Genomic DNA, 71404 nt, shown 5'->3' on the forward strand with positions numbered 1-71404 from the left:
ACCACAATCCAGCAGCGCTACTGTTAGCCATTGGTAAAAGGTTTATAGAGAGTAACGAGGGCGCGAATTGTTCAATCTCTAACACCCTCCCTCAAGTTGCGCCCGGGAACAATCGATGGGTTGAAGTCCCAGGCCTGATATACATCTCGAATGTCTAACTCCAGATAAGGCTTTAGTGAGGATGTCGGCAATCATCTCCTCCGTAGGAAGATATACAAGCTTCAATGCGCGTTCATTTATCGCCTGACGGATGAAGTGGTGTCTAATATCTATGTGCTTGGACCTGGAATGAAACACAGGGTTTTCAGCCAACAGTCCAGCACTACGGTTGTCGTTGTAGATTACAGCGTCCGCGAGATCCGCACGTCCGAGTTCCTTGAGAAAGCTGGTAAGATACATGGCCTCCTTGGTAGCGTCGGCGATAGCCATATATTCGGCCTCCGTGGATGATAAAGCAACCGTTCTCTGTTTGCGCGATTCCCATGTTATGGCGGCTCCGCTGAGTGTGAAGATGTAGCCGGTGTAGGAACGTCTGTCGATAGCGCAATTGCCCCAATCAGCATCCGTATAGCCTCGCAACGATTGATCGTTTTTGTGGAAGACTAACTCATAATCGGAAGTCCTCTGAAGGTATCGGAGCACACGTTTGGCAGCAGCCCAATGTTCTCTTGTGTGACTTGTATTGAACTGACTAAGTGCACTTACTGCATGCGCTATGTCGGGGCGTGTTCCCACGGCAAGATACATCAGTGCACCAATTAGTTCCTGATATGGGTAATTTTCGGTGTTATTCTCTTCAACGCCCGCGTTCTTCGTTAGCTTGACGCCTAAGGCAATGGGGGTGCTAACGGGCTTACAATCACCCATGCCGAAACGCCTCAAAACCTCCCTGACGTAACCTCGCTGACCAAGATGAATCCTCTCTCCATCGCGCCGAATCTCGATGCCTAGGCAGTATTTGGCGTGGCCGAGGTCCTTAACCTTGAATAATCCAGCAAGCCCACTCTTGATCCGATTTTCCATATCTCGATCCTTGGAAATGATTAGGATGTCGTCCACATAGACGAGCACAAAGGTGAGTTTTTTCTCGTCGACATAAACGCATGGGTCCGCGTTGGTAGGAGTTAATCCCATGCTGCGAAGCGCTTCATCGAGCACCTCGTGCCACTGTCTTCCGGCCTGACGCAGGCCGTAGAGGGCTTTCAGTAATATGCACACCTTGTCCGGTCCCTTGATGTTTTTCAGCATAGCGCGAACTCGCTCCAGAATCTTGGGATCCTCCTCCTGACGGGCCATCCTCTCGAGAGTTGCTTGCAGTAGGTCCGGCAAGTCCATGTATATGTCGGTGTCGATTTTTCCGTTTAGATATGCAGTCTCGATATCTAATTGGGAAACCGTCAGATCGAACTTCGCGGCTAGAGCCATCAGGAGTCGAAGCGAACCTAGGCGGGCGACCGGAGCGTAAGTTCCAAGGAAGTCGATACCGGGACGTTGAGCGTATCCCTTCGCGACTACGCGTGCCTTCCTTCGATTTAAGACTCCGTTGGCGTCGAATTTATTTCTTAAGACCGTACGGCACTTAATGACTTTCGCGTTCTTGGGTCTTGACACGATGTCGAAAGTATCGTTGATGACAAGGCTTCTAATTTCCGAATATATCGCGTCGAGCCATTCATCCTTATCTGGTCCGGATATTGCCTCGCGAAACGGGACTTCGCATGCATTGAATGCGAATTCGGCATCTTCCCACGTCTCATCTTCGCTTGACTCGACCTGATTTCCTGCTTCCCGTGGTTCGGCGACGCCCGGCACCATGTTATATCCTTTGGCGGGTCGACCCGGTTTGCCCGTCAATATTTTGCGCGGTCTACCGGGACCACGTCGTAATTGATCGTCTGCTGGATCCGGTTCCCCTTGGTCGGCTTCGTTCGCAGCGTTAATTGGCGGGTTCTCATTGTGACCGCCCCGATCTGGCTCCTCATCGTTCGGTAGAACCCCCGCATCAGGGTGTGTGTTTCCGCCAATTTCAGTCTCGCCGATCGTCCCTGGGCTCTGCTGATTATCTGAAAAAGGTTGCCCGAGGATCCATGGACAGGATCTTGCTGGCCCTCCCTGGTCTGGAGCTCGTTGAAGAACTTGACATCTCGCGTCACATGAATCTTCATCTCAGACGGCACCCAAACGCGATAGGCCTTGGACGTTTCGGAATATCCGACGAGAGTTCCTTCAATTCCTCTTGGCGAAAACTTGCCCTTGTCAGGAGATTTGTCTAGGATGTACACCTTGGCTCCAAATTTCTGCAGGTATTTAAGGCTGGGGCGCCTGCCCGTCCACACCTCGAAGGGTGTCTTCGTATCGAGAATTTTTGTCGGGCACCGATTTCTCACGTGATTGGCGGTTGCAACAGCTTCGGCCCAAAAAGATGTCGGGAGTCCGGATTCCGTCAGCATGCAGCGAGCAGACTCGACGAGTGTCCTATTCTTCCGCTCGGCTACACCGTTTTGTGCGGGTGTATATGGAGTCGTTAACCGTCGTTGAATTCCAGCCTCCGCCAATATTTTATCCATAGTTGCGTTGCAAAATTCCCTCCCGTTATCTGACTGCAGTGCTTTGATTCTCTTACCGGTTTGCGTCTCTGCGTAATTTTTATACTCCAGAAACTTGGATGCCACCTCGGATTTGTTTTTCAGAAAATAAATCACGGTCCAGCGGCTATGGTCGTCGGTAAATGTGAGAAAATATCGGGCGCCGCCCCGCGACTGTGTTCGCATGGGGCCGCACAGATCTGTGTGCACTATTCCAAGCAAGTCAGGTGATCTTGCGTGACGTTTTGGAAAGGGGAGTCTCGTGAGTTTTCCGGTGGCACATACATCACACGGAGGAAGCACGTCGTTGACCTTGAAGGTTAAGCCAGATGCCATCTCGTTTCGTAGCATGAAAGACATGTCGTTCCAGTTCAAATGGCCAAGCCGGCAATGCCATTCGGTCGCGCTATTCGAGGCACTCGTAGCTATGCATGCCGTGTCATGTCCCTCACGTAAGAAAAACAGATCACCCTCACGATCAGCCACCATTTTTATAACACCGTTAGCGTCTTTCACGTATGCGTGTTTTTCGGTAAACAGGACTTTATGATTTTTATCGACTATTTTCGCGATCGATAAGAGGTTCGTTCGAAGGTCCGGTACGTATAGCGCGTTCGCGAGCGTAACCTCCCTGTTCCGTTTACCGTTCGAGACTGTCACGTTCACGTCACCCTTGGCCGTCGCGCACGCGGTTGCCTGGTTTGCTAACTTTATACCGTTCTCAGCTTTGTACGTTTTCGCGAATAACTTGGCGTCCTTACAGAGATGCGAGGTGCATCCGCTGTCGAGACACCACCTTTGACTCGTCACATAATTTGACGATCCGCTCGTGGAGACATTAGAGATTTCGTTTGCGTAAAAAACGTCACTCGCGGTATTCGCACTTTGGGCTTCCCTCTTCTTCTTGAAGCAGTCCGCGGCCTTGTGGCCCTTCTTCTTGCAATAGTGACACTTGTATCTTGCTTCGTTCGAGGAGTTCTTACCGCCTTGTTGACGGCCGGTGGCGCCATCCGTCGGTGTCTTCGACTGTTGCTTCGAGAACATGGCGTTCGTGTCCGCCTCGGCGTTTTTATGAACCTTGCTATCGCGCTCTTCGATGATCTTGATCATCAATGCGTCTATGTCCGGCAGATTGTCGCGAGATTTGATTGCGCAGCAAAAGTTGTCAAAACTGTTTGGCAAGCTGTGAAGCAGCATTATAGACAGTAAATCGCCGTTGATCTCGATATCCATATTATGCAATTTATCCACCGTATCCATGTATCGGGATAAGTAATCCCTCGCGTCTTCGTCCTCGCGCATTTTCTTCAATAGTAATTGTTCCAAGAGCGCGGCTTTTCTCATAGGTCCCTGGGAAGCGTAAACAGATTTTAGCCTGTCCCATACCTCTTTGGACGTGTTGCAGTTCCGAATATGCTTAAGTTCCGTCGGACTAACGGACAAGACTAGATCACTCTTCGCCTTGCGATCCTGGATGGTCCAGTTGTTCAGCGCAGTTTGTGCCGCGGCGAGTGCTTCGCCTTCGCCGGTCACGGCGGGCCTCGGAATGTCGCCATTAACGTACGGCCACGAGTCGTTTTTTATCAAAAGCGCCTCAACTTGGATTAACCACGTATCGTAATTGTGCTTCGTTAAGAGTTCGATGCGCGTCGAATTAAACGTACTCATGTTTGATAGCTATTCGTGGCTCAACTATTTCGCGTCGTAGTTCGTTTCGCGCGTACGCGATCAAGCACTTCCGATAAAGGCGTACACAGAAAAAGTCCTTCGTTCGATTTTCGTCGTTCGCGAAACCGCTGGGCCCATAACCTGTTAGGATAGGCAGGTCAGGGATGACGAGAATTAACCGGTTAGGATTAATGAACTGGATCTTTTATTATAACGCGTGTACACTCAAGAATGTTCGAGACGGAAGAAGAAGAAGCTAACGTACACACATAGCAACGAACAAAAGTGAAGTGAAAGTTTTTGGAACGCTGTAGAAGACAGCGTCATCTAAAGTAACTAGAGAAAAAGACGATAGCGCCACCACAATCCAGCAGCGCTACTGTTAGCCATTGGTAAAAGGTTTATAGAGAGTAACGAGGGCGCGAATTGTTCAATCTCTAACATATAGATATATAGATATATATTTTTATATTCAGCACACGCTCTTTCTCGAATAAACTTCCTTTGAGTACAGTTCACGATATATTGTCCGTCCCTTTATTGAATCCTCGTATCACTGCGTCATCAGGTTATGGGCCCAGGTTGTAGTGCGAGAAACGAAATATATGACTGAAGTATTAACAAGCTGCTTCTGTCAAGTCGAGAGAGTCAGGTACGAACGAATAGAGAAACTCCGCGTTTCTAGAAATCGGTTATAAAACGTTTCGGAAAAACGCTTATAAAACATTTCTGAAACGTGTATGTGCTACCTGGGCGGCCACATGCTTTCCAGAGGCCAGTGAGACCACCCTCGGACGAAAGAGGCTTTTAGCACCTGTAAGTGATTTTGATAAATTGAACGCCAGTCTCAATAACGAGACTTTAACGCCCCTCTTGCCCGTGAGCCCCATCGATTCGCCTATAATAAGATCTCGCTCTCCGTCGCGGGACCGTGATTCTTTGATCGATTCTGACGACTCAATTGAAAAGAACTACTCTCCTCCCCCGGACTTTAGTTCATCCAATTCTTTCCCTTCGCTGGCTAGCACCTCTAATTCGGGACAATCGATAAAGAACTTAAGATTTAATTTTTCTTCGTCTCCCTCCCTGCATAGCTTACCCTCTACGGCCTCGCTCTCGTATGCGGGCATATTGCGTAATAGTCCACCTAAAGACTTAAACTCTAGTAATCGTAAACTATCTGACCAATCAAACAAAACTAGACAACAAAAACTCAGAGAGGAGCATGAGGCCTGCCTTAATTTCCCCAATGGTAGAGCAAGAACCAATGATAACGACCCCCCGGTTTTTGTTTTCGGAAAATCCCCGGGTGAAAACCTCATAAACAACCCAGATAGCCAAGCGTGATAGAGAATATTGAGCAAACTAATGCATTGCATGTGTTTCCATATATTAGCTGTAAATTTGCTGACATCGAAATAGAACACGTTACAAATACAGCTACATGACTGCTTATACATGCAATCAGTTGACGCAATTTCAAGAGCAAACGGTCCGCAATATTGGTACGTTATGTTGTCTGCAACATGTCAGCAACATGACAGTAATGAGTGATTCATCGTTCCATCTTGAGCATCATGATGCAAACATGACGGCAACAACACATATATAATGATTTCCATCCGTTATTGTGTATATGTCATCAAGCTATGAAGTTTTTTAATTGTATCTCGTTGCTAACGAAGTGTTGACAATATGAAATTGTCACAAATCCCTCACAAATTGATGCTGTCACGTTGCAATCAATTTGCTGTTAATAGAAATATAATTCATATGAGTTCAACCCGACAAGCATAATGCTGTCTCACCTTGTCCCGAGTTTGTCAAAATTATAGTTGCATTAACGACAAGCTGCTTGTTGGCAACATGGCAGCAAACTCACAGCATTTGGCTATCTGGGAATTCTAGCTTTAATCCAAATTTTTCATACGAATCCCTCACTTCCCTTATCAAAGCAATAATCGATGACATTGTTTACAAACTGCCTGAATTCTTTCCCGCAATAAAAGGATCGCAACTCTACGATATGGTACTTCAGATTTGTACCATCATCAAAGGTGTAGATATATGTTCCGTTAGTGATCTCAGGGCGAAAGGAGATACGAGTTAGTGTCATAGTTATTCAGTAGATGGCGCTTGTATTTTTAGTTAGTCTGCTCTCTATGTTGGTATGTAGTCAGTCAGTCCGCATAGCGCTCTTGCTGAGTTAACACCGTTTTGTAGACGCACGCATATAATAAAATATTAAGTGTTCTTATAATACTTTTCTACTCTTTTCTACCCGGTCAGACACATTCCTCTGTAAAGCCAACATTTGGTTATGGGCCCAGTTTTGGCCTGCACCGCGGGGAAATAGTGAAAAGTGAGCTTATTAGCTCGGTTCTGGATTGTGATTGAGATTCCGGAAAGTTCCTTCCGCAACGAAGATGGCGGACATCACGCACCTCCCTCCCATTACCAAGCTCAAAGGAAGAGAAAATTATTCTACTTGGAAGATAGCGATGGAAAACTGTCTGCAGTTGGATGGGCTCTGGAAGGCGGTACTAGGAACTGAAACGTGCGAACAGAAGAAAGCGAAGGCAAAGGTAATTCTCAGCGTAGACGAGACGATCTATATACATGTAGCCGACGCGCCCACAGCAAAAGAAGCGTGGGATAATCTCAGAAGTGCATTTGAAGACAGCGGACTTACAAGAAAAGTCGGGCTTCTTCGAAAGATAACAACGACTAGATTGGATCATTGTGATTCAATGGAGCGATATGTTAATGAAATTATGTCAGCCGCGCATCAACTCTCATCGATTGGCTTCGAGATAAATCAAGAATGGCTAGGCACCGTGCTATTGGCTGGCCTCCCCGAGCGCTACCAACCGATGATTATGGCTCTAGAGAATTCCGGCATGGTAGTCACCGGTGATTCAGTGAAGACAAAGCTCCTTCAAGAATCGAGTTGTAGCGATAAATCGAAATCGCAAGTCGATGGTAATTCAGCATATCACGTAAGGCGGCAGGCCGAGCGTGTGAAGGGCCAGAAGCAGAAATCGCAGAAAACGAAATGCTGGTCCTGCGGCAAGATCGGTCATTACGCAAATGAGTGCGATGACAAGAAGAAAGAAGATAAAGAAAAGAAGCGAACTGATCAACCGAAGAAGAAAGGTGAGAGCGGTAGCAAGGTTGCGTTCTTCGCCAATAACATCGTGAGTGAAGAAACGAATGCCTGGATCGTGGATTCGGCGGCTTCCGCTCACATGTCACCGAATAAAGACATTTTTGATACGTTCGAAGAGATTTGTGAATCGAAAGTGATTGTCGCGGATAACACAAGATTGCATGTAAAAGGTAAAGGCACAGTAAATATACCGATGCTTGTAAATGGTGAAACGCGTGTAATAGCGGCAGAAGAAGTTCTTTACGTTCCTAACCTTAGTGTAAATTTGTTGTCAGTCAGAAAAATCACCGAAAAAGGTTTTACTGTAAAGTTTAACGAAAGAATCTGTGAAATAGTAAACGGTAATCGTTTGATCGCGACCGCGAAACCGATAAATAATATATATAAGCTTTCACAACCGTTAAATGTAGCGTACGCTTGTAAAGTAAATACAAATTCGGACGTATGGCATAGAAGATTAGGCCATTTAAATAGGCTGAGCATGAAAATGTTGCGTGATAAACACGCTGACGGCTTAAGCTTTGAAGATCCGAGTGAGCGACCGTGCGAAATATGCGTAAAAGGAAAGCAAGCACGACAACCGTTTTCCACCAATATCAAGAAAGAGAGGAGAACAACGAAACTCTTACAGTTGGTTCACACCGATGTATGCGGGCCAATGGAGACTACGTCGATAGGTGGAGCAAGATATTTCATCCTATTTATAGATGAATACTCTAGAAGATTGAGTATCTATTTCTTGAAGTATAAAAGTGAAGCGTTGGATACGTTTAAGAAGTATAAAGCTTATGTGGACAAGCAAACGGGTCATCATATACTCGCGCTCCGATCTGATAATGGTCGTGAATTCGTCAATGAAGAATTTAGAAGATTTCTCGAAGAAGAAGGAATCAAGCATCAGACAACAGTCCCATATTCACCTCAGCAGAACGGGCTGGCGGAGAGGTGCAACCGTACAGTGGTTGAAAAGGCTCGATGTTTGTTGTTGGAAGCGGACCTGCCGAAGAGGTTTTGGGCAGAGGCCTGTTCCACAGCGGTTTATTTGATAAATCGCTCTCCAGCAAAAGGTCTGCAGTATAAGACACCCTACGAAATCTGGTCAGGAAATAAGCCGAATTTAAGTCATTTGAAGTGTTTTGGCTGTAAAGCGCTGGCTCACATTCCGAAGGAACTTCGCCTAAAATGGGATGTGAAGTCAAAAGATTGTATATTCCTAGGATATCTGGAGCATTCCAAAGGCTATCGGATGTTCGATACGAAGACTGAAAAAGTGTTCAAGAGTAGAGATGTCGTCTTTTATGAAGATAAGCCTGAAAACGCCACGGAAGATATCATCTTACAAGAAGTTACGGATGAATCTGAAGACATTGAAGATTCAGTGGGGGCTGAGTCTAATAGTTCGGTTGAAAACTTCGAAAGTATAGAAGATCCTGATTCAGAGAGTTCTGATGAAGAGGATGATAATAATGATGCGGATCGTACACAATCGCGCCAAGAAAACGAAGAATCATTAGTTCGTCGTAGTAGTCGTGTACGGAAACCCAAGGAGTTTTAAGATTATATTACGTGCAGCGTATTGGAAGAATCCGTACCAATGAGCGCAGATGAAGCACTGAAAGGTCCTCACGGAAGAGAATGGAAGCAAGCCATGAAGGAAGAATATGATGCACTTATTCAGAATCAGACATGGGAATTATGTGATCCGCCTAAAGACAAAAAGGTACTGAAAACGCGCTGGGTTTTTAAAATCAAACAAGGTGAAGGTAACTCACAAAGATATAGAGCGAGGTTGGTAATCAAAGGATACGAACAAATCCCGGGTGTTGATTATCATGAAACCTATTGCCCTGTAGTTAGATTTAGTACTCTCAGATGTCTTTTTGCAGTGGCTGCTAAACTCAACTATGATATAGACCATCTGGATGTAGTAACAGCGTTCCTCAACGGCGATTTGGAGGAAGATATATATATAGAACTGCCGAAAGAGTTTGGACACGGGAAGAAAGTAGGCAAGCTCAAGAAAGCGATGAATGGACTCAAGCAAGAAGTCAACGCGTGGAACAAAAAGCTACATAAGGTATTAAAGAAGATGGGTTTTGAGCGTTCTAAAGAGGATCCGAGTTTATATATCCGTAAAGAAAGTGACGGAAGCGTAACGTACCTAGCCACATACGTAGATGATTTTTTATTATTTACAAAGAATCGAAACTTGAAACAGACGATTATAAAGAAACTGGAGGAGGAATTTAAGTTAAGAAATCTGGGACCGGTTTCGAAGATCTTGGGAATCAACGTGCGAAGAAATCGACAAGCTGGAGAGATACTCCTCGACCAGGAAGATTATATAGAAGAAATCTTGCATCGATTTAACTTGGAGAACTGCAATCCGGCGAAGACGCCACTGGATACGAATCAGACATTAACCAAAGATATGTCACCAAAGACTGCAGTAGAGAAGAAGGAAATGGAAAACGTTCAATACAGAGAGGCACTGGGCTGCCTGATGTACGCGTATCAAGGCACGTGACCTGACCTGGGCAGTGCGATTACGACTCTTGGCTCATTCGCTAAGAACCCTGGAAAAGCGCATTGGAACGCGCTTAAACGCACGCTGCGTTATTTGAAGGGGACCAAGGATCTCCGACTGAAGATAGACTGTTCTAAACCTACGGAGCTAATAGGATATTGCGATGCTAATTGGGCCGGCGATAGTGATAGCCGACGTTCTACTAGTGGATACGTGTTCCTGTTGGGCAGCTGTGCAGTATCCTGGTGTTCAAGAAGGCAGCAATCCGTTTCATTATCGACTACCGAGTCGGAGTACATCGCGATGTCGTTAGCTACTCAGGAACTCTTGTGGCTTAAAAGACTAATGGAAGACATTGATAAATCTTGTATTCGCGAGCCGATTTGTTTATATTCAGATAATCAAAGTGCTATAAAGTTAACGAGTTCGGATAACTATCATGCGAGGTCGAAGCATATAGATACGAGGTATAAATTTATAAAAGAAAAGATCTCCGGTAAAGTGTTAAAACTTGATTTTATTTCTAGTAAGGAAATGTTAGCGGATGCACTTACTAAAGCAGTAACTTCCGAAAAGAATAATTTTTGCAATAAGGGTATGAATTTAATTTCATTAGATTAAAGTTTTTTCGCCTCGAGCTCAAGTGGGGGAATGTAGATATATGTTCCATTAGTGATCTCAGGGCGAAAGGAGATACGAGTTAGTGTCATAGTTATTCAGTAGATGGCGCTTGTATTTTTAGTTAGTCTGCTCTCTCTGTTGGTATGTAGTCAGTCAGTCTGCATAGCGCTCTTGCTGAGTTAACACTGTTTTGTAGACGCACGCATATAATAAAATATTAAGTGTTAATATTTCTTATAATACTTTTCTACTCTTTTCTACCCTGTCAGACACATTCCTCTGTAAAGCCAACAAACGGCATTTACAGGTTGTAAATGCGGCCCAATCTTCCTAGATATAGCTCACAGTCCAAATTTAGCATTCTATACTGGAATTGCAAGGGAGCGGTACAAAAAAAGCCGGATATCGAAAAGCTTTGTGAATCTTACGACATCATTTTTGTTTCGGAAACTCTACTAAGACCTCAACATACCTTTTCCATATTCGGTTTCAATGTAGTGCGAAATGACTCGGACGCGGGTCGACGCGGTACTGCCATGCTTATCCGCAATAATATCACCTTCTCTCTCATTAACCTCAATTACATTTTAAATTCTGACGCAACTATTGAAGCTATTGGAATCAAGATTTTCGTTGACGGAGTCGGCACGGCCCTGTTTGGAATTTATAGACACCCTGGTGGACCATGCTCCCAAAATTCATGGCAAAAATTTTTTAACCTAGCCAACTTCTTCCAATACTCCCTCCTAGTAGGGGATCTTAATGCACATCATCCATTTTGGGGCGCGCCATCACCCAATCCAGCGGGAAGGGTTATCATGGATCTCCTCGATAGATTCCCTTTCATCCTCCTCAACTCCCTTATTCCGCCCCCAACATACATTCCCCCCCCCCTGGTATCACCCCTTCTCTCCTCGATCTAGCCATAGCGTCGTCAAACTTTTCTACTTTGCTAAATATTAAAATTCTTAACGATACTCGTAGCAGCGATCATCGGCCGGTAGAGATCACCGTTAATTCCAAAATCAAAACACAAAATGTTTTTTCTCACAAATGCAAATTTACTCGCGAACAGTTAAATAACTTCGTCCGTACATTGGAAGCTCGCGCGAATGATTTTGAGTCCAGGGTATTGGAGAAGGCGGACAATGAGCCAATCGAGCAATACAAAGTTTTTACCACGCTTCTACAAGAATGTATTGATGCCTTCTCAGCCAAAAGCACAGATTCAGATAAATATACTAACCTCAATAATCCCAACAATAGACCTCCCCCTTCTCCATGGTGGAATGAAGATTGTGCCAAGGCTGTCAAAGCCAGAAGAATTGCCTGTAGGACTTATCGTAAAAATCCTTCAGTTGACAACTACAATTTGTATCGCAAACAAATTGCGAATACTAGGAGGATTCTCAAATCGATCAAGAGAGAAGGCTGGAAAAAATATTGCAACTTATTAGATTTTATGACCCCCACCCCCTCCATCTGGAAGATGATTAAGAGATTTCGCAATAGAAAATTAGCGCCTACGGGCGAATCGAATCCTGTTAGTGATGAACAAATCGAAGCAGCAGTTGCAAACATCTGTCCTCTTGCTTGCTCGGAGGAGCGAAAAAATCTGATCGACAATAATCCCAATGACAATAATAGCCCGCTTAAATGGATTGACAACCCTCTCCAATACAGCGAATTCCACCATGCCTTAAACTCCTCTCGAGGCAGCTCCAACCCAGGTATTGACCGCTTCGACTACAAAATTCTCAAATCCCTCCCATTGTCGCTTAAAAACTGCTTCTCAGGATTCTCAACAACATTTTTTCGGAAGGCGTCTTTCCAGAACATTGGTCTCATAAGCCTCACAGTAAAGGGGTCCGTCCTATTGCTCTAACCTCTTGTATACTTAAACTACTGGAAAAGATGCTTCTCAACCGCATTCACTGGTGTGCAGAATCAGGCACTTCGTGCCTGGGTAGCGATCATGTAACTTTTTCCCTAGAGCGGAAACGTGAAAAGTGAAAAGTTTCATGTAACTATCTCTTTCTATTGGTGTTGAATAGAAAGAGATAAACTTTTCACTTTTCACGTTCCGTCCTAGGGGAAAAGATACATGATCGATCCCCTGATCCCAGAGCATCAATTCGGATTCCGCAAGTTTCGTTCCTGCTCAGACAATCCATACTCACATACGAAATCCATAACAACAATTTCCTTGGAAAAACAACCGTGGCACTCTTTACAGACATTAAATCGACCTTTGATAACGTCATCCCTAGCATACTTGTAGAAGACTTGATGCAAGCAGGATTTCCGGGCAAAACCTGCCAGTTTGTCCAGAACCTCATCGCCGAAAGAGTTGTACAGTTTGTTATACATGGAAAGCTTACCCCTTCTCGAATTTCCCGTAAGGGTACACCCCAGGGATCGGTTCTTAGCCCTTTCTTTTTCAATTTCTACCTAAAAGATATAGCCGCTCAATTACACCATCAAGTAAAAATTTTACAGTTTGCAGATGACATCGTCATTTTCGCCTCTGCCAAAAAGATCAGAAAAGCCATCCGGTGGCTTGAAATCACTCTCAATAACATCAAAACCTATCTTCGCAATCGAGGTTTAGAAATTTCTTCCTCTAAAACTCAGCTTATGCTATTTTTCTCTAAGAAAGTTCACAACCCTGAAGAGTTCACGATACGAATTGATTCTGACTCTATTTCTCCTTTCGACTCTGTCCAATTCTTAGGGGTCACCCTTGACCCTAAACTCACGGGAAATTTGCATATAGACTCGGTCATCAATAAAGCCAGAAAAATTGCTGACGTTATCTCAGCGTTGAGGGATGTCTGGTGGGGATCTCACCCTCAACTTCTCCTAAACATTTATCGTGCTGTGCTACGTGGCTCGATAGAGTACGCCTATCATATTTTTGCCCTCAAAGACAGTCCTAAGTTTCACCGATTAGAGATCATACAAAACAAGGCCAGAGAGAAACCTGAGAGAGGCCATCCCGGCATTTTTCGTCAATTTTTGTGTGTTGCGTGTTCCGATGCGCCACCTGAGAAAGTGCGCATAAACTACGTTTCGCTCGGTAACCGCACATGGTTTGCGTCCGTGCTAATGGTTCGTGTCCGAACTAGCCAGCTGGAGGGGATCTGCTGGCCGCGGCGGCCGCGCTCGGCTATGCGACGTTGCCACGATGCCACGCATTTCGAGTATCGCGTACGGTGTCTCGCCGAGTGCCAAATCTCGAGTTGGCAAATCGACGATGCGCTACGTTACATTTATAAATATTTATAAATTATATATATATATATATATATAATTTATAAATATAAAAATTGTAAATAAAATGAAATATTTATTAACATAAAAATTAAAATTTGTTAACGTATATAATATATAGAAATCCCGATTTTTAGATTACTATTTTTATTAATTTAGGAAGAAAAGGATTTTTAGGAGTCAGGAACAGCTACGCATAAATAAAATATATTATATGTATTGTGACGTTGCAGTTTCGCTGCATCGTTGCAGCGCCCCGCCGCCGTCACAAGGCGCGGGTTTCGCGACCCTTTTCACGCCCGAGGACGGTTCAACGAATCGATGCGAGATCTCCAGGGGCATATTATAATTGCGTTACGATATTCTGATCCTTTTTGTTATATTTTGTATTATTGCGTGGCGCCTCACCGAGCCGAGACCCGGAGTTTCCTGAGAGGATACAGAGGAAGCGGAAGCGGAGTCGACGAAAAGGATAAAGGCGAGAGATCGGACGACGGAAAGCAGATCAAAGCGACTCGCGGACCGCCGAGAGCGACGGAGCGCAGGAAAACACGCGCGCGGCGCGTGACCCAGCGGCAGGCGGACCCATAATGGCAGGGCCCCGGGGAGCCGGGGCTAAATCAGCTCACCTGCCCTCCTCACACTGCTGACCGGATTCCGGGATGGATGGCCACCATTCCCGAACCGAAAAGGAGGAACGCGGAGGCAGACACGTCCCGTCCGCCGTTTGCCAAAAGCGGTCCCCGTTTGCCGCGCGAGCGAAGGGCCGTTTAGCGCCCTGCGGAAAGCCGTAATTCACGGCCCTACGCACGAATCCGCCGCGAGCCTGCGAGCTCACCCCTCATTGGTCCGCGCTCCAACGTCGCGGGGCCGCGTACGCCCGGGGTGGGGTGCGCTATCGATTCCGCCATCGAGCGAAATTTCGGGAGCACTCCAGAGCACTCCTGGATCGTCCTCGACAGCCGAAACACGCGTGAAATAGTCAGTCGCGAAATACAGTTGATTTTCTTGGCGAATATCGGGACGATTCTCTTGGCGATTCTCCCGACCCTTGGGCGACGGCGAGAAGCTTTCGAGGGAGAGCAGAAGAACGGTGAGGTTGGGGCACCGGAATGGTCTCGTGGCCGTGGGATCGCGGTCGAAGTCTACGAACTCCTGGAGATCGTGGTAGGCGCGGCAATGACGACGTCCGATGTCGCGAATACGCCATTTCTCGCGCCCTTCGCGTTCACGACCGCGTGTCTCGTTGTGCGTAGTATTTCGCCCGGTCGAATCTTAGATTCCGCACGCGATATTAATTGCATCAGACGGTTATTCGCGTTGGTTTGATTGCGTACTTGCAATTCGCGTTCGGACCTTTAGATTATCCTCGCGATATCGGCTGCGTTGAGGTATTATTCGCGTTAGGATGTTGTTCGCCTTGAGATGCCATTCGCGTCGACCTAATATTGCGTCTCGTTATTACCCGCGATAATTCCGTAATTTTCTCGCGTTAATTCGAGTATTTCGCGTGATGCCGAGTGTCTCGGTGCATCATTTTTCGCGTTGGACGATCGCTGACGATCGCGTGTGTTGCGTTCGATCAGAATCACTTGCGTTACTCTCAGTTTCCTGCGTTAGGATAAATCGGTAATTTTTTTAGTTACAGTATTGCTCGCGGTAATTCCGCATATTTCCTCGCGTTAGTTTAGTATTTCGCGTTATGTCGAGCGCCCCGGCGCCTTATTCTTCGCGTTAGGATGTCCTTGGCGATATCACATGTTGCGTTCGTTCCTTCTTGCGTTGGGACGTTACTCGCGTCACGTTTATTCTCCGCCTCTGGCTGGATTCGGGGAGCGCGCTATTAGCGCTATTTGTTTATTCTATCCTTGTTTTACACCTGATGAGCGATAAAGATAGAACGATGCAATAGCGCTAATAGCGCGCTCCCCGAACGCAGCCTCTGCCTCTACCTCTACCTCTTCCTCTGCCTCTGCCTCTGCCTCTGCCTCTGCCTCTGCCTCTGCCTCTGCCTCTGCCTCTGCCTCTACCTCTCCCTCGCATCGCGTTATATACCGCCCGCACCAACGAGCTTAACGTTTCAGGCTGTAACAAAAAATAAATATTCTAAGTAAAATGACATTTTCGTGTATATATATATATATATATATATATATATATATATCTTTATAGTTCGATATATGTCGGGACCAACCATAAGCGATGTGTACATACGTATATACGTTGATGTACATCGACATCCTAACTTGTATTCCGGAAGTATTTTCTATATGTATAATCAAAATACAAAGATATATCAAAATTAAGCTTTCTTATATGATTTATTAATTGTCGGTACCACTGAAAAATACATAAAAATCTGATTATAAGTGTTATTTCCTTGTTTATCGTGAGGAAATGGAACGCTGATAGGAAGAATAACTCTCCAAGTAACTTATTAGTCACTTTATTTCTTCGAGCAGTCAACGGAACGTCTAGTCGGTACGAGAGCCTGGCAAACACTAAATTCGTGGATGGGGGTAGCGCGAGACGGTGAAGATACTGGGACTAAATACAACATAGATCGTCCTGTCGATAATACAAATCGTACATACCGCCCGCCATTGAAATCTTAATTTCAATTAGAATCAAATTACAAATATAATAATATGGGGTGACTTTATACAATTCAAATAATGCGAACAAACTAAAATTCTAAAGGATGCTTCTCCGTTGACTGATACAATAAATTAGATTTAACGTGAATATATAAATTGGATATAGAGATAAATTATAGAATTTACAGATCTTTGACTATAGTCAATCATGAGTCAATTTTACAAATGCAGAAGGGAAAATACATTCTTTTTCAATGGTACATGAGGTTCAGTCCTGCGGTAGCAGGCTGATTTTGCTGATGGGCCTCTTGATGATCCCGTTCTTTGTCTTCAATGTAAGAACTCGAACCAGTTGATCCTTTCCAGGGTGAACATCAATGATTCTTGCCAGCTTCCAACACAAGGGTGGAGTGTTGTCCTCCCTCAATACCACGATTCGCCCAGTAAGAGAGGAGGAAGATTTTATCGTCCTCCACTTTGTCCTTTGGTGCAGCTGCGTCAAATATTCAGTCGACCATCTCTTCCAAAAATGTTGGACCATTGTTTGAACTCTTTGCCATCGAGAAAGTCTATGCTCATTAATTTCTGTGAGATTTGGCTCAGGCAAAGCTTGGAGAGGACTGCCAATAAGGAAATGACCTGGTGTTAAGGCACAAGGATCATTTGGATCACTGGAGATTGCGGTAATAGGACGAGAATTAAGACATGATTCAATTTGGGTCAATACAGTATACATCTCTTCATACGTTAATAACGCATTTCCTACTATTCGCTTTAAGTGGTATTTAGTCGATTTTATACCAGCCTCCCAAATACCTCCAAAATGAGGCGCACTCGGAGGAATAAAATGCCAGTCTATCCGATCAACAGACAATTCAGACACAACTTTATTCTCAAATTGTTGTGAACGCAGTAAATTTCTTAATTCTTTCAATTCTTTATTTGCACCAACAAAGTTTGTGCCATTATCCGAGTATATGTCACTCGGCTTTCCTCGCCTTGATATAAATCGCTTTAGAGCATGGAGAAACGTTTCCGCGGTGCAATCGTAAACTAATTCTATATGAAGCGCTTTAGTAACGAAACAAACGAACAACGCAATATATGATTTTATCGTACGCTTTCCACGACCAGGACCCTCCTTTATCAAAATCGGTCCGCCATAATCGACACCACATCGCAAGAATGGGCGTGCAGGCTCAGTTCGACTCAATGGCAAGTTACCCATAAATTGCTCTATGGGAGTCGGATTCGCTCTAAAACATTTAACGCATTTTCGAATAACGCCTCTAACGGAACTTTTCCCATTCAAAGGCCAAAATCGCAACCGTAGTGAAGCTAACGTTAATTGCACACCTGCATGCAACTGCCGAATATGTTCATGCTCTATTATCAGTTTTGTTACATGATGTCGGGGTGGCAATACTATTGGGTGCTTAGTGTCAAACGCGAGACTTGCCTCTCGCAACCTTCCCCCGACACGAACAACACCATCTGCATCGACAAATGGATTTAATGACAACAATTTGCTAGCCTTATCCACCGATTGCTGCCTAGACAGATTTTCCATTTCAGGAAGGAATTCTTCGCGTTGAATTAATTTTATAATTTTAATAGTTGCTTTCTGCAGCTCTGCAGTTGTTAATTTTCCAGTATCTTTAACTGTCGGGCTCTTAAGATTATGTATAAAACGCAAACAAAATGCCATGACTCGCTGGAGCTTATTATAACTCGAGAATTTATATAATAATTCAACCTTTTCATTGGTATTAACGGCAACGAATATCCTCCGCGTTTCTAGAGCTTGATCATCAACAACGGTTTCAGCCTTTCTACACGGGTAAGCATTAGACGAAAGCCAATCTGGAACCTTCCACCAAATTTTCGACTCAATTAATTTTTCAGGCAGGAGACCACGCGAAACTACATCAGCAGGGTTATCATGACTGGAAACATGATGCCAGTCTTTAATTTCCGTTAAAGATTGAATTTGCGCGACTCTGTTGCTTACAAATGTTTTCCACGTGTTAGCCTCTTTAGAAATCCATGCTAAAACTATCTCTGAATCAGTCCAACAAAATTTTCTTGTGACATTGATGTTAAGTTGACTTGTCTTGTCTAATTCTTCAGCTGCTAATAAAGCGCCACACAATTCTAAACGCGGTAGAGATATAGATTTTAGTGGAGCTACTCGAGATTTAGCACAAAGCAATTCTACGTTTAATTTACCCGAATTATCAATGCTCTTTATATATATACACGCGCCGTAAGCAGATTGCGAAGCATCACAGAATGCATGTATTTCTATTTCTTGCCTATAGCCAATAACTTTCCTAGGTACCTCTAAATTGTTAAGTAGAAAGATTTGTTCAGTAAGTTGCAACCATTGTTTATGTACAGTTTGTGGTACCGTTTCGTCCCACGTTAATTTTAAAGACCACAATTTTTGCAATATAATTTTTACTAAAACTGATACAGGAGCAACTAATCCCAAAGGATCAAAAAATTGAGCTATAGTAGACAATATTGTTCTTTTAGTAACTTTAGCATTTTTGCAATTAAAATTGATAATAAATTTAATAGTATCTGACTCGTGATTCCACCAAATGCCTAATACCTTTGTTTCTTGTTTATCTAAATTTATTTCAGAAGCTGACGTGTCGTTTGTATTGATCTCTGATATTATATCTGGGTTATTTGAAGCCCATTTATGCAAATGGAAGCCTCCCCCCGCCAGAATTTCTTTAATCTGCCTTGCTAATTCAATAGTTTTCTCAACCGTATCAGCACCCGTAAGCAGGTCATCCACATAGAAATCTTCTAATATCGCGGCTTGAGCCTTTGGATATTTTTTCCCATCTTTCTTTGCTGTCTCTTGTACACAATTAATCGCAAGAAATGGTGCGGAGGTAATACCGTAAGTTACTGTAGTTAGTCTTTTAAATTTAAGTTTTAATTCAGAAGCCTCTCTCCATACTATTTTGTGAAACTTACGATGTTGAGGAGCTAATTTAATTTGCCGATACATTTGTTTAATGTCTGCACAAATAACGTATGGATGACATCTGAATCTTTTTAATACGATAACTAGATCTTGTTGCAACGGAGGACCCGCCATCAGAGCGTCGTTAAGACTAACTTGATTACTACTTTTCATTGACCCGTTAAATACTACGCGTAACTTTGTTGTTAAACTATCCTCGCGTAAAACCGCATGATGAGGAAGGTAAAACTCATCGCCAGTATCAGATAAATCTTCCCAGATAGCAATGCCTGATGATCAGATTTCATCACGTCATGATCTTCTGATATTGACCGAAATGTGATGTATGTCTTGTGATCATATTGTGATGATACACATCATGAGTACAAGTTAACATGTATATGAGGAAATATATGAGCTCAGATATTGACGTTACTTAGCCCACTCATGATAATCACATGCTGACCCTGGTGGAAATAATTTTACAACAATTACCGCGAGCGCTAGTACCGCACGCTGCCGCGACGCGGCTATACCACGCGTCACTTTCTCGTAATCAAAAATCATCACGCGCTAGTATAAGAGGCGAGCTTGTGAGAAGCCTAATTACAATGTTCTTTGCTGCAGATCAGCTTAAGTGATACCTCTGGTATCACATAATGCAGAGATCTGCGAAGCAATTTTTGATAAATTGTTGGATACGTCTGACTTATTTATTTACATATTTTTAAATAATTTTATTAAGCATGAAATATTTAAAATTGTTGTCGTTTCTTGAGCTTTATATGCACACAATATGCAGTATTTCATTGAACATTTATGTGTTCATTATGTCACTATTTTGTAAACTTTTATAGATTTCATAACATGTCTGCATTCTGAGCAACATATGAGCCCGCATCTGTGTCTATTTTTGCCATCATGTTTTTAATAAACGTGAGTACAATATGTACTCAGAACAAACACATTTTGCTATCTGGGTTCATCAGGAATAGGCTCCATATGCCCCAATGCTTCATATTCCCGCATGAATTCAATGTATCTCTTTTTAATAGAAGGATCCCGATCAAGCCTTCTTTCTAATGCATAAAAACGCTTAATTGCGATCTGTTTTGAAGATCCTAATTCGATACCCGGTTTAAACGGTAATTGCACACAAAACCTACCACTCGCATCTCGAGTAGTAGTATTCTGGAAAAATTGTTCACACTCGACATCTTGTGATACTTGACTAACTATATTCGGTTCTTCAATCTCCCAGAACCTTGACAATTGTTCCTCAAGAGAAATGGTACAATAAGCGCCTGCCACAGAGCGAACTATATTATTTACAGCTCCTCCGGCTACCCATCCCAACAAGGTTTTCTGAAAAATAAGGTTGTTAGGTCCTGTTTGGATTTGACCCACACACAATAATTTCCAGAAAAGTTCTGCACCGAGTAATAAATCAATCGGCCCCGACAAGCAAAAGGATGGATCTGCTAGATTTAAATTATCAGGCACTGATATGCTAGACATCGAGAAGGCCGCGACAGGCAAATTTTGCGTGATTTTTGGCAAAATCAAGCAATTAATTCTGGCAGAAAATGAGTTAAATCTCGACTTAATGCGGATATCTACTGATCGAGTAACTGCATTCACCGCCTGATTAATGCCTGATATAGCGATATTTGTAGAGTCTGATTTTAGACCAAGTTTTTCAAACATTCGTTTTGAAATAAAGTTAGACTGAGAACCCACATCAAGAAGGCCCCGACATTCATGTGTTATGTTATTTCGATCATAGATATAAACTATAAATGTAGACAATAGAACCTGAGCACCAACACGTTGTTGTTGGTAACAGCAATTCGTACTAAAGGTGACTGCTGAGCACATTCCATTCACGTTAGATGTGTGTTTATCGTGATCTTCTATATTCGAATAATGAAGAATGCTATGATGTCGTTTCTTACAATGTTTACAAGGACCGCTACGACATTGACTTGTCTTATGATTTTCTCGAAGACAGTTAGTACATAATTTAAGTTCCTTGACTTTGTCGCAACGTTCTTTTCCTTGCAAAGTTAATAATGTAGGACATACGTAAATGGAATGCGCTTCTTTGCATACGGAACATTGCGCATTTATGGCAATATTTACTGATTTTATATTCGACCTGCATACTTGCGGTTTGAATTTATTATTAATTAGCGTTTTTTCGCTTACTTTATGCGTTTGTAGATTTTCCAACGATCGGCAGCGATGCTTCAAGAATTCCCGTAGATCCTGGATTTCGGGCATTTCATTGGAATACAATGAATTTTCCCATTCGCGTCTAGTAGCATAATCAACTCTAGATAAAATAATAGGTATTACGATAGCATTCCAGGAATCCACCGGAACCTTCAGCCTTCTCAATGATTCGAAACTGCTGTTAAAATTGTCGAGTAATAATCTGAGCGATTCATAAGAGTTATTTGCTACAGTAGGAAGATTTAACAAAGTATTTACTTGGCTCTGAATTAGCATTCGAGGATTTTTAAAACGCTCTTCAATCGTTGACCACGCGAGATCATAGTTATCCGACGCGACCGTAATAAATTCAATAGATTTTAATGCACTTCCCATTAATGCGGAACGCAGATATTGAAATTTCTGTATACTATTTAAAGCATGATTGTTATGAACCAAGGAAGAGAAAGCATCGTGGAAAGGTAACCACTCAGAGTAATCTCCAGAAAATTTTGGTATATCAATGACTGGTAACTTAACTTGAGACACAGTCATATTTGCGGGGAAGTTAACGGGCGATGAATTACCTGAATTTACAGAAGTAATTACATCACGCTCAATTAAACGTTTAATTTTGGAGATCACCCGGAAATATTGAGTTTCGAATGCTTCGCGTTCATCTTCATGATCGTTAGATGGTTGCAAGATTTCAATTTTCGATTGCACAGTGTCAAATTCACTGAACACCGATTCGTATTTTTCTAAACGTGTTTCCAGCTCTTTTATGTCTGGTTGATCGGACAATTTGCTAAGATATGATTCCAATCGAGTGGTTTTTGCTTTTAATTGCGCTCTACGAGTCACAAGCTCGCGTGTATCAATAGCCGTACTAGCCGTAGTCATGATTTGTCATGTATAAATTAATGAAAGAATAAATAAGAATAAATAATGTATAATATATTGACCCGAATCAAATTTAGGAATTTGGAATTCGAGGATGTAGCCACTCATCTGAGCGATTTCTTATTTAGAGTTCTTATATACTGTTTGTTGTTCGTGCGTTCGTCCTTGGCCGTAACGTTCACGAAATTCCGTGCGCGAGGGCTGCGACGTGTATTATAGCTGAGTCCAGTCCTCGCTTCTCATCCAATAATTATGCTGATTGCTCGTTCGTGTGATGGGATGAGTTGAGATGATTCTCAATGTGTAGATGTTTGCAACTAATATACGATTAGTTAGGCTCTCGACGTTACCGTGCTCTTATGACTTGCTCCTCGGAAACTGCCGATGGAAAAATGGAGTAACTTCGTGCTCCAGATTTACCGGAGTACGTAACTTGTACATCCGGCTCGAAGGACCATATGTTATTTCCTTGTTTATCGTGAGGAAATGGAACGCTGATAGGAAGAATAACTCTCCAAGTAACTTATTAGTCACTTTATTTCTTCGAGCAGTCAACGGAACGTCTAGTCGGTACGAGAGCCTGGCAAACACTAAATTCGTGGATGGGGGTAGCGCGAGACGGTGAAGATACTGGGACTAAATACAACATAGATCGTCCTGTCGATAATACAAATCGTACAATAAGCAATATACATAACGTGAAATGCAATATACATGTTCTTGCAATAGCCGTTTACATCGTATTTCGTAGTTAGTTATCGTTTGTACACATTATATAAACTATTATATAAAAAAAGGATGCTTTTCATGCTTAGTAATTTAATAGGACCGCGAGAATTTTAACTATTTCTCTAAGCTATCGATATATAATAATGTAAAAGATTATTGCGAGTTCAGTAAACTCAAAAGTTTCCGTGTGTCACCAATCTTCATCGTAAAATTCTACAATTTTTGCAAAATGATATAAGAAGAAAATCGTGAATTCTACAATAACTTTTACTTTTAATAAACACGTCTTGCATTTCTATTCCGATTATACAATATTTTTTTACTTTCAGAAAATAGTATACACTGATTACAGAAATTATACGCAGAATTACTATTAATACTATTATTTCAAAAATTGTTGCCAGCGACGTATTACACTGTACAACAAAAAGAAGCACAAGAACGAACCCTTGCAGCATTCCATAGTTTTTTGGACGCAGAAAACGATCCCGTTTGCCAAATTGCTCTATCACGTTACAATTTTGACATATTTGCAGTTAAATTTGCAAAAAATGGGTTATTTTAGTGTATTTTGGCATATTATTACTACGATATGTAACGAATCGGAAAAGTTTAATCACAATCAAAATTAAGTATGTTGTTAGGACTGTCAGCTCTTAAAACGACTTTTTTTGTTATGGTTAAAAAGATATTAATGATTAACGTAGAGTCTGTTGCATTAAAGTTGCGACTTACATAGCTATTAAGGATCGATAAAGTATTTTTTAATTATGTTATTCAAAAGGTTTTTCAGATCGTTGAAAACTAATCTGATGTCAAAGTAGATAAATTAAAAGATGGAAGAGTTATTATATCAGATGTTAAAGGTAAAAATTCGATCATTATATTAATTTTGATATCTGCCATATTGGCTTTGCCATTTTGAATTTATCAACTTTGACATTAAGTTTAGTTTTCAGCGATCTGCAAAACTCTTTAGGTTTAATTAAAAAATATTTCATAGATCCTTAATAGCTATATGTAAGTCGCAACTTTAATGCAATATACACTACGTTAATCATTAATATTTTTTTAACCATAAGCAACACAAAAAATTTATTTTAAGGGCTGAAAGTCCTAACAACATACTTAATTTTGATTGCGCTTAAAATTCTCCGATGCGTCACATATCGCAGTTATAATATGCCAAAATACACTAAAATAGCTCATTTTTGCAACTTTAACTGCAAATATCTCAAAATTGTGACGTGAAAGAGCAATTTGGCAAACGGGATCGTTTTCTGCGTCCAAAAAGCTATCAAATGCTGCAAGGTTCGTTCTTGTGCTTCTTTTTGTTGTACAGTGTAATACGTCGCTGGCAACAATTTTTGAAATAATAGTATTAATAGTAATTCTGCGTATAATTTCTGTAATCAGTGTATACTATTTTCTGAAAGTAAAAAAATATTGTATAATCGGAATAGAAATGCAAGACGTGTTTATTAAAAGTAAAAGTTATTGTAGAATTCACGATTTTCTTCTTATATCATTTTGCAAAAATTGTAGAATTTTACGATGAAGATTGGTGACACACGGAAACTTTTGAGTTTACTGAACTCGCAATAATCTTTTACATTATTATATATCGATAGCTTAGAGAAATAGTTAAAATTCTCGCGGTCCTATTAAATTACTAAGCATGAAAAGGATCCTTTTTTTATATAATAGTTTATATAATGTGTACAAACGATAACTAACTACGAAATACGATGTAAACGGCTATTGCAAGAACATGTATATTGCATTTCACGTTATGTATATTGCTTATAATCAGATTTTTATGTATTTTTTAGTGCCCAGATAACAATGCCTGATGATCAGATTTCATCACGTCATGATCTTCTGATATTGATCGAAATGTGATGTATGTCTTGTGATCATATTGTGATGATACACATCATGAGTACAAGTTAACATGTATATGAGGAAATATATGAGCTCAGATATTTACGTTACTTAGCCAACTCATGATAATCACATGCTGACCCTGGTGGAAATAATTTTACAACAATTACCGCGAGCGCTAGTACCACACGCTGCCGCGACGCGGCTATACCACGCGTCACTTTCTCGTAATCAAAAACCATCACGCGCTAGTATAAGAGGCGAGCTTGTGAGAAGCCTAATTATACAATGTTCTTTGCTGCAGATCAGCTTAAGTGATACCTCTGGTATCACATAGTGCAGAGGTCTGCGAAGCAATTTTTGATAAATTGTTGGATACGTCTTACTTATTTATTTACATGTTTTTAAATAATTTTATTAAGTATGAAATATTTAAAATTGTTGTCATTTCTTGAGCTTTATATGCACACAATATGCAGTATTTCATTGAACATTTATGTGTTCATTATGTCACTATTTTGTAAACTTTTATAAATTTCATAACATGTCTGCATTCTGAGCAACATATGAGCCCGCATCTGTGTCTATTCTTGCCATCATGTTTTTAATAAACGTGAGTACAATATGTACTCAGAACGAACACATTTTGCTATCTGGGTGGTACCGACAATTAACAAATCATATAAGGAAGCTTAATTTTGATATATCTTTGTATTTTGATTATACATATAGAAAATACTTCCGGAATACAAGTTAGGATGTCGATGTACATCAACGTATATACGTATGTACACATCGCTTATGGTTGGTCCCGACATATATCGAACCATAAAGATATATATATATATATATATATATATTTATAAATTATATATATATATATATATATATATATAATTTATATATATACCCAGCCTCAGACTTCCTCGAGTTAATTGACAAAATCCCCAGGTCATCAGTTCAATGTCTATTCATGCAGGCCTTTAATACCGTCATCACAGACTCCATTGTTTTATATACGGATGGCTCAAAAATTGACACAGTCAGCTGGGTGGGATCATCGTGCTACTCGCCTCAGCTACACAAGGTCTTATGTTTAAACTTCCCCCGCGCGCTTCGGTATACACGGCGGAGGCGTGGGCAATATACAATGCGGTGCTACTCACTTTAGATATAAATCACACTAGATTCACTATTGTCTCAGATTCAAAAAGCGTCTTAGAGGCCCTCTCTAATCCGGTTACATGTCGCTCGAATTATCTAATTCCCCTTATTAAAGCAAAAATCATGGCATCTCAGGATCGTGGTAAAGTTATCCAGTTCATTTGGATACCTTCGCATACAGGCATCACCGGCAACGAAATAGCTGACGACTTAGCAAGAAAGGCCATACGCCAAGATATTGAAACTCCCACATTTAGGCTCCCCCATTTGGATTTGTTTAGGCCCGGTCTACAATGGATGTTGTAAGTCGTGAGTCGTAAGAAATTGACCAATCACAGTCTATTATTCATCTTGCGGTCGAAGAATAATTAACTGTGATTGGCCAATTCTTACGACTTACGACCTACAACATCCATTGTAGACCGGGCCTTATTGAACAAAGGAAAAAACTAGTTTTGGAATTTCATAATGATTTGTTCAGACGCGCCCAACATAAAGAAAATCTTTTCTTTTGCACAGTGTATGTTAATGCGCCAAAACCGTGGTATTATAAATTAGGTCTCAAACGCGACACAATTGTCACGGTCTCCCGTCTGAGAGCGAATCACTACAATTTAAACCATAGTTTATTTAGGAAAAATATTATTGATGACGGCTCATGCGCTTGTGGTAATCCTGTCCAAGATATTAATCACGTTGTTTTTCATTGCCCTCTGACGTCCGGACCGGCCATGAATCTTCGGCGTGCTGTCGAATCCCTCACGGTCTCTCACTGCAACGACATCTTCACAGTTTTGAAAAAACCGACAAACAAAATATGCAGACTAATTATGGCTTTTTGCAAATCAGGGGATATCTCTTTATAAGTTCGCGCGCTCCCGCGCGCGCAACACTAGCCGCCGGTTTTCCCTATCAAGGTCGGTAAATGGCGCGCGCTACATAAGGTCTTCCGCTGCACTTCGAGCTATTTGGATCCAAAATGGCGACCACAACGCTCAGCGTACACCATCAGCGCGAATGGCGAACTACGCACACAGTAACAACTATTGTACGACGTGCACTAATACACAGTCACTGGATCCAAAATGGCGGCCGTCGGAAGACCTTATGTAGCGTCGCTACCGACGCGCCATTAAACACTTAAATACTTTTAAAGCGCGTCATCTAACCTATGTAGGTCAGTGACGCGCTTTAAACAGTTAAATACTTTTAAAGCGCGTCATCTAACCTATGTTCATCATTGAAAGCTAATTGTAAGTGATATGTAAGTGATTAATTATTCTAATAGAGAATTAATAGATTTTTTAATTCAGCATGGAGTATTAGCAAATACAATTAAGTGTAGTCAGTGCGATAACGATATAAACATTAATAAAGATACATTAACATATCGATGTAGAAGACAATATTACATAAATAATATACATAAAAAACGTGTCTCCAAAAAGTGCGATAAACATTTTTTCAAATTGGCGCACTTTGCATGCGCGTGCGACCACTGAGCATGCGCGTGCGACCACTGAGCATGCGCGTGCGACCACTGAGCATGCGCATGTGGCTGCAGGGCATGGTCGTAGTCGCTGCATCTCGTCGGTATGACAGGAATCATAACCTGATTCCTGTCAACTTTAACGTTTAATATTTCGCGTCGCGGGGCAGAGCGACACTTTTTTCTGCCAGATTCGTTCGTTTCGTGCAAAAACGCGTCGAATGAGCCTAAATTCATCGTTTTTTGTGCTGCTGTAGCTAAACTGAAGAATTACCGAAAAATGGGATATGTTCTAAAAGATATCTTCGCAGTTTTATTGCTGAGACTCAGACAGGAGACGACGGATATCCAATATACCGGCGGAGGGATCCAGAACATGGTGGATATACTGCAACCATCGACATATAGGCTGCGTTTCGCTATTCACTCGCAGTACTGGCAGCACTGTAAATCCGTTCCAATATACGCGGCAGTAAGCTGTCAAAGCGTTCTCGTGTTCATGTGACGTCATAGATTTTGTCGTCACTTCCTACTTTCATTACTGCGGCTCGCGAGGTGAGGCATTCGCAGTAAGAACATGGCGGCTATGGCGGCACCTTTGGAAGAATTGGTCCTTGCCCAGGTAGCAAGCACTCGTCATTTTGACGTCAAATGACGTCAAAAGACGTCAAAATGACAGACTTTTGACGTCAATTGACGTCAAAATGACGAGTCTTGCTACCTGGGTGTGGACCTGGAAGGCAACAACGAGAAATATACAGTAATCGTTAGTCACGAACAGTGATCGGCAAAAATTCTGTTTTTAGTAATGATATCGGCGGTTATTTTTAATTAATCAAAAATAAAAAATGTGAATGTTTTTAATTTTAATTAACAAAAAATTGGTAATTAATAAAATACTAAGCTCTAAATTTAAAATAATTATTAATTGATTGAAAATATAATACTCTGTCTGAAAAATTAATGAATAATTAGAAATATATTGCTTATAATTTAAAAATTAGGCCATTATATAAAATAAATTGTCAATTTTTAAAAAAATTACTCATTTAGAAAAAAATATTTTTAATTTTTTAAAAAATTAGTAGTTTTTAAAAAGTAAATTATTTGAACAATTAGTAGAATTATTAGAAAATATATTACTAATTTTTTTAGAAAATTAGCATTTATTAATTTTGTAAAGTATCCGTTTTTAGGAGTATATTAGTTGCAGTAGAAAAGAAACGATGACGTTAACTATACTAAATAATTTTTTCATACTGAAAATTCGTGTTTTTTGAGAAAATTTGCAATTACTAGATAAACTATAAACGTGCTTTCACGCACCCCCCCCCCTCAACCCCTTCCCCCCAATATAACAATTATAATTTAATCATAATAATTATTATAAACAAATAATTGTGAATTTTATGTGTTCATATACGTATTTTTCTTATTTATTCAGATATTTCTTGATATAAATAATTTTTAACGTTTCTAACTTGACGTTGATGGTTACCTAGAAAAACTTAATAACTGAATTAAATGATCTCACTCTAGATAAAGCAACATATATAATTTTCGTTGATTAAACACATCTTTTCTTCAATCACACCAACTTTATCAAACATTTAAGTTTGAGAATTATTGTTTTTTTTTCACAAAATTATATTTTTTAATATAAATAAAGTTTAATTGTTTATTATCGATTTTCTTTGAATGTTTTTTCTGTTTTTTTATTGCTTTTTTTAAAAACCTTATATATACAAAAAAGGTTAAAATATAAAGTTTTAAAAATTCGCAAATATTTGAGTCCGCCATATTGGATTTATTTTTGGGAATTTTTAAAATTTGTTACAATATGCAAAATCTACACCAACAATACCACATATATACAAAAAGGTCTAAAAAAATATTGATAATAAAGTACTTTTGAATCGGGGATCACTTTTCGGGGGATCACATTGGATTTTTTTATAAGGGATTACATTAATAAGAGATTTTCAATTTTCCACCGAGATGACTGGGCCCGGAAGTACAAGTAGCGCTAGTAATACGCTTATGCTAAGGTATGCATTTCGTGTGCGATGGCTCTAATGCTAGCCACACACACTTTTCATAAAACGTTAACAAGTTAACAGGTTTTGACCAATCGCGTATATCCGTCCCCTTCGTCTTGCCCAGTATCTCTGATTGTAATATTGTCAGTTACCTCATGTTCATACTTGTTTTTGCCAAGACAACTTGTTTCAGAGTCAAGGATAAAAATTATTTTTATTTAATTGTTAATTTTCTGAAAAATTAAAAAATATTTTTTTAATTACTAATTTTTTGGAAAATTAAAAAATGTTTGTTTTTTATTATTATTTTTTAGAAAATTAAAAATTATTTTTATTCAATTATTTATTTTTGAAAAATTAGTTATAATTCTCGATTTATTATTAAATTTTCTAAAAATTAAAAAATAATTTTAAACATTAATCATTTTTGTAGAAATAATCTTTTTTTGAAATTATTTACAAATTGTTAGGTAAATAAAAATAAGTTTAAAAAATTTTTATTTTTTGGCACTTAATATATTGTATTTTGGCTTATTAAGGGGATGCTGGAGCCGCAGGCGAACTCGATCAGCGTCGATAAAGAAGTGCTCACCGACTATATCTGTCCTTGTATAGACAAAGATATAGACAAGGATAGCACGCTACATTGCACGCACACATACGCACGATATACACATCGAAATTATACTTTTATATTACGCTTCCAAATCTTGATTTGGGGGGTTTATCGATGTTTTTATTGTTGTACAATTCAGGGGAACTTGTTTTCGTGTTCGTACCAATGGTATATCTCTTATATGAAATACATCTTGTGACGAGCTGACAGCTCGCCGCAACTCGAGACGCCATATTGGGATAAAAGTAGATAAGAAAATCTGTACTTCCGTAATTTTTTCTCGTTTTCTATATAAAATCGGAGTTCCCCTGAATCATTAATGTATGTACTGCAATTCTGGAGAAGGATTTTTAATTCTGTCAAATATTAACGACGCTACGTTTCGACAAAAAAATGCCGGTAAAACAGACGGCTCCAGCATCACCTTAATGATTGCTTTGACATTTAAAAAATAAATAATGAAATTTGTTTTTGCCGATCACTGGTCACGAAGATACGGAAAAAGCCCGAAAGGGTTACTAAATTAATATAATTAATATAATAATAAATAATTTCGATATTTTCATAAATCTGAAAACTGACTCTTTTTTATATATTTAGAATAGGTGCTCCTATCGTCGTGTCACGTCGTGTCTAAGATAGGTTAAGATTTCGCGGAGCGCGTGATGACGAAGAAGGAGGAGGACGGACGGAGGAGGCAGATGGACGTCCCTGACCGCGGTGCGGACGCGGGTGGGGCGTGAGGATGATTTGCGTATTTTCCGATTAGGTTTAATTTGCGGTTTGCGTCACCGTTATGGTGGATTTGTGTTTAAGGCTTCTCTCTGTTAGACATCTTCTTCTGCGACTTTTAGTAGAGTTTAAGTTGCGGTGTGCGTCACCATATGGTGAATCTGCGATTTTGGTTGGTTGTTCTGGATGTCCCTCTTCTTGGGGCGGGCGGGCGCTGGTCGGTCGCGGGCTTTCCTCCCCTGGGGTCCGGTGCGTCGCTGTGTGCGTGACTGGAGTCGGAGTCTACCATGCATCGTGGGAGAAGCGGAAGTGCGTCCCGCCACCGCTTCGCGCCGGCTCTGGGATACGTTGGCGACGTTCCCGGATCCCTGGGGGGTGGTGGCTTGGGGGCGGTCGGTGCCTGTCCCTCTTCCTTCTCGGGGGCCGTCGGGGACTTATTCGCTATCTTGTTGGCAATGTGCTTGCTTTCCTGCCCTTTTGTTTATTGGGGAGGCGGTCGTCTTTCTGCCGCGGGGTCCTCCGGGGGTTGGCCGGCCGTGGCTTGCCGCTCGCTACTGTTCGGGCTCTTGCCCCACTGGAAACAGTGGGTGCTGGAAGCCTTTTGTGGCGGTGGACCTCGGTGGGTCGTCCCCTGGCGGATCTCCGTGGTTTGGCGGCTCTTCTCCCTATTTATGTTTTCCGCGCTCTCCCCCCTGGACTCTCTCCTTCGGGGGGGAGTCTGGGGGAAGGGCGCGGTTGTACTCCTGCCGTGTGCCTTCTGCCTCGGCTAGAGTCTGTTGGATCCGTTGTGCCGGGTCCTTTTTTGCTTTGGTGATGGGATGTGTGTTTTCCCCGAATGTTAACGGGCTCGCTATTGACTTAGCGAGTCCGTGTCTTGTTTTCGCGTGAGACCTCTCTACCCGGGTAGGAGGTCTCTGTTTGTCAAATCCGTGCAAGTCCTGGGACCATGTACGACTCCTGGGGGTGTGAATTCCTTGGGGAAGCGGTCCCCGCGGTCAATGAAGAACTCCTCAAATGATGTGTCTGACAGATACTATCATGGGGATTTCCAAGACGGTTGCGTAGCTTGGCTTGCCAACTACTAAGCTGGGGGACTGTCTCTTTCCCCTTGGAATGAGCACCCCATTTCGACCTCCGTGTGTCTTTGTATGAGGCTTACGGTGCTTTCTGTCGCTTCGTGCGAGGGGCTCTATTGCGGCATGTGATGAAATACCTCGTGTGTCCCGTGTGTCGTAATCCTAGTCCTTTGTCCTGGGTTTTGGGAGAGGTTTTTTAGTGGGTGCAAGCCCCACATACCCTGACAGCCGGGGTCAGGAATGCGCCGAGGCATTTTTCCTCCTCCCACCGAAACAAAAAAAAAAAAAAGATAGGTTAAGATAGGTTATATTTCTTTCTTATACATAACAACAGTCGCAGTACTGCGGATATCGTTCCGTTATTGCAGCGTTATATGCGGTAAAAGCAACAGAAGTAATTACGGAACGATCTTGCAGCTGTGCTCAATGACGTCACATCGTCAGTACTTACAGTGAATACAGAAACGCAGCCATAGTATGGACTGCGCGAAGGTATAAAAAAATGTGACCGGTCGGAAATAGAGAGCCTCTAGGAGAGAGAGGCGACAACGGGTCATGTGACCAGCCACTCCGTGATTGGCTGACAACATTATTGAGGGGGGCAAAGGCGAGATTGCGACGCCAATGCAGAAGAGCGTAGGAGGGGGTTAGCGCAGGCAGGTTAAGTCAGGTTAAGTTGAGTTAAACACGCTGCATGGTCATCCGCGCGTGCCCACGCGTTAGTGACTGACAAAGGAACCTCGCGAAGTGGAAAATTCTGATTTTAATGAAACTTTCCACACATGTAGGGGGAGTAAAAAGATGAATTTAGATATTTTTTGTAGCGGCCCAAAAACGGTTTTAAGAGGTGAAACCACTGCTCATATGTAGAGCGGTTTTTTGCTTTTCTCGATATATCTCGAAAAATATTTGAGATATCAAAAAATGTTTCAAATAAAAGTTTTATAGTAAAATCTCCTCTATTCAACAACATTAATATAATATTTTTTAAAAATAATTTTTTAAACAAAACTTTTTTTTTCAAAATTTTGTTAATGTTGTTGAATAGAGGAGATTTTACTATAAAACTTTTATTTGAAACATTTTTTGATATCTCGAATATTTTTCGAAATATATCGAGAAAAGCAAAAAACCGCTCTACATATGAGCAGTGGTTTCACCCCTTAAAACCGTTTTTGGGCCGCTACAAAAAATATCTAAATTCATCTTTTTACTCCTCCTACATGTGTGGAAAGTTTCATTAAAATCAGAATTTTCCACTTCGCGAGGTTCCCTTGTGAGTGACAAATTAACATCAGTTCAACGAAGGAACGGTAAGTCTTTATTTAGCAAACGTTGAAATAATATAAAGAAAATTATTAAAGTATTATTTACGTGCTATAATAATATTACAAAGCTATATGCGAAATCTGCTGCACAGAACAAAAGTGTCATTATTTTTTTAAACCGATTATATTGCAGTTTCCTGATGAATAGTGTGTTAAAAAATAAATAAATACTACAGTACTGTTAAATTATTGTTCTTGTATTACAGGCACTAATCATGCCATCGAGATGCACCGCATATAAGTGCAGTAACAACAGCAATGACGGCTACGCACTTGTAAGATATCCGCAAAATGAGTCGCTGAGGCAGAAATGGATCGCCGCGGTTGGAAGAGGAAAGAGCTGGTCACCTAATAATACTCAACAACTTTGCGAGGTTAGTAACAATATGCAGTATGCTCTGACTTTGCACTTCGGAAGATGAATAGATGTAACAACGTAATCTACTGTTAGACTGAAGTATATGTATATTTGTGATTTCCTTTCTCTAGATACACTTCCAACCATTAGAAATAAAATTTGTCGCTGGGCGCAAACAAGTAAAACTTGGTGCAGTTCCTTCACGGTTTTGTACGTGCAGCATAAGAAAAAAAACGAAATATCTTACATCTACATCAAGATGGCTGTGTGCAGCTTGCAAACCACTCACCAAAGAAGATCTACAAACGAAGTCTCAAGAAATTAAACAAATGGATGAAATGCAGCCAATAGACGAGAATGCGAATTCATCGAGGAGCACCATAATAAAAGAAAATGAACAATTGCGGAATGAAATGAAAGGAACTGTGGAAGAAGTGGTAAAAGTAAATGAGAAGATAAAAAATAAAATCGTGTGTTTACCTATCAAAAGTAACAAGCTTAAAACATCGAAATAGCAATAGAAATGAATAATTCAAATTCTTATATTATAATCGCTGATAAATCATTGCACACGTATTGAATAACATAAATTAAATAAAGTGTCATATTGTAAAAGTACGTGTTATAGGAACATATTTGTCATTATTATATTATCTATATATCAGTCAATAATATCGTATGTTACTTAAACAAACTAAAAACGTAGCAATAGAGACAAACTATTCGAATCCTTACATTGTTATCGCTAATAAATCATTGCACACGTATTGAATAACATAAATTAAATAAAGTGTCATATTGTAAACGTACGTGTTATAGGAACATATTTTTCATTATTATATTATCTATATATCAGTCAATAATATCGTATGTTACTTAAACAAATTAAAAACGTTGCAATAGAGATAAACTATTCGAATCCTTACATTGTAATCGCTAATAAATCATTACACACGTATTGAACATAAATTAAACGTACAATATGGCACAATATTATACAATTTTGTTTCATTAGTTCGTACCAATTAAGTTCTTTGGGATTGCGGCTGTTCGTTTTACTGGATTGAAATTATCAGCTAAAAGTCTTGAGCCCATGCTCTTGCTGCCAAAGGCAGATGTATTATTCTTATTAGCAGAAATGCTGCTTAATTCTAATGATATCTGACGCAATCTCATGCTACAATATCTGGAAACTAAAAGATCTTTCCTATTATGACAAGTGCTAATGGTGAAATTACTTAATTCTTTTTTCAAATGGTGTTCCAGTTTTGCTTTCAATGCTTGTCCTACATCTTTGAGTTGATTCTTTATGCCTTTCAGAATTAATTCTACAGCTTTCAAAAGTTGAAATACCTCATCTGAGACCGAAACAAGAGCTCCCTCCAGAAATTCACAAGCCTTTACAAAGCCACCTCTAGGATGCAGAACGGGACCTGAATGCAATAGTTTTGAGTAACAATCAGTACACTTTATTCGCTGCTTAAGCTTGAACACAACGTAGCCACACATTTTGTATAAGATTTCTTCCTCCTCGTCCGTTAAACATCCAGTTGCATTCAACTGTGGGAACATAATTGACGGTAAAGTATCAGTTTCTTCTGGTTTTTTATTTCTTGACATCAGATCAATCAATGTTGGAGATACATCAAAGTTATAGCTGGAGCTACTTATCGACACAGCTTTACGTGATATGGCCAACTGTTTCAGACGATTTTTACATTCCAGAGCAGAGGGCTTTGGCCGTTGTATACGAATGTTGGAAAATTCATTTTCAATGCAGTCCTGACTAAAGCGGGCTAAACATAAGAAATCCAATGATTCTGTTTCAAGTAACATCTCTTGAATTTCTAATATAGCTTCCAAACACATAATCATATGTGTGAGAGTGACTTTCCAATCTCCTTCAATCGTTGCATTTCTGAAGATAGAAATAAATAAGCGAATAGTTTCTATTGCTGTATGATAACAGTTCATCTTATTAAAACTCAATGCAAACAATTTGTCACGTGAAGTCATTATCTTGAATAAGTGTCTTAACATTAAACGGTGTTGATGGCGATGATGTTAATATACATGTTGCGAATCCCAGTGAACCAGCACAATATTTCCATTTATTAAGAAGACAGGTATTGGGAGAAAAAAGTATACATTAGTGAAAAAACTAGAAGGGATTTAAATACTCGCGAAAAGTTTCTAAGTGATAAAATAAATTTTTAAATAAAATTAAAATATTTATGAATTTATAGATGATAAGAGATTATCGGAAACCTCTGATCGTGGTAGCGCCTAAAATTTTATTACGTCATCCGGCAGCAGTGTCATCCTTATCGGATTTTGAACCTCGGACAAGCTTCAAAACCATTATCGGTATGTTACATTTCTGTGGAATATCTTACAAGATATTCCATGTTAACTTTTTTGTTAACTTTGATACTTATATATACGTAGTAAGATAATGAGAATAATGAGATCAGTTGATATAACAGAAATATATAATTGTGTTTAAAAAAATTTACATGTACTTTACAGGGGATGATAAAGCAGAAAAAGGCAATGTAACTAAAATTATTTTAGTTAGTGGAAAACATTATTACGCACTTGAAAACTATCGAGAAACTTCTGGAGACAAGAATGTAGCTATTATCAGAGTAGAAAATTTATGTCCCTTTCCTGTCCACGAGTTACTAGAGGAGATCGCAAAATATAAACATGCAAAAAGTAAGTAGATAATTGTAGTTGTTTGATATAATCAAAACTGTATCAAAAACATGGACCGTTTCTAAATAAACATTTTATGTTCTTGTGGTTTCTGGCAGCCTTTATTTGGAGTCAAGAAGAACCACGAAATATGGGCGCATGGAGCTTTATTAAACCACGTTTTGAGAACTTATGTTGACGACAGGTAAGTTGTATTAAATTATGAGAATTAATATATAAATATATAATGAATATTAACATTCATTACTGTTCAATTTTTTTACTTGTGAAAAGCAATAAGATAAATGTGTGCACATACGTATTTTATCATTAATTTTTTTACGATATAATACGACATAATTTTTAGTTGAAATATTGTGGTCGAGAATCGATGGCAGCACCAGCTGTTGGAGATGGACAAATGCATCAACGAGAAGCTAACGAAGTTATTAGGTGCTTTCCATTTACATCAAAACTCAGATAATTCTCACTTGTGACGTCGTTCTATCCTTTTTGGCAATTAATGAATAATAAAGACAGAATGATGTCACAAGTAAGAATTATCTGAGTTTTGATGTAAATGGAAAGCATCTATTGTTAAACCATTTACATTGAAATAAAAACCAGAAAATATTACTTCAATAAATTCATCAAATATAATATCTCCTAACTAAAATACATTCAATAAAACTAGTTATGTCTTAGATAATTTCATTAATTTCGTTAATAGAAGGATATGTCATAGAAGTACAAAATATTATGGACATTCTCATTTTTACTTTAATTTGGCAATAGGTATACATTTCAGAAACTAGAATTAAGCATATAGAGTATTGAAAAAAATACAGCATTCTTCTTATTTACAATATAATTTCAAATATGAATTTCATTTAAAATTCATTTTTACAACGCACTTGATTTGTTATACAGTACAAGAATCCGATAATAAATGACTAACAAGAATAGAGTCAATGGTAAAATACCTAATTCTGCACATTAACATTTGTTTAATTTTTTATGAGAAGCAATAAGATAAATTAACAGATGTTTATAAATACATTCTTAAATTAACCATATTATATATCTTATTTTAAAGTACCAACAATATTTCTTGTCGCCTATTTTAAGTAAAATTTTATCTTCATAACTTTTTTTCAGATGACATAAATCGTTAATAAAACGATAATCTATTTATTCTTTCTAGAAGAAAGCACTACCAATTATCGTTATCCAATTAATATCAGTTAATTGTCGCTTTTGTCTTCTGCTTTCAAACTTTCATTTTCTCTTTGCATGAGGGCTTGCAATTCATCCTAAAATTATAAGTTACATCTTAGCCTTTTCTACGCATAAAAATTTCATATTTTACTTTAATACTTGTTAAACATGCAGTTATTAATTCACATTCTGAAATGAACATGAAATAATACAAGATAAATAGGAATAAAAAAATGTGTTTTACCCCCCAGCCAAGTTTGTCTGCTAACAGCTGACAACCTGTGTCGCAATCACCCAACCAAGCTACGTCACGTCCCCCATGCGCGCTCTTGCCATCAAATACTAAGCCCTGCCGCAATCCTAAGAATCGTGATAGACGATCTTGCATACCCACTTTTTCATTGTTGATGAGAGTAAACGAGGACAAGTGGTTCGTACTCTTAAAAACAAAATTATATTCAAAATTGCATATATATATATATATATATATATATATATATATATATTTCTTTTCTAATAATTTTTGTAAATCTATTTTTAATATTTATATATACCTATCCACTAGCGATGCAAAAGGTTGCACTACTAAACTTGATCCCATGATAATTAAAAGATCAGCCTCTACGAAATCTCGATCAGCAAGTACTTGGAAACGTTCAGGGAGCATTTCACCAAAGAAGACTATGTCAGGTTTCACAACACCTTCATCACACTCTTCACATTTTAGTATTGCACCTTCTATTATTTTTTCTATCATTTAAATAAACATACAATCAGTATTTGATCAATTAATCGCTAACATCTTACTTTTTATAAGACTGTTCTGCATTTACCTTGTAATAAACATACAAACAATATGAAATTCATATTTAGTAAGACTCAGGTTATTGTATTTAACATTTAACTTTATTAACATATTTAACGCTTATTTTTATTTTATTTGTTAATAACTTTTTAATAAATAAGCAATGTTTAAACTGTTTAAAGATTGCTCAGGATTATGACTTTGACAACATGTCAAGATCGAGGTTATAGAAGTTAAATATCCTTTCCTAAAGTTTCAATTATAATAAATACTTAGTAGTATTTAGTTTACATATTATCTCAAAGTTTACAAATTTTTAATTTTAAATTTTGAATAATATCTAGATAATACACAACATGATGAAGACTCTTCTCACATGATAAACAGACGCTATTCTCATCCATTTGTTTCAAATAAATCTACTTAATGCAAAAAAAATAGAAACATCATAAAAGTATACCTTTCATCCATGGAAGTGTATATGGTGCTCGGCACTTAAGACAATGGCCAGTGTGAAACGTTCCATGAGCCTCCACTAGTTTTTCAGATGGCAATCCAGCTACACGTTCCAGCGTATCAATATTTTGCGTGTAATGCCGTAACAATAGACCTTTCTCCCACAGTAGGCGAATAAAATAATGGCTTATCGTAGGTTTGAAGCCTTCCGGTAACGATTCTCTCGCAAGAGTGAAGAATGGCTCTGGTTTCTTCATGAAGAACTCTAACTCGAAAATAGCTTGCGGATGGGGTAAATTATATTTGTCCAATTTATGGTAAAGTCCACTGGATGGAGACCGAAAATCTGGTATCCCAGCAGCTGTAAAAAAAGTATGCGTGTATGTGTATACCTATACATTCATGACATTAATAATCGGTATGTAAGCATTGATATATATTTGCCATTTGATTAAAATATAAAAACTAACAGTTATGACTCTCGTAACAAAAAATAAGAAGCATTACATATATATTTCATAGAATATAAAACAACCACAAAATAATTAAAACACGTAAAGAATTTGACATATGTAGAATATATCTTTGATGTGGTTACAGGTAGAAATGCCAGCGCCTGCCATAGTGATGATTTTGCAATTCTCATTTTCCTTAATGTATTCGACAATCTTCTCGATTACTTTTACTACTTCTTCCACAGTTCCTTTCATTTCATTCCGCAATTGTTCATTTTCTTTTATTATGATGCTCCTCGATGAATTCGCATTCTCATCCATTGGTTGCATTTCATCCATTTGCTCAGCAATTTCTTGAGACGTAGTAGGTTGTAGATTTTCTTTAGTTAGTGGTTTGCATGTCTGCACACAGCCATCTTGATGTAGATGTAAGATATTTCGTTTTTTTCTTATACTGCACGTACAAAACCGTGAAGGAACTGCACCAAGTTTTACTTGTTTGCGCCCAGCGACAAATTTTATTTCTGATGGTTGGAAGTGTATCTAGAGAAAAGAAATCACAAATATACATATACTTCAGTCTAACAGTAGATTACGTTGTTACATCTATTCATCTTCCGAAGTGCAAAGTCAGAGCATACTGCATATTGTTACTAACCTCGCAAAGTTGTTGAGTATTATTAGGTGACCAGCTCTTTCCTCTTCCAACCGCGGCGATCCATTTCTGCCTCAGCGACTCATTTTGCGGATATCTTACAAGTGCGTAGCCGTCATTGCTGTTGTTACTGCACTTATATGCGGTGCATCTCGATGGCATGATTAGTGCCTGTAATACAAGAACAATAATTTAACAGTACTGTAGTATTTATTTATTTTTTAACACACTATTCATCAGGAAACTGCAATATAATCGGTTTAAAAAAATAATGACACTTTTGTTCTGTGCAGCAGATTTCGCATATAGCTTTGTAATATTATTATAGCACGTAAATAATACTTTAATAATTTTCTTTATATTATTTCAACGTTTGCTAAATAAAGACTTACCGTTCCTTCGTTGAACTGATGTTAATTTGTCACTCACAAGGGAACCTCGCGAAGTGGAAAATTCTGATTTTAATGAAACTTTCCACACATGTAGGAGGAGTAAAAAGATGAATTTAGATATTTTTTGTAGCGGCCCAAAAACGGTTTTAAGGGGTGAAACCACTGCTCATATGTAGAGCGGTTTTTTGCTTTTCTCGATATATTTCGAAAAATATTCGAGATATCAAAAAATGTTTCAAATAAAAGTTTTATAGTAAAATCTCCTCTATTCAACAACATTAACAAAATTTTGAAAAAAAAAGTTTTGTTTAAAAAATTATTTTTAAAAAATATTATATTAATGTTGTTGAATAGAGGAGATTTTACTATAAAACTTTTATTTGAAACATTTTTTGATATCTCAAATATTTTTCGAGATATATCGAGAAAAGCAAAAAACCGCTCTACATATGAGCAGTGGTTTCACCCCTTAAAACCGTTTTTGGGCCGCTACAAAAAATATCTAAATTCATCTTTTTACTCCCCCTACATGTGTGGAAAGTTTCATTAAAATCAGAATTTTCCACTTCGCGAAGTTCCCTTGTCAGTCACTAACGCGTGGGCACGCGCGGATGACCATGCAGCGTCACAGTATAAGTAAGAACAGTAGGTTCACTCCGTGTCGAAGCCTTTGTTCTTCGTGGCAAACGTCCGCCATGATGTTGGTTGTGCGAGCGTGTTTTATTTCAACCGCTTACTAGAAACCGCTTGATAATTGTATAAGATGAAAAAAAATATAAGAAATATATATTAATTAAATATTTGAAGCAAAAATGTCACAATACATGCACATAAGTAAAAAATACATGCGCTTTTTATTTGAATAATAGAAACCGCTTGTGATAATTATATAAGAAATGAAAAAAATATAAGAATTTACATATTAATTAAATATTCGAAACAAAAATGTCACGACACATTTTATTCATGTATATTTTATTCATTTTATTTATGTATTAATTTTTTCATGTATTTATTTATTTATTATCTTATTACATAATATTTAAATAGCATATTTTTATTATTGTATTTATATACGTATCGGCGCGTATTGTATTTGTATTTATTTAAAAATTTTTTTTAAATAAAATCATAATGAGTAATAAAAGTGGTTATCGATATGTATTTAAAGATTGTGGGATCAAAGGAAACTATTCTGATTTCCGAAAGATTCAGAAAGGTACGTATTCATTATAACAAATACATGAATACATAAATACATTAAATACACATAAAAATACATAAATACATTAACACTTTAATACATAAATAAATATGCTATTCGTATATTATGTAATAAGATACATAATAAATAAATACATTTGAAAAAATTAATACATAAATATATTTAATGCATTCAAGTCTTAATATATTAATAATGTATTAATATATTTATGTATTAATTTTTTTAAATGTATTTATTGATTATGTATCTTATTACATAATATACAAATAGCATATTTATTTATGTATTAATGTGTTAATGTATTTATGTATTTATGTGTATTTAACGTATTTATGTATATTCATGTATTTGTCATAATGAATATTATACGTACCTTTCTGAATCTTTCGGAAATCGGAATAAAGTTTCCTTTGATCCCACAATCTTTAAATACACATCAATAACCACTTTTATTACTCATTATGATTTTATTTAAACATTTTTTTTAAATAAATACAAATACAATACAACTGACGCGCCGATGTATCTAACCAAATGAACTGTCAGATGACAGCCGCCATGTTATTGATTGTGCGAGTCGCCATATTCATTTACCAACTTTTTAGGGGAGTGAACCTACTGTTCTTACTTATACTGTGGCAGCGTGTTTAACTCAACTTAACCTGACTTAACCTGCCTGCGCTAACCCCCTCCTACGCTCTTCTGCATTGGCGTCGCAATCTCGCCTTTGCCCCCCTCAATAATGTTGTCAGCCAATCACGGAGTGGCTGGTCACATGACCCGTTGTCGCCTCTCTCTCCTAGAGGCTCTCTATAGTTGCTTTCCATTTACATCAAAACTCAGATAAATCTCACTTCTGTCTTTCTTCAACATGAATGTTGAATCTAATCACGTGACCAGATATGACGCTCGAATCCAGCGTCGAGCGTCATCGTGAAATCGCACCTGAAGCGTTCTTCTTCTCCTTCTTTCTTTATTAAAAGAAAGGAGAAGAGGAATGCTTCGAAGCATTTGTAGCATCAAGTGGACCGCAGCCTAAGGTGGTTCAAGCCATGGTGGAAGAATATAAGGTGAATTAATGCGCAACCCCAATTTCCCAGCCAATAGGAAAGTAGCCACGGACCGGCCATTACGAGCGGCAGATTCAAATACTTCTTAGCCTCTATTCATGTATCATTTCATTTTTGGCTATTATTTTAGAAGTTTTAATTTGACTGATTCGCTTTTTTTCAATAAGTAAGCGAACTTGAAGGAAAACTTTCAACTGAAATATTTTTTTTCTATAAGCGAGTGAATCGAAAACTATCTCAACCAAACTTTTATTTTTTCCATAATAAAACGAACTGTACCAAATGGTATTGGTATAAATTATAATTCTTTGCCTTGATGAATAGTTATTACCATTCCATTACAATTTTCAAAAACAGAATTATATGAACATTGTTGAGAAAAAACGTAGAAGATAAGGTTTTCCAATGATTTTTCGATGAAACAAATGTTTATTATTAGTATTATTATTAAATAAAACAATAACGAGGAGAGAGAATAGGTATATTACAAACGGTATATTTCAATGGACATGTATAATACGTATATGGACAATGTTTATCTTAACCCTATCAATGCTATATAACATTATTTATCAGGTCACTCGTGAAAGGGCAAAAAGAGAGACAATGTTTATTTTACCTCCATCAATCCTATATTATTTATCAGGTCACTGGTTGTTTATTGCTCATTTTGTACATTTTTTTTTCTTATTCCGTTCTAGAGACTTTTGAAAAATCGCTCTATTTAGATTTCGAAGCCTAATATATGTACGTGTTCGTACTAAACGCAGCCAAAACCTCGAAGGGAATTTTGTCGATTTTTTGCCGCTTTCTCGCTGCAATCAGGATGATCTGAATCTGATTCAGATTTCTCCTGCACCTCCTGCACCTCCGGTTTAATAGGCACTATACTCTGAAAGTGTGTGAGACTCCTGTCTCTAGAGTTCTGATACTGATATCGCTGCTTCGACGATTTATCATTAACGGCTTAATATGAACGAACTCGGAATTGCGTCGATAGGAACTCTCAGAATTTCTACGCGAATCGGGTCTGGGTGACTGGATGAAAGAGGAGGACGGTAGACTAAAATGTTTTTTTAAAGATTGCTCGTTTGTACGAATCAGATTTTCTTTTTACCTGTGGGGCTAAGATCCAGAACTTTGGGCAATCTAGAGGTCTGTTCGTTTTAGCTGAACTTGTTGCATGGTTTATCTTTCCTCTTTTTCTTTTCACGTTGGAGAGAAAAAGAAAAAAGATGAACTGTACAAGAAGTTCAGCTAAAACGAACAGGCCTTAGGATATTCGTCAGGCGGCAACATTCTTTTGGGCGTTCTGTTACCGAAATCGCTATTCCTCCTGAGCTTGGTTGCGAATTGCGAGCCACGATTCTTCTCGTGAGTAAAATCGGAACATCGTCTCAGTTCCCGAGTGCTGCCTGTCGGCGTGATATTCTCCGAGTATCGTCGTGGGCTCTCAGGTGAGCGGCTCCTCTCAAACTCTTCTCGCATCCTTGGCAAGGATCTGGGACTACCTTCCGTCGTACGTTTGCATTCCGTCGTATCGTCCTCGTTTACAAATCGAACGCTACATTCCGAATTTCTGCGCAAGGATTTGGTGGACATGTCGCTGCCTCGTCGGCTGACCATGGAGGCCATGGAGCTTCTACGACTCGGGCTGGACACGGTTATAATCGGCAGATTAGCGATCGACGGAGTAGGGGTGGGTGGTCTAACGTAGACTTCTGGTACTGAAAACTTGTGTTCCTGCAACGGTGATTGTGCGGTGCACGTAGGTATCGTAGCATTCTGTACTTCCTTCAGCGCTGGTTCCTCTATCTTGCATACCTTAGCGGTAATTGTGACTCGCGACTCTAAAATCAGATCTCAATGAGAAATATATTTACACAAGTTTCTGGGCGGTTTATGATAAAATAATGTTTGCTGCGTATTACCTCCTTCCACGGGTGCTTCTTCTGCACTTTTATTCACGTTTACAGGCTCACTTTCTTCCGGGTTTTTCATCTTAACTGGGCCAAGTAAAAAAAGAATAGAGCATATTCTTCCTGAAAGAATATATACTTTATGATTACAAGATCATAATACTAAAAATCATACAAAAATGCTATGTTCATGTATTTTTTAAAATTATATTGCTCACCATTTTTCGTATTAACTTCCTCGTTCTTACAAGCTTTTACCCATGCCTTACAAACAATTTCGTCTTTTGGGAAACTAAAAAAACTCAAATTGCCTGACTTTCGCTGCGACTTGATGTTTTGGCACCCTTTAACAGCACAACAAGTCATTGTCAGTCAATCGAATCTGAAATAAAATTTATGGACTTCATAAAACTCACGATATTCATAGAAGTCATGAAATAAAACATATAATATAATTTTTGGATAAATAAAAATGTGTGTCGAAATGAAAGATTTACATTCGAGTACTCCATGTGAGATCGATTTATGATTTTGATGTCACATAACCTCACTAAAATAAATAAATTAAAAGAGGAATTTTGCAATTCATAATTTTTTTAACCGTAAATTTTTGCCGAAAACAATTATTTATCACGAAATTACCTTTTAATAGGTTAATAACTTATTGATCCAGTCAAATAATGTATGTATGTATGTACGTTTTATTGTATATCCCCGTAGGGTTCACAATCTACACGGCGTTTTTGTGAGGAACGTACCCAAACCTCTTACATTCTCTCACCCCTTTAGCCTAGTCATTTGCGACCTTACACTTAATCTAATTTCCCTATCCCTCCCCCTTCCCCCTTCCCCCTCTGTTTGGCTTCTTCCACTTCCTCCGCATCTTCTGCTACTTCCGCTTCTGCGTCCCTCTGCCTCCCTCCTTCCCGTCTCGGCTCTTCCCCGTCCTCGTTCGGGTCCCTCGGCGGCCTCTCCCCCGTCCTTCTTGCGCTCACGTCCTCCTCCGACCACCCTATACTCCTGTCTCCTTCCATTCTCCTTTCTAATATCCTTTCTTTCTCCTCTCTCCCCTCCATTCTCTCCCCCTCCATTTCCCTTCTTTCCCCCTCTATTTCCATCATCCATTCCTCTTCTCCCCCCTCCTCATCCAATACCCATCCCACCGCTTCCTGCCAACTTCCTCCTCCTGCTTTCCATCTTCTGCATTCCTCCCATACATGCTCCCACGTTTCTTCCCTATATTCGCACATCCTGCATTTCTTCTTCTCTTCTTCTTCCCAGTACCTGCTCTCTCTCATCTCATTCCCTAGCCTAAACCTCGCCACCCTTCTCCATCTGCTCTCTCCCCATCCCTTCTTCAGATACCCCGGAATACCCTCTCCTTTTATTATCTTGTACCACCTATTATATTCCGATTCCTCGATCCTCTCCCGTCTCTCTTTCCTTTGCTTCTCCTTATCTCCTCCAAATAGCTTATGATACCATTCGTCTCCATCTTCTCTCAGCCTTTCCAGTTCTTTTAGCCTCACTCCTCTGTCTTCAAAGAAGCTTCCTCTCTCTCGTTCCCAGCTTGATCCTACTTTCCCTTCTTTCTCCCTTTCCCTCAACTCTTCCCAACATAGCCTCGCCAGCTCGCTTCCTTTCCCCTCCTCTAACTTTTTCTCGAATCTCCATGCCCTCATCCCCGCCCTCCCTCTTAGCTTCTCCCTTTGCAGCTCTTCCCTAACCAGATACCACAGTGTCCTTCCATCTACTCCCAAAACCCATCTGATATACCTTTCTTCCAATCTTTCCATTCCTTCCCTCTCTCTCCATCCCCATATTTCTGCTCCATATCCCATAACCGTCCACACCAGTCTATCAAACAGCCACAATCTTTTTCCCCAGTCTTTCCCAAATCTTCTCTTTCCTATCCCCCAAACCTTCCCCATCACCGCTGCCGCCTTCTTGATCTTTTCCCTTACATGCGCTTCCTGCCCTCCATTCCTTTGAAACACATACCCTAAATATCGAAATTCCTTTACTTCTCCTATCACTTTTCCTTCCCATCACCATCTTCTCTTACAGTCCCTCTCTCCTCCTTTCTTAAACCTCATTATTTTTGTTTTCTCCACATTCAGCTCCAGCCTTTTCCTGCCTAGGTAACCTTCCAATCTTTCCAGCATACTCCTCATTTGATCCTCATCCTCCGCCATTAACACAACGTCATCGGCATACGCCAACGTATATATCCTCTTACCTCCTAGCACTATCCCTCCCCATTTAACCCTACCCATTTCCTCCTCCATATCTGCTAGCATTACGTTAAATAGTAACGGGCTCAGCGGACACCCCTGCCTTACCCCCCTCCCCGTCCAGAACTCTTCCCCTACTTCGTTTCCCACCCTCACCCTACTTCTCGTCTCCCTCAGAATCTCCTCCGTCCTTCTCACCAGTCCTTCCCTTATTCCCCTTTCCCTTATTACTTTTACTAGTACCCCTCTGTCTACCGAGTCAAACGCCGCCTTGAGATCTACAAAACATGCAATCAGTTTGCCCCCTTTCTTCCCCAACCTTCTATTCACCAGGTGGTTCAACACATAGATATTATCAATAGTTCCCATTCCCCTTCTGAAACCTGTCTGGTTTTGTGGCACTATTCTCTTCCCCTCTATCTCCTCTCTCAACCTCTCCGCCAGTATTGCCGTGTACACCTTATATAACGACGCCATTATTGTCACCCCTCTGTACTCCTCCACCCTTTTTCCTTCCCCTTTCTTTACAATTGGCGCGATTATTCCCTCTTTCCAATTTTCCGGCCATCCTCCTCCCTTCCACACCCTGTTAATAAATCTCCATGCCCAATTCTCCAACTCCTTCCCCCCGTGCTTCCATGCCTCGCCTGGTATTCCATCCCTTCCCATAGCTTTTCCATCCTTTAACTTCCTCATTATCCTCCTCACTTCTTCTAATCCTACCTCCTCTTCCTCCTCTCCTTCCTTTTCCTCCCTCCCCCCTTCCGTCCCCATCCTCACCCTCCCCTCTACTCCTCCTAACAACTTCATAAAGTGCTCTTTCCATTCTTCCTCCTCAATCCCCTCCTCAATTCCCCTCCTCTTTCTTCTCTCCCTATTTACTATCTCCCAAACCTCCGATTCACTCCTTGCTTCCTCTGCTTTTCTCTCCCATCTCCGATTCTCTTCTTCCTTCTTCCACTTACATATCTCCTTAAAACCCTTTCTTTTTTCCTTGTAAACGCTGCCTTCTTCTCTTCCCTTCCTCCATTCCCTCAATTTTCTTCTCGCCTCTTTCTTCGCCTCTCTGCACTCCTTGTCCCACCACCCCCTCCTCTTTTTCTTACTTCCCAGCTCCTCCTCTACCTCATTTATCGCCTCTACTATTCTTGATTCCATTTCCTCCCAATCCTTATTTAACTCTTCCTCTTTTTCCTCTACTTCCCCTATTTTTTCTATGAACATCTTTGCTCCTTCCTCGTTCCACACTCCCCTGTTCCTTTTCTTCCATCCTCTTCCTCTGTTTTCCTCCTCGTTCCCCCTTCTTAAAACCATTTCCAAGGGGTGCTGGTCTGAGTCCACTCTATCCCCCACCGTCATGCTCTCAATCTTCTCTCTTACCTCACCATCCCCTATTACATAGTCAATCACCGTATCTCCTCTTCCTCCCGTGAAAGTAAATTCCCCCTCCTCGTCTCCTCTTACATTCCCATTAAATATTTCCCATCCTCTCTCCTCTAAGCAATTTACCAGCCTCCTCCCCTCTCTATCCATCTTCCTATCATTCGATTTTCTTCCCCCCTCCCTCTGCTCTCCCCCGTCCTCTTCCTCTGCACTCCCCCCTTCCTGTCCAGTCCTCGCGTTGAAATCTCCTCCAATTATTGTAAATCTTCCTTCTTCTTTTCCTTCCATTATGTGTCCTAACTCCTGTACGGTCTCCTCCATTTCCTCCTTTTTTGCATATACTCCTATAATACTCAAGTTCTCATCCCCTATCCTTACCTTCCCCTCTATCCTCCCCTCCCTATCAATCTTTATCTCCGTTCCTTTCTCTTTTATCCCTTTTCTCATTCCCATTACCATCCCCCCCATCGCTCTCCCTTTTTTATTCTTCTTCTTTGCCATTTGCACTCCCCATTCATACCCTTTTGGTAATCTTCCCCTTATTCTTTCCCATCCCTTTTCTCCTATCCATGTCTCTATTAAGACTACCACATCTTCTTTCTTCAGCCCCTCCCAAAAGTCCTTATCTTTATTTTGCAAGCCTGCTACATTCCAGAACACCATCCTCCAATACTTCCTACTCCCCCCGTCCTCGCCTCTTCCAACTTCCGTTTTGCTGATCTCCATCTCCTCCCCTCTATCCTCCTCACTTCCTATTCCCCCGTCTCCGCTCTTACTTCTCTCCCTCTAACCTCCTCTCTCCCCTCTTCATTCTCTCCCCCGCTCTCCTTCCTTCTATTTCCCTTTTCATCCTTTAAAACTCCCTCTTCCACATCCCACCTCCACCATACGTTTTCCATTCTTATTCTTCCTGCTCTGATCCACGCCCTCCTTCCCTCTCTCTCCTCTCTTCTCGCTATCTCTCTCAGTTTCCAATTCACCCTCCTTTCCTCCCATGTCAAATCCTCCGTGATTCTCTCCTTTCTGCCCATCAGACTCCTCTTTTTCTCCAACACCTCCCACTTTTGCTCTTTATTCTCCAGCTCCAGCAGCACCATTTCCTTGATCCAGTCAAATAAATATATATAAAAATTTTGTAACACAACTACGCTTGTATCCATGCTCGTACAGCTCGTATCTCATGAAAACAATATGGCTGGGTCTAGGTCTGCGCAGAACGAACGAAAACTGGTCTCAGGAATCAACTCACTTTATATTCTTCCACCATGGTTCAAGCATTTAGGTCAAATGTAGATAGCCCGGAAAATATGATATCAAATGAAAGGTTAACCCTTAAATGCCCCCCGGGGTCCAGCGGACCCCAGACCCTTTAGAATGATATATTTTCAAATGTTCCCTCCAAAAATGGAGCTCATATTTATTTATTTATTATTTTTTATTTTTTTGATTTTGGAGCCAATATTTTAACTGTTGGCGATCTTAATTTTTTATACTATGTTGAAATTGAAATGTTAACAATATAAGCATTTTATTCTCTTTTCTAAGCCTTGAACAACATTGAAAATAATTTTCATAACTAAATATCAAAAAATCAATAAGTAAGGAGACATTTTTCATGCTGGGGTCTTTTAGACCCCATGTGTCATTTACGAGATTCTTGAGAGGTGTGGCATTTAAGGGTTAACGTTCCTAGAGTGTGTCTGAAAAATTTCGAATTTTTTTACCGCTTGGTTCCGGAGATATATGTCCGTAAACTTTGGAGGGTCAGATCGCACATTTATGGAATACGTTCATATACTTCTCGAGTAGATAAACGAATAAAAAACTGTTTAATCGATGCAATAAACATTTCTAAAGATACTGACGCGACACCAAACTGATTGACCGTACCGTATATAAATAAAGCGAAACTTTCGACAAACTTTCGGCAACTTTCGACGTTTCGACACGACACGAGAGTCATGGCGGCCGTCTTGAGTGGCTGCTTGGCAACGTCGCACGCGTCAGCTGACGCACAAGACGCGTGTCCTACCATTCTCCCACCGTTGAATGGAGGTTATAAGGATAACATGCTTTTTTCGGCAGTTGTATGAATATATTCACTATCGCGGAATTGTAGAAATTGTGACGTATATTTTTTCTATTTTAGTATATTTTATTCTTTACCGGCGTGGGCTGCGTTCGGAAACGTCACCCGAGTGCACACGAGTATACTCCCTTCTCTTTCTATCTCAGCGAGTTAGAAGGAGAAGGGAGTATACCCGTGTGTACCCGGGTGACGTTTCCGAACGCAGCCGTGATCATATTTATGGTTATATCACCAACTCTAGTCAAATTTGTGACTTTGCTCTGATATTTTCAGTTTATAGCAACAGTTAAATGAGAAAACACCTTACGGAATAATTAATTTAAATGTATGCTGATTTTTACATACTAAATCATTCATATTTGTTACTAGTAACAATAGTTGTTTTTGTGACTTCAAATTACTGCTTGAACCACCTTAATTGATATTCATTGATTTTCTATTATTGTATGGTTTTCCAAACTCTAAAAAGTTTTTTCCAAATTTCTCCAAATGATTTCCAAACGATTGGAAAAGATAATTATAAATAATTTTTAATTTGTTTGCCAACTATATTGGTGAAAACATGCTCCATGTGCCGCTGGCTACTTCATTGAGGTTTGCCAACCAACTAAGCTCTCGCCTTGTTCATTACAAACAGTTACCGAGTTGGTTATTATACAGTTTTAAGTTTCGGGCCGTATTGCGATTTGCGTATTGCTCTCTGAAAAGAGGCAAGAGCCAATTTACTCAACGTGCGCGAACCGGTTCGGACGTGTTTTGTCCGGAAGGAAAATTTTTTTAAGCATTGCGACTGTTAAGGCCATTGCACGTAACAAAGTTGTCATAATCGTAAGGTCGTAAGAAAATAGACCAATTACACTCGATTATTCTTCAAGCGCGAGAAGAATAATTGACTGTGATTGGTCTATTTTCTTACGGCCTTACGATTATGACTAAAATTTTGTTACGTGCAATGGCCTTTAAAGGGCCATCTACAATGAGTCGCAGTCGTAAGAGTCGTAAGAAATTGACCAATCACAGTCTATTATTCTCCTTGCGGTCGAAGAATAATGAACTGTGATTGGTCAATTTCTTACGACTCTTGCGACTCCGACTCATTGTAGATGGCTCTTAAGCTGGCCACACACACTTTTTCGTAACAGTAACAGTAGGATTTCGACCTATCGCGTTGCTCGATTCGGGAACGTACGGCCGTACGTTCCCGAATCGAGCAACGCGATAGGTCGAAATCCTACTGTCACTGTTACGAAAAAGTGTGTGTGGCCAGCTTTATGCTGGGTCTACAATGCGAGTCGCAAAGTCGTGAGTCGCAAGAATTGACCAATCACAGTCGATTATTCTCCTCAAATTCGACTGTGATTGGTCAATTCTTGCGACTCACGACTTTGCGACTCGCATTGTAGACCCAGCATTACTGTCTGCATTGATCCCCACTCACCCCCCGTTCCGTTTCACGCATGATGCGCGCATGGTCTATAGTAAACGTAACGTTTACTATAGGCAATGCGCGCATCATGCGTGAAACGGAACGGGGGGTCAGACTTTCAGTGATTTCTATTTAGACTTTGCCACGCTAAAGGTGCCATTACATGGAGCGCGGAAACGCGGAAACGCGGAAGCGCGGAAGACAAAATTTACTAGATTTCCGTCGATCCGTTCCGTTCATTTGGTTGCCTTATATTACATGGAGCACAATTTGCGCAGAAAAGCGGAACAATATGGTGATAACTAGACATTTATATTCCTTTATTAAATATGTGTTGACTTAATTCATTGCAATTTGTATTAGTATGCTTATCTTTTCAGTTTATTTATTGAATACAAGCATTTTAATCAATAAATACCGCTAAACATTCTTATTTTATAATTCCCTATTCCGCTTTTCCGCGCAAATTGTGCTCCATGTAATATAATGCTGGGTCTACAATGAGGGTGCATCCCGATGGAGAAGAAATAGCGGAACGGAACAGTAACGGAAAAGAGATATGGTGGGGGGTTAACCAATCAGAGTAGTTCCGTTTCAATTCCGTTCCGTTATTTAGTGAGTGGGTTCCCCATGGCACGGAGCTGTTACGGAACGGAAAAGGAACGGAAAAATTTCTAACCTATTCTGTCGAAAGTTCGCGAATAAGTGCAGTGGATCGATCGCTTTGCAACATTTTTATTTTTGCAAATAAAGAGCAATATGTCGTCATTGATAGGTATTACATGTGAAAATAAAATATATATGTTAAAATCCTATGTTAATATGTTAATGCTAATTAACCAAATGTGATATATTTTATTAATTTCCAGAAATTCAAATGTGGATATTGTGGCTGGATTGTTTGGTTCGATGAAAACGGAAAACTTTCACATCCTTGCTTAGCAAATCATACGAATTTAATAATGGATAAAGATCGAAATCTCTTTATAAATGGTACGTATATTTGTGTACAAGAGAGGCAATATATATTCAATATAACTAATGGTTAGAATATGTAAATGATATATAAATTTGTTGTAAAACTAAATCTGTTATTATTTAGATTCTTTAGAAACACACGTCGAGAGTGAGAATAACAGCACTGCCTGCGAAAAAGAAAATATTGCTCAAAACCGTCAAGAACACACTGACGACCACGATACAGAAAAGTTAGATGAAGATTTAATAAGTGCAGTAAAAGAGAGAGCACCGTTATATGATTTTCGCATACCTGATCTTATTCCCATCATCAATGACAATCCTACGTCACTGTCTCCAGTCTCTCCGGCGTCATCGAAATCAAAAAGTACAAAATAAATACGAAATACGTAAATTGTCGTATACCGGGAGAAGATGACTTGTTTATCATTTTCAAGTAGAGTAATAATATAAAACAGTTCTGGATTAATAGAAAAGATTTATTCCATTTTGATGAAATATTCAAATATATTTTCTTATTTTATTTTCGTGTTATTTTATTTGTGGGTGTACAGGATATATGTACAGGGTAAATGTAGACAATGCTAAAATGTATATACATCATTTTTCAAGCAAACAACTTTTCCAAATAATTATCCAAAAAGATGCGATCTAATTTCGTTTGCCTATACATACACATTTTTTTAGACGGGGTAAAAGAACACCCATAATTCACTTTGTATAAATTGCTATATTTTACTAAGTTTAGTATACTTTTTGTAAATATAATCTGTTGCTCTAAATAAATGTGATATATTGTACGATATAATATACATATAAGTTTGCCTGCTTTAAAATATCTTTCATCTTCGAAATTATATATATGGAATTTGCATTGATGTTTATGTTTAAAACATAATACTAATAAAATAAAAAGAGAAGATCCATAAAAATATTTCTGGTGCTGATTGCCTTAATCTGATCTTCGTTGATCTTTATTGTTAAACGAGGTAACAACATCTTGGACGATAGTAACACACATAAAATGTTACTGTTGTATCCAAATGTAAATATGTTTTTTCGATGCTAAAGCTATCTCACATTGTGACGTAATATCGGACGCTTACAAGTTAACGTTACTATATATTTTTCAGGGCGGCATGTATACGTAAGTTGAGTCGAGTTTCAAAATCATAATCTTTGTACTGATTTTGCGCCTTCAGTAGGAAATTTTTGCCTTCGTTAGGATTCTAAAATGTGAGACAATAAAATTGTATAATAAATGACGAAAATATAGACGATGTATATATGATATACTTACGTTATTGTTACTAAGGCTACTTCCTAATTCGTACAGCGCAAACGCGCTAATGTGCTGGTCGTACTCGTCCTTGGACGGATACCTACGTTTCAAACAATTTCGGAAACTTTTAATAGCCGCTTCGGTATCCCCCAGATAAAGACACGCTGCGCCTTCGATAAGATCAGTTAAACCCACCATCGGCTCCTCGGAATGATTTTCCTTGCATTCTGATAATAAAGTTAGGGCCTGAGCAGAATAGCTGACTTATAATTTTAAGACAATGTTTTATGCTTTAAATCTTTGTTTTTAGCAACGCACAATACTGTCTTATGTCTCAAGTCTTACAATGTTGACACTTTGTACACTCGTTTAAGACTTGAGACACAAGACAGTATTGTGCGTTGCTAAAAACAAAGATTTAAAGCATAAAACACTGTCTTGAAATTATAAGTCAGCTATTCTGCTCAGACACTTACGTAATAGATAAAACATAAAGAATTTTTTTGTGCAAACGATTTAGGAGTCATCAGACAATACAGGATATAAAACGGATGGAACTGGAAATCAATCTATTATTACCATACGATATTTCTCGCAGCGATTCGGTGGTACAGGACGGAAGGGCGTTCCACACGTACATTGATTCGTATACGAGCAACTTATAATATAGAACTGTGTAAGGATGCCTGGTCTCCTTATCGACGATTTTCGGCATCCTGCGCATGATAAAAACATCGAGTTGCGACTCGCTTTTCGTCTCGTGGAACCAAGGGAAAATCTTTCCGTACAACGACAGGAGAACGTCAAACTTGCCGTTCGCTCCGCAACAAACTGCAAATGTGGTACAATGAAGAAATCCGAATCTGCTTATTCGAGGCGTCGCGTCGAGGCGATGTTGACGTTACCCATAGCTAAGTAGGCGTAGAAGCCCTTGGACCATCTCGACTGCTGCTGCAGCTGCAATAAGGATCGATATGCCTCGTCATAGCTCAAGCGTATCACGTGGCACCAAGCCACCTCGTGCAAGCACAGCAATTTGACTTCCCTCTGAGTCGCAACGTCCACTGCTTTGCCGAACGCTTCTAGCGCTGCATCGACATTTGTCTACAAAACGATTGGAGCATGCAACAATGAATAATATTATATTAATGTCAAAATACATGGAATTGAGAATTTAGCAAATCAGGTTGTATACTAGGCGTTAATATCTTTTTACCACAACGCATTTAGATGTTCATAAATAAAAATTGTAATTATAATATTTGTATACGTACCATTTATAAAGAGATTTCGATCTTTATCCATTATTAAATTCGTATGATTTGCTAAGCAAGGATGTGAAAGTTTTCCGTTTTTATCGAACCAAACAATCCAGCCGCAATATCCACATTTGAATTTCTGGAAATTAATAAAATATATCACATTTGGTTAATTAGCATTAACATATTAACATAGGATTTTAACATATATATTTTATTTTCACATGTAATACCTACCAATGACGACATATTGCTCTTTATTTGCAAAAATAAAAATGTTGCAAAGCGATCGATCCACTGCACTTATTCGCGAACTTTCGACAGAATAGGTTAGAAATTTTTCCGTTCCTTTTCCGTTCCGTAACAGCTCCGTGCCATGGGGAACCCACTCACTAAATAACGGAACGGAATTGAAACGGAACTACTCTGATTGGTTAACCCCCCACCATATCTCTTTTCCGTTACTGTTCCGTTCCGCTATTTCTTCTCCATCGGGATGCACCCTGAGAGTCGCAAAGTCGTGAGTCGCAAGAATTGACCAATCACAGTCGATTATTCTCCTCAAATTCGATTGTGATTGGTCAATTCTTGTGACTCACGACTTTGCGACTCGCATTGTAGACCCAGCATAAGGGTGCCGTCCCATGCAGGACGGAATTTCGGAAAACGGAATCTCGGAATCATTCTGATTGGTTAGCCCCATGGGGCACAGTACAAGCCCCATGAGGCTAACCAATCAGAATGATTCCGAGATTCCGTTTTCCGAAATTCCGTCCTGCATGGGACGGCATCCTAAGGCAACAAATGAACGGAACGGATCGACGGAAATCTAGTAAATTTTGTCTTCCGCGCTTCCGCGTTTCCGCGTTTCCGCGCTCCATGTAATGGCACCCTCAGACTTTGTTAACAAACAGGGGCAAATGTTGGCCGTATTGTCCTCTGAAAAGAGGCAGGAGCCAATAAAATAAAAGAAGAAGAAGAAGAAGAGGCAAGAGCCGTATCTGAATAAGATCAAAATTAAAAGAAGAAAAAGAAGAATTATCGCGCGAGTGGTTGCAAGTTGCAAGTTGCAATTGTTTTTTTATATGTTTCGTGGTGATTGTCCAGTATGACAGACGTGAGAAGTTTAAAAGAAGCTATTGAGCAGTATGAAACCCAGGTATGTCAATATCAGAAATTTATATGTATCAACCATTCATGAAGAAACATAATTTTCATACAAGTTTATCGCAATTTATTTTTACTTAGCGCCTTTTATTTACTTTTGCAGTTGTCACAAGTAGACACGACACTGTCTACAACGCCAAAAGGTCCTGACAGAGACAACTTACTCAGCCTGAAATCTGATATTGAGGAGCTCATATCCTTGACGAAAGAAAGTTTGCAAACTCTTGAAGGGGATGTAGAAAACAAAAATGAAGACGATAATCCTGATGACAAGATAAAAGATCTATTGGACAAAGAATATGCCTTGTTCAAGGTCTGTCTTAGAAATGATTTTTAATCATTAACTACGTTTACACTGCCTGATTTACGCCGAAGTTATAACATATTATAACTTTGGTGTAAATCGGGCCGTGTAAACGTGGTTATTGACGGCAGCTTATAATCCAGTTTAATAACTACTCTATACTATTCGATCCAAAATTTTCCTTTTTTTATCATAATGATTATTTAGATATGAGCCTTGTTTGATACTTAACCTACAACTTTTTTAGTATATAAATATCAAAAATTGATTTAAATGTTCAGAATATCAAAATAGGTTCATATTTAAATGATCAAAAGGAGAAAAATTTTGGATCGGATAATATACAGTAGTTATTAAATGGAATTATAAGCAGCTGTGTAAACATAGTCATTGCCAGGGGACTAGCCTGTTTTACTGTCCTATATTTTTTTATTAATTAAATTAAATTTATTACCATCAAAGATAAATAAATTGACTAAAATAGAATAATATTGTAAAGTATATTTTATTATCACATGCAGGTTTTATTACAGCGTATTATTATAATTTTCAAGCATTATGAATCCATATCTAAAATATTATATGTATATTTGGTATGTAAAGTTATATAATGTAAAGACAGCTTTGACGTATTATTAAACACATTGCTTAAATCTATTAGGCAGAGCTGGAAAACTCATCAGATGTCAGTGAAGATAAACAGGATGACAGAACCACCGCTGCTTCTGATAACATCGAAGTCAGTATACAACTATTCTCTATGTCATAGCAATGACACAATTATACCGTGCAAGTTGACCTTTTAGGATGAATTAAAGGAGCTGGAGGGTATGAAATGTAAAGCTCCTCATGGCAGTACTTGGGGTGGTATTAGTTATCACAATGCTATGGTATGTTCTGTTTATAGAGACAGTGACGAAGAGATTAAAGATATCCATGACATTAAGGCAAGTTAACGATACTGATTGTACTAAAAATTGTCATATATTTCAACTTGTCATTTACTCTTGCTTCTCTTTTTAACTCCTAAATTTGATTATTTTAGGTTCGAGTTTTCTTTCTTAATCCGACACACAAAGAAATGATTCCATGTCCGTATTTTCTCAACGGTAGCTGCAAGTTTTCTGACGAGAATTGCCATTATTGTCATGGCGAAATTGTGCCGTTTTCAAGCCTACAGGAGTACAAGTATTTCTTTTTGATCAGTTAAAACAAATTTATATTATTTAGAACTTACTTTAGTGGTAACTTTTGATTTGCAGGGAACCTGATTTCCGTAACATTAAAGTTGGAAGTAAAGTGTTAACTAAACAAAAGAACAGTATGTGGCATAGATCCATTGTTTTAAAATTGCCTGAAAAGGATGAAGATGATAATGAATACAGAGTTAAGTTTGAATCGAGTGGCAAAATTATAGAAGCTGGTTTACAAGATCTCTTGCCTCTCGGTAAACTAATATTAAAAATTAATTATATGTACACATTTTTTCATATTCAGTTTTTGAAAAAAATATTGATTATGTTTGCAGATGACACAAACTTAGAAATGTCAGATACATCTGATGATAGCGATGACGAAGATGCTAATAATATTAATAACGATTTCGAACTTAATTCGTGTATAAATGATCAATTGATTCACAAATCTCTTTTGACGTTACAATCCAATGAACCTTTAGGAAATTGGGAAAGACATACCCGTGGCATTGGTAGCAAATTAATGATGCAAATGGGTTATGTAATTGGTACTGGTCTTGGAAAACGGAGCGATGGTAGAATACAACCTGTTGAAGCTCAAGTTTTGCCAGCAGGGAAATCATTAGGTTTGTTTAAATTTCTTCGATCGTGCAATACGTTATTAACTTGCTTCATTTTCCAGATCACTGCATGGAATTACGTGAATTTGCTGGTAATGATAAAGATTTGTTTTCCGCGGAACGTAAAATGCGTAAACAACAACAAAAATTAGAGCAGCAAAGAGAAAGGCAGTATCGAAGAGAAAAAGAAAAAGAGGATAGCAATGTGTTTAATTTTATAAATAAAACTTTAGGTGATAAAAGTAAGTTGAAGAAAAACCAATATTTCTTAAATTTATATGATTAATGTATGTACATTATATTTAAGTATTATTAATTATTCTTGTACAGTTAAAGAAGATACAGCTAATAGTTCGCAAAGTAGAGATAAACTTAGAACAGAATCCAACAGAAATCTAAATGTAGCCAGTTTTCAAATTGGAGAAAACATAAATCGTTTAGAAAAGGAATCATCGAAGCTCAAAGAATCATTAGCAAAGCATGCCAAGGGTAGTGTGCTTTATAATAACATTGCGATGAAGTATAACGAAAAGCAGAAAGATCTTACTAATTTAAGGGCTTCTGAGAAAAGTATCGCTGCCGAACAGGATCAAAGGAAGAACAAGGCTAAATTATCTGTATTTTAATATTTATACGATAGCATAGGAGAAATGTATGTTAAGTATGTCTGTATATAAAGTGAATCTAAAATACATTGTTTTATTAATACTTACTGTGGATTTCTTTCATTATGAGATAAATATCTCAGTAATTGAAAATCAATATATTTGTAATTATTAAGATATTTGTCGAGGATAGCAAGAAAGTGGCAAACTACAAAGAAAAAGTTAAATATATTTTGTATTGAATTAGATTATAAAAATGTATAGAATGTCCCGTTTTATAAACAGTCCAGTCAAATATCTCGAAAACTGAGTCCAGCAGGCAAAAATTGTATGGAAGAGGGGACAACTAAAATGGTAAAATCAATTTTTTAAAATTTAAGGTTATTCATATATTTTAAAAATAAAATTCTATGATTTTTGGTAACGTAAAGAGGAAGAACTTCTTCGCCGATTTGCTTGAAACTTCACAATTTTGTGTATTTTGGTGCGTAAAACATGAATGTATAAGTTAAAATTGTTCCTTTCAATTAGGAAAGAGTTATAAGTACTAAAGTTTTTTTAAGGGGGAAAACCAGTGTAACAGCTTTAAAAAAGGCTATTTTTAAAGATTTTTTTCTGGCAAATAACACAGCCCCACAAAAAAATTTTTTTTCTGTCCGGCGGACCGGACTAGTCAATTCTTACGTATTTTTGGTCGCTGAATCCGAATCCGAGGTCAGAATTCAAAAGTTGGTTCGTGTTTTTTTTCTAATCTCAAAAAACATACTTTTTTAGTACATTTTGAGCCGTAATGAAAAAGCGCGAGCTAGTTTCGAAATTCTGACCGTGGATTCGGATTCAAAAGCTTGAATTACATAACAATTGACTAGATTTTTTAATACAAAATGGCAGATCCAATATGGCGGACCCAATACGGCGGATGTTTTTTCAAATTGATCCGATTCGCTTGAAACTTGGTACTCGGGGGTTTTTGTGGTCGCTGAGTACGAATCTGACGTCAGTTTTCCAAAATTCAAAATGGCAGATCCAGTATACCCGATGAGTTTTTGAAAATTGACCAGATTCGCCTAAAATTTGTTACTCGAGGGTTTTTGGGGTCGCTGAATACGAATCTGACGTCATATCATAACATAATCACACTGAAAATGCAGTTTTTCCCACATGACTCTGAGAAAGTACAAATCTTATATATTTGACGTCCAAGACGGTAATAGTCAAAGTATATCCACCCTGGCGAAAATGAGAAGTTTCATAAACGTTTGTTTGATGTTTACGTGAGCGTTTGCGGAAGTTCGTTGAGAGTTTAGAAACGGTCAGTAAAGAGTTCGTAGAGCGGAAATTGCAACGCTGCAGCGTTTGAAAGGCGTTTGTATATAGTGTTTTTAAGAGTTTGCACAGCGTTTACATGACGTATGACGTTTGCTGAGAGTTCTTTAAAACATTTAGAGATCCTCTGTTAAGCGTTTAGGCTGCATTCGGAAACGTCACCCGGGTACACATGGGTATACTCCCTTCTCCTTCTAACTCGCTGAGATAGAAAGAGAAGGGAGTATACTCGTGTGCACTCGGGTGACGTTTTCGAACGCAGCCCTGATAAGTCGAAAGCGTTTGCTTTCATCATTGAAAACTGCGTGCAGCCTCTATTGAGCTTATGGCCCTAAGCAGAATGGCTGTCTTGGCAATGTTTTATGCCTTAAGTCTTTGTCCCTAAGTTATGCCTTAAGTCTTGGACCTAAGTCTCGTCTACAGACGATTCCGAGTCTCGACATCGAACTCGCGAAACTCATGTTCGACCGTTAGACGCCGTTCCGTCGTAAGCGGTGAGATCCCGACGACGGGCAGAGGCGCCGTACGGCAAACCGGGCTCGTGCGACGACCGGCGACCCGCGAGGACCGGCCGCCTAGTAGTGTGTCACATTGTTTTGAGCCTTTCGACTCACGAGACTCCTAGAGATATCATTGCCACCTTTGACTAGAGAGGATACGGCCTTAGAGGCGTTCAGGCATAATCCCACGGATGGTAGCTTCGTGGCCCGGTTCTGGGCCCCTGTACTGTACAGTATTGTGCGTTACATAAGACAAAGACTTAAGGCATAAAACATTGCCAAGACAGCCATTCTGCTTAGGCCCTAACGGGCGTTTACTCTTGTCGTTAGAAGAAACGGCGTAAAGAGCGTTAAATGTTAAAATCTGCTTTTCGCCTCGCAGGGGGTCTGCTTATATACGCGGCTGGATGTATTTTAAATGCGAGAAAGATACGCCGCCTAGCGGCATTGTTAGAAGAACGTTTGCTGAACGGAGGGAAAACGCTTGTGTTACGGAGTCGGGAAAAGCGTTTCTTGGGCGTCTTTAAGCCGTTTGCGTTAACGCCTTACAAATCGTTCACTGCGCCTCTACAATTCGCCATCAGAAGAGCGTTTGCTGAACGGATTGAAAACGCTTGTGGACTTCCGGTTTCGCCACCGTGGTGTGCGCACGGTGTCGAGTCTTCGCTCGCATTAAAATTGTTGCGTGTGTTCAAATCGCGGATTACTGGGCTTATTCTGTGCGCCCTGTTTGTACAGGCGCATCCGCTGTTTTCCGGGAGTCATTATTTCCGGGGCTCTTCCTGTTTATTGCGTGTGAGAAATCTTTCCGCCGCGAGTGGGGCGGCTAACCTCACTTTAAGCCGACATGTCGGCAGGGGACGATCCCCCGTCCCCCGTTTCGCCTACTTATGAAGATGTAAGGGACGATTTCCAGGCATTTTTGTCGCAGTCGGAGAATAATAACCGGGCTGCAATAAGGGATATCATGGATATTGATGCGGAAACGAGAAAGCGTCCCCTCCCCTCTTCCACCGAAGATGAGGAGGCTACCGAATCTATCACGAATGTTAAAGGCAATAAGAAGAGGCAGGTCAACTCTACTACATCTGGCTCTTCCCCGAAGGAAGCAGGAAAACAGTCTCAGGTTACACCGACACAACCAAAAATGAAGACAAATAATAAGGGTGTTTCTAACCTGCCAAATAACAATCAGGGCAATAAGCCTGATACAAGTGAGATTCCAGCTATATATGGTGCTTATACAAAATCTCCTTTCATTGTTCTATTTCGTATTCCTGCGGCAAAGGACCAGCCCAGAAGACGCACCTCTATTCTTACAATGGCAAAGAAGCTTATGTCAGCAAACGTGAAATATGAGAGTGTTGCGCCTTTCTCGTTTAATACATGGAAGGTTACATTCCCGTCAAAAGCTGCGGCTAATGCAGCTCTTAAGAATAAGTATATTAAAGAAGCTGGATTTCTAACTTACATTCCAAAATACAAGTTATCTCGACAATTTGTGATAAGAAGTATTCCCCTTGATTTCTCTTTGACTGATTTAAAAAATACAATTGAAGATGAGAATCAAGACATTCTGATTTTGGATCTCTTTAGACTAAAAAGAAGGGACCGTACTACTGGTATTTGGTCGGACTCGCAAGCGGTCTGCATTCAGAAAATGGGAGAGGATCTTCCGGATCATATTAAAATTTTCAAGACAATAGTTCACACGTCACCATTTCAAAGGTCGGTGCGGTTGTGCTTCAACTGCGGCCTTTTTGGACATTTGTCAAAATATTGTGAAAAAAATTCTAGATGTCTTCAATGCGGAAGCGAGGATCACACAAGTTCTAAAGAGGCTCCCTGCACTAAGCCAAAGAAGTGTATAAACTGCGAGGAGGAGCATGCTACCAGTGACAGGAAATGTCCCAAATATTTGAAGAATCTCGAGATCTCAAAGGTGATGGCTGTTGACAACTTGCCCTTCATGGAGGCAAGGGCTCTGGTACAGAAGAGGGAAAAAAATTGTCCGCTCTTCGATGATCGACGACCACCAGCTTTTTCTTCGAAGAACTTCCCTCCACTTCCTTCGAAGGGAGGGGTGCTGATGTTAAACACTCCGGCTAGTCTTCAGTCTAATCCAAAAGGAAAGTCGTTTGCCGCAAGTCTTATGCATTGTGCCCCGGAAATTTCATCCAGGCTTTTGGAAATAATGGAAAGGGCGTCCGCCATGAAGCAAGTGGATGTCTTGCTGAATAGACTGGAGAATACCTTAAAGCTCCACGAGGGAACCACCAAGGAATAGTGCTAAGTTTTATTTTCTTTTCTTTTCTTTTCTTCAGTTTTAGCGCTCTTTTTTACATATAAAAAAAATTTTTTTAAATATTTTGATTTATATCTTCCTTTGCATTACATCTCTGAGCGCATCTTAATAATTTTATAACGTTAGCTGTTTATACCTACCTTAAGGATTTACTTTTACTATTTCCTTCACTTATATTTGTTCTCTTTATTACGTTTGAAATGGATAAATTTAGACTTGTACACTGGAATGCACATTCTGTTTTACAGCGTTATCAAGAATTGGAAAAGCAGAGTACATTGTTCGACTGCGCTGCGATCTCGGAGACGTGGCTTAAGCCGCAATTGGGCTTTTTGCTGAGAGGATTTGATACGGTTAGACGGGATAGAGTTATTGGCAGAGGCGGAGGGGTGGCTATTCTGGTCAGCCATTCTCTGAAATACAGAGAGGTTTCCGTCGTGGAGGACTGTGCGGGTAAAGTAGAAGCCTGTGCGATTGAGATTTTTTTCCCAGATATGAGTCGATCTTTTTATCGTATCTTGTTATAAGCCTCCACAGAGTGGCCAAATTTCTGAAAATGAATGGGTAAGATTTTTTACTCAATTTGACGACCCTAATGGCATTGGAACTAATAGATGCATATTTGCAGGCGACTTTAACTCTCATAGTCCGGCGTGGGGATCCTCTTTCCTCTGCCAGTCGGGTAGATCATTGTCATCGGCAATCGAGGATACAGAGCTCGTTCATATAAGCGATGGTGCCCCGTCCTTTCTGGGTAACGCCTCGTGCGGCCCCTCAATCATAGATTTGGCGTTTTGTCATGCTTCCATCGCTCCTAAATTTAGATGTCAGACTTTGAACGATGCCTGGGGCTCGGATCATTTCCCGGTTTTGATTACGTCTTCGGTGAGCAAAGGTTCCTCATTCCCCCCACGTAAGCGAACTAAACTATATAACAAGCACACGGATTGGAAACTTTTTAGCTCAGTTATGGACAGGGATCTTAGACTCTTAATGTCATCGGAACAACCTAGTCCTAAAGTGTTATATTCAACGTTCTTGGCGATTGTGGAGAAGGCCTTGGTGGAGGCTTCCCCGGGAGATTCTCGTAACCCTTCTCCCTCTCCCCCTCACCCTCCTTGTATTTGGTGGTCTGAGGAGTGTGATGCTCTAGTAGCCGAGAGAAAAGTAAAATTACAAACCTTTCTGGAAACAGGTAGGGCTACGGATTACGAATCTTACAGGAATCAATGCACTGTGACTAAGAAGGGTTTAAAAAGGATTAAACTCGAAGGTTTTAAGAAATTTGCAGAATCTCTTAGGAGAGATACGAATCCCAAAATAGTTTGGGACACTATGAAGAGATTTGATTCTAGATGGAATCGGACTGAGACGGGTAAAGCTGTTCCAGTTGAAAAAATTGAGAGTGTCCGCAATCAAATTGACGACCTTTTTCCCCCATGGGTTCCCCCGCCCCCTCCCACCAATTCTCTTGATTCTCCGGGGACTGACCCCTTTATGGATTTACCCTTTCTTCCCGAAGAGCTTGATTGGGCTTTGGAGTCAGTAAACATTGGGTCTAGTCCTGGACTAGATGGTATTGATTACAGGGTTATTAAGAAGTTCTCCCCTTTAGGCAAGTCTTTTCTTCTTAAAATCTATAATCTACTTTATGAGGAAGGTAGTTTTCCCGACGAATGGAGGGACTATTTGGTCTTTTTTATCCCGAAGCAGGGTTCCAATAATAAGTTCAGACCTATATCACTCTCATCGTGTCTATGTAAGGTTATGGAGAGGCTGGTGACTAATAGGCTTCTCTGGTGGCTAGAGGGTAACAAGCTTATTCCGGATTCGCAGTACGGGTTTAGGAGACAAAGAAGTTGCCTTGATAATTTGACAATCTTATATACTGATATTTTGATAGGGTTTGAGGAGAAGAGAGCTATTCCCGCTGCGTTTCTAGATGTAAAATCGGCCTATGATTCCGTTCTCCCGGATGTCCTTATTGATAAATTGGCTTCTCTTGGCCTTCCCCCTCTTATTAAGGCATTTATTTATAATTCTATCTCTTTTAGGAAGGTTTCATGCTGTTTTTATGAGGTGGATGAAAAAAGATTTGCCTATCGGGGTCTTCCGCAGGGTAGCGTTATGAGCCCGATATTGTACACTATATATGTAAGTCATATAGAAAGCTTGATACAGAACGATGTGCACATACTTCAATACGCGGACGATATTTGCCTTTACTCATCCTCCCCATCGGTGGCAATCGGTATCAAAAACCTGGAACGTACCATCAGACATATTGATAGGGGGCTAAAAGAAATCGGATTGGTACTATCTCCGTTAAAGACTCAATTTTGCATTTTCAATAAGAATAGAACGAAAATCAATACTCATCTAAATGTTTCGGGTATAACAATTAACCCGTCTGAGGTAATATCTTTTTTGGGAGTCACTTTCCACAGGAACCTAAATTGGAAATTTCACATCATGAAGTTGGAAAAAAAGTGTGCCAATTCAATTAGAACTCTGAAATGCTTAGGTAGGAAATGGTGGGGTTCTGATCCATATGTACTAAGAAAGGTATATAGAGCTTTGGTCCGTTCTAGACTGGAATATGCCGGTTTTCTTGTGAACTCTGTTTGTAGGGACTTGTCCACAAAGTTGGACAAGATTCAGATGAGAGCGATTAGACTCGTTATGGGTTACAGGGGATCCACTCCCCTTAATGTTATGCTTGCGGAACTTCGAGAACCCTCTCTCTATTGCAGGCTTAAATACTTAGCTTTGGGTTTCCTTTTTAGAGCCTGGTCCAATGCATCACACCCTCTCATTGAAAAGCTAACATACCTAAATGATATCCGTCCCATCCTACACGGGAAGCGTATGAGCGACCCCTTTTCTGAGGCACTGTCCTCCTTCCAGGAATATGTGAATCTTGTTCCCCAAAGGGAATATCCGATTTGTTATCCTAGAAATTTTGAGGCTCTTTTCTCTCATGTGGAGGTGGATGAGGTTTCTGGATATGTAATCAAAAGAGACGCCTCTCCATCTGACAAGTTTAACGAGTTATTCGGCCATGCCTTGCTCTCGAGTAAAGCTATATTTACAGACGGATCTATTAAAGGGGAGGGCGCGTCTGCTGGTTTCTCCGTTGTTCTAGACTCTGATACCATACTCTTTAGGTCGTCCTCTTTTGGTTTCCTATCCTCCTTTACAGTTGAATCAATGGCCATCTTAAAAGCTCTTCAGATCTGTGAGGAGCAGGGGTGGTCCGAAGCCTTTATTTTTTCCGACTCGTTGTCCAACCTACTTGCTATCTCTTCTAATTTTAAACTCTCCCGTGCCTCTTTTCTGATCTTAGAGATAAGAAATCTTTTGGTTGAATTCAAAAGGAAGAATTGGAATATAAATTTAGTTTGGATTCCCTCGCATAGAGGTATAAAAGGAAATGAGTTTGCAGATAGGGTTGCCAAGGCGGCCTGTGACGATCCCCGTGGTGACTGTAATGAAATCCCTCACAGAGAATTAAAACGGTTATGGAAAAATGAAACTTTCAAAGAGTCAATCGAGTGGGGTTACGGGGAAAGGATCTTTAGAGGATCCAGATTTTTCTCAGTCTTCTATGATCAAGATAACTTCAACTATAAGAGGGCGTGGTTTGATGGGATGATTATGAAGAGAAGAGCATTCACAACTATTAATCGACTGAGATGTGGTCATTCATCTCTCCGGGACAGTTTATTTAGGTTTCTCATCGTGGACTCCCCGGATTGTCCATATTGTGGGGAACCGCCCTACTGAAAAAATTCTATTGAGGTCACAATTGAGAACTCAACAAAAAATGTATTTAAGAACATAAATAAGTTCTTAAATGAAATTATTGAAAATTTCCTCATATGAGATCGAAATTAACAGATCATATGTGACAAGTAAAAAAATTTTTTCTTAGAATTTTTAAATTATAATAAATATAATTAAACTAGTATAACATAATATCCATATTATAAATATTTTATATCCATATATTATAATGTTATAAATTTTTATTCAAGTATTTCATTTACATGTTTTATATTACAATGACATTGTTAAATAGGAAATTATAATATTTATATTGTTATTATTCTTTCTTTATTGGGATTTAATATTCGAAATGTATTATATAATATATAATTTATAAATAATACAACATGCGAAAAGATAACTGTGTAACCACATGTTCAGAAAACAAATTATTAATAAAATAATAAGTTTGGCACAGCAGCAATGTACATATTGTTTTTTATATTTATATAAACACAAATTTTTTCTATGTCTTTTGTTGCAACTGTGCGCAAGTCCATGTCAATACTTATGATTTTACATAAATAATTACTTTCAAGCATTGGTACCGCATTTATGTTATTACATATCGTAAGTGCAATGTTAGATTCAATATCAAGAATAAACGAAATAATTTTGATGTACTTCCCATCGACTAACTGAGCATAAGAGTTATTTGAGCGATTATTCTGTTGTAAGCATGACGTATACAGACAACCACATTTCACTATTCGATTATAAGTTTTAGCTGAATGTACTGAAACATTACATTTCAATGCTATATCATGTTCCATAGCATTTCCTGAGCCAAAATACATAATGTTATCATGTTTTATACATTTTTTAACTCGCATAATTGTGAGATCTTCACAAAAGCTATTTGTTGCTTCGGATATATTATGCTTCATTCTACTTTCTACAATTGACATGCTACACTGAAAATTAGCATATCTTATAATTTGTTGATTTATTCCTTTTGCACTATGTATAGCATTTAATAATTTATTATTTTTCGATTCAAATGGGAAAGTAGAATGAGCCCATAATGGACCCCAATTATATACACTTTTGCTAATGTGTAATAATTGGTGCACATTATATGTCATAGCACGCTTTTTGTACAATATTTCTACACCTAGCACAAACTTATGTAGCGACTCATCAATTCTGTCTAATTCCTCTATTGATAGGGAAGTTTTTAAAAGGCCATATAAACTTTCTGCTAATAATAACCAATGCTGCAGAATTTCATTATTTACTACAGTTCCAAATAGAGGTACACTGTAGTATAATAGCCAATTTTCCCATTCTCTTGCTTTCCAATGGTGTCTATCTTTTAATGATCTTGTTAATCGACATAACTGATTTGGAACTTTAATTTCAAGCAAAAGAGAATTTAGTTGCTCAATGTCACTTCTCTTCAGTAATTTTAAAATACATTCAGTTATTTGTTTTGCAACTCCGGCTAAATAACAGTGCAAGTAATCTGGTACAAAACCATCAATTATGTTAAAAAATGGAAAATTAATTAGAGATGTAACATTTTTTATACCCATGATAACAGTTCCGGATTTAATAGCTCGTTCGCCGTTTATTATCGTACATACAACGTCTCTCTCTATTGGACGATAATGAAGAATTGGAAATCTCACGCATCCGTCATGCCATTTTCCAGGATGTAAACACCAACTACAGGAATTGTAAGCATTGAATTGTACTAATCCTTGCATTGGAGCACGAGCTACAGCATCGACACAACATATGAGCATGTATAATTTAAGTAATCGCTTCTCTCCATAGATTGTACATTCTATTCCCTTTTCGTTCAACATATTTATTTCTTTAACAAATATATGTAAGAAAGTATTCATCTCTGGTTTATTCTTACCAAACCACATTCCACATGTTATCATGTTTTTCAACCGGAATTGAGGTGGTAACTCATTGATTTGGATTTGTATCGGCCATATAGAATCCTGAGAACTTTCAAATCTTGGTGCACCATCCGTATTGAATACAGCAGTGACATATCGATTTCTTTCATGTTCAGATAAGTTGTTTACAAACTTTTTATAACAATATCCATCATAAATATCTTTAATTTCTCCAGTTTCATTCAGCCTCTCGTGCACAATATAATTATAATAATCTTTATGGCTCTCTATAAGATTTGAAATTTCTTTTGCAGGATCAAGAATCACAAAAAAGTTAGAAGAAGATAAATTTGAGACATTAATTGATGAGGCGCACATATTACAATAAACCTCATTACCAATTTCTGTTTTCTTTCCCAAATAATTGTTACAATTAGGACAAATTGTATGGAACTGTGCCTTATTTTCAAAATTAAACAGTTTGTCGATGAGATAACGTGATTCTGGCAATATAGGACTTACAAATATATTATTGATCAAACTTATTAAATTACTAATTGCAGTTAAGGGTAGCATGTAAGTATTACTAAACTGCAATATCATTAACATAAGTTCAGCACAATTTGTTTTAATCGGAGTTATAATTGTTTGCAAATTATCTGAGATTGAAAGAAATTCCAAAATATTTGTAGCTGTTGTCTTGGAATCTAAGCTACTAAAATATTCTTCATTACTCGACGAACATTCCTGAAGTGAATTAAATGATTCCGATTTGTCACAAATTTTTACCTAAAACAATTTATATAATAATGATGATGTTGAAATTATAAATACTAATAACTATATAAAGTGTCCCATTTTAAAGAATCCAGGCAAATATCTTGAAAAATATAGAAGATACGGAAAAACGTTTCGTACAAAAGTTTTATGACTTCGAGACGGACATAAGATGGTACCATTGTTTGGACCTTGGATAATCATTTGAAGGTCACATAAAGATCGCCATCAATCTCTTAAATTAAACCCCCTATATTTTATTACATTTTCTTATAGCTTACCTCGAGAGTTTTTCGAAACATTATAATGAAGTATTTTTTCATTAAGTTTTTTTTGAGTTAAAGACTTGAAAGTTACAGCACCGCCGGCATTAGCATTACCCAAGGTGTACCATACAAAGATTGCCCGGTTGGATTTACATTTCTTTTATATGTCTTTGTTTTTTTTATAATAACTGTTCAAAAGCAGAGATGCCAGAACAGTTATTATAAAACGCGCGCGCCACACACACACACACGTAACTTTCAAGCCTTATAACTAAAAAAATACTTTATTATAACGTTTTGAAAAGCTCTCAAGATAAGCTATAAGAAAATGCAATCAAATATGGGGATTCAATTTAAGAGATTGATGGTGATCTTTATGTGACCTTCAAACGATTATCCAAGGTCAGACCAATGGTATGTACAATCTTATGTCCCTCCTCGAAGTCATCAAACTTTTGTACAAAATATTTTTCCGTATCTTTCATATTTTTAGAGATATTTTCCTGGGTCCTTTAAAATGGGACCCTGATGTATATTAGGGTGTTTCTTATTTATACGATAATACAATATTCTTATATTTACATTTTTATAGATATTATACATTTTTTCGATCTAAAAGGTTAACAATTGGTATAAGAATCACACACAAAAAAGTTCAGATCATAAAAATATATAAGAATATTTTATCATATAAAAATAAGGGACATTATCCTAGTATATATCGAGTGCTTTCCAGCTACGGAACACTGTGTTACACAGCATCGCCCAGTGAACTCTATACTATACTGGAAAGTAAACTGTCGTGCTTAGCGCTAGGGACAGAAAAAAGAGAGACGGGTAACTTTCTTCCGTTTCTGTCTCAATCCAGCAATTTTTGATTGGGCAATAGGACTGGCAAAAGAAGAACTGACAAAATGAGAGAAAAGAACGGGTTCAGAATAATTTTCACTATCACTTGTAATATTTTCTTCTATAGAAGTTTATATTTCGGTATAGTATAGACTTCATTGGTGTCGCATGATGTCTTGCTTTCAGTTCCTTGTCGGATCCACGTGTATGAAAGTATGAACTAATCGTATAAAAGAATCACTAAGCGATTGCATTTTAGCTCTATACGATTGTGTCGACTTGTGTCGTAGTTGGAAAGCAATCGGTCAAT

The 71404-nt window shown here is 39.0% G+C and overlaps 5 protein-coding genes, 2 long non-coding RNA genes and 1 pseudogene across 11 annotated transcripts in view; 3 read left to right on the forward strand and 5 right to left on the reverse strand.

Moving 5' to 3' along the window:
- Positions 1 to 16708: 16708 nt before the first annotated feature.
- LOC139783104 (uncharacterized) lies at positions 16709 to 22540 on the reverse strand. The gene is made up of 2 exons (XM_071722229.1): positions 22225 to 22540; positions 16709 to 18594 (listed from the first exon to the last, which is right to left on the reverse strand). The coding sequence occupies exons 1-2, from the start codon at positions 22538 to 22540 to the stop codon at positions 16709 to 16711; spliced, it is 2202 nt and encodes a 733-aa protein (XP_071578330.1).
- A 7052-nt stretch (positions 22541 to 29592) lies between these two features.
- Positions 29593 to 32785, reverse strand: LOC139783116 (uncharacterized). Its single transcript, XR_011721129.1, has 2 exons — positions 32721 to 32785; positions 29593 to 32531 (listed from the first exon to the last, which is right to left on the reverse strand). It is a non-coding gene; the product is annotated as an uncharacterized lncRNA (long non-coding RNA).
- Positions 32786 to 32946: 161 nt separating this feature from the next.
- Positions 32947 to 37288, forward strand: LOC139783115 (THAP domain-containing protein 2-like). 3 transcript variants are annotated; one of them, XM_071722245.1, is made up of 9 exons: positions 32947 to 33582; positions 33804 to 33971; positions 34087 to 34398; positions 34971 to 35183; positions 35276 to 35535; positions 36202 to 36322; positions 36485 to 36673; positions 36772 to 36857; positions 37020 to 37288. In XM_071722245.1, the coding sequence occupies exons 2-4, from the start codon at positions 33813 to 33815 to the stop codon at positions 35118 to 35120; spliced, it is 621 nt and encodes a 206-aa protein (XP_071578346.1). In that variant the 5' UTR covers positions 32947 to 33582; positions 33804 to 33812; the 3' UTR covers positions 35121 to 35183; positions 35276 to 35535; positions 36202 to 36322; positions 36485 to 36673; positions 36772 to 36857; positions 37020 to 37288. The 3 variants fall into 3 exon arrangements, with proteins under 3 accessions (XP_071578346.1, XP_071578347.1, XP_071578348.1); XM_071722246.1 differs by lacking the exon at positions 34971 to 35183 and having other exon boundaries at positions 33140 to 33582; XM_071722247.1 differs by lacking the exon at positions 34971 to 35183 and having other exon boundaries at positions 33140 to 33582; positions 34087 to 34392.
- Positions 37289 to 37409: 121 nt separating this feature from the next.
- On the reverse strand, positions 37410 to 41111 carry LOC139783114 (NAD-dependent protein deacetylase sirtuin-2-like; annotated as a pseudogene).
- Positions 41112 to 52595: 11484 nt separating this feature from the next.
- On the forward strand, positions 52596 to 54252 carry LOC139783099 (uncharacterized). Its single transcript, XR_011721116.1, has 3 exons — positions 52596 to 52754; positions 52849 to 52972; positions 53082 to 54252. It is a non-coding gene; the product is annotated as an uncharacterized lncRNA (long non-coding RNA).
- On the reverse strand, positions 53905 to 55891 carry LOC139783098 (tetratricopeptide repeat protein 39C-like). The gene is made up of 6 exons (XM_071722220.1): positions 55736 to 55891; positions 55514 to 55637; positions 55145 to 55343; positions 54819 to 55070; positions 54258 to 54466; positions 53905 to 54186 (listed from the first exon to the last, which is right to left on the reverse strand). The coding sequence occupies exons 2-6, from the start codon at positions 55514 to 55516 to the stop codon at positions 54076 to 54078; spliced, it is 774 nt and encodes a 257-aa protein (XP_071578321.1). The 5' UTR covers positions 55517 to 55637; positions 55736 to 55891; the 3' UTR covers positions 53905 to 54075.
- Positions 55892 to 56336: 445 nt separating this feature from the next.
- LOC139783100 (zinc finger CCCH-type with G patch domain-containing protein) lies at positions 56337 to 59493 on the forward strand. 2 transcript variants are annotated; one of them, XM_071722223.1, is made up of 9 exons: positions 56337 to 56657; positions 56769 to 56978; positions 57631 to 57708; positions 57776 to 57916; positions 58015 to 58151; positions 58232 to 58416; positions 58498 to 58791; positions 58848 to 59027; positions 59116 to 59493. In XM_071722223.1, the coding sequence occupies exons 1-9, from the start codon at positions 56607 to 56609 to the stop codon at positions 59409 to 59411; spliced, it is 1572 nt and encodes a 523-aa protein (XP_071578324.1). In that variant the 5' UTR covers positions 56337 to 56606; the 3' UTR covers positions 59412 to 59493. The 2 variants fall into 2 exon arrangements, with proteins under 2 accessions (XP_071578324.1, XP_071578322.1); XM_071722221.1 differs by having other exon boundaries at positions 56338 to 56657; positions 58015 to 58157.
- An 8038-nt stretch (positions 59494 to 67531) lies between these two features.
- The window catches only part of LOC139783107 (uncharacterized), a 5936-nt gene continuing 2063 nt past the window's right edge, over positions 67532 to 71404 (reverse strand). The window contains exons 4-5 of one of the 2 annotated variants that reach the window (XM_071722232.1): positions 69217 to 69991; positions 67532 to 69017 (exon numbers count right to left, since the gene is read on the reverse strand). In XM_071722232.1, the coding sequence (XP_071578333.1) occupies positions 68977 to 69017; positions 69217 to 69991 (816 nt within the window). In that variant the 3' untranslated portion in view covers positions 67532 to 68976. Of the gene's footprint in view, positions 69992 to 71404 lie in introns of both variants that reach the window. The other variant, XR_011721125.1, reaches the window with a different exon arrangement.

This window comes from Temnothorax nylanderi, unplaced genomic scaffold (assembly GCF_030848795.1).
Source record: "Temnothorax nylanderi isolate EJ_2023f unplaced genomic scaffold, tnyl_v1.0 TNYL_tig0469_pilon, whole genome shotgun sequence".
In the NCBI taxonomy this organism is placed as follows: domain Eukaryota; kingdom Metazoa; phylum Arthropoda; class Insecta; order Hymenoptera; family Formicidae; genus Temnothorax; species Temnothorax nylanderi.

Excerpts from the sequence above, each read along its gene's own strand:
- LOC139783115 (XM_071722245.1), top strand. The coding sequence starts at position 33,813 with ATGCCATCGAGATGCACCGCATATAAGTGCAGTAACAACAGCAATGAC. Across the intron at positions 33,972-34,086 it reads ATACTCAACAACTTTGCGAG|ATACACTTCCAACCATTAGA; the intron begins GTTAGTAACAAT and ends TCCTTTCTCTAG. Across the intron at positions 34,399-34,970 it reads CTGTGGAAGAAGTGGTAAAA|TTCGTACCAATTAAGTTCTT; the intron begins GTAAATGAGAAG and ends TTGTTTCATTAG.
- LOC139783104 (XM_071722229.1), bottom strand. The coding sequence starts at position 22,540 with ATGACTACGGCTAGTACGGCTATTGATACACGCGAGCTTGTGACTCGT. Across the intron at positions 18,595-22,224 it reads AATTACTTCTGTAAATTCAG|AATTGTGTGGCGCTTTATTA; the intron begins GTAATTCATCGC and ends TACCGCGTTTAG.
- LOC139783100 (XM_071722221.1), top strand. The coding sequence starts at position 56,607 with ATGACAGACGTGAGAAGTTTAAAAGAAGCTATTGAGCAGTATGAAACC. Across the intron at positions 57,709-57,775 it reads CTGCTTCTGATAACATCGAA|GATGAATTAAAGGAGCTGGA; the intron begins GTCAGTATACAA and ends TTGACCTTTTAG. Across the intron at positions 58,792-58,847 it reads GCCAGCAGGGAAATCATTAG|ATCACTGCATGGAATTACGT; the intron begins GTTTGTTTAAAT and ends TTCATTTTCCAG.
- LOC139783098 (XM_071722220.1), bottom strand. Across the intron at positions 54,467-54,818 it reads GCTGCGAGAAATATCGTATG|AATGCAAGGAAAATCATTCC; the intron begins GTAATAATAGAT and ends CTTTATTATCAG. Across the intron at positions 54,187-54,257 it reads GTAGCCTTAGTAACAATAAC|AATCCTAACGAAGGCAAAAA; the intron begins GTAAGTATATCA and ends CTCACATTTTAG.